Genomic DNA, 72089 nt, shown 5'->3' with positions numbered 1-72089 from the left:
AGACACACCTCCAGTCAACAGTCCTGTAATGTCTCAAAATAATTCCATTTCTCATCAAAGCTGTTATTTTGAACTCTGCACACACATAGTTTTTCCACATAGTCTGACAGTCTTTTCATCCAAACGGTTTATCTCCAACACAGTTCATGGCAATGCCATATCTAGACACACTGATGCTCCGTTGACATTTAGAGGATGCTGTATTTTCCAGCAGAGTGTTAGGGTTTATTTCTGTTTTGATGAATAGTGTTCCTATGCCCCAACAGATCTCAGCATTAGCCATGTCACTAAAATGAGCTTGGCTGTGTTTCAGATGAGTGGGGGCAGATTTGTGGGTGAACAGCCCTCAAGATGCTCTGCGTGTGTTAAAAAGATCTGTCCTCTCCCTGCGTGAACATGTGTGTTTGTGAGACAGAGATAGAGAGAGATTGATACAAGGGCAGTTTATGGTAAATCTCCAGTGATGGATAGGCTGCAGAGGCTGCCTATATAATCCTGTGTGCAGCATGTCCGTAAGGCACTCTGTGTGTGTGTGTGTGTGTGTGTGCACGTTTGACTAGATTTGACAGAATGAGACTTTCCAATCCAAAGAGAACTTTGCATTTTAACAGTTAAGTGGATATTAAAGTACAGTAAGGAGATGAAGCTATTAAGTTCATAGTAATCCAACCATATCTAAATTACAGTAGGACTGTACACAGTGTTTGTGCACCACACACACAGCATACTGTATGTACTTATCATACACAGACAGGCTTTGGCAATAAACAGCAACATGCACAGTGAACATTCTCAGTTTTCTGTAACATCTACACATTGACTAGCATCTTTCTAGCACTGTCCCAGTCTCTCTCTCTCTCTCTCTCTCTCTCTCTCTCACTCTCTCTCTCTCTCTCTCTCTCTCTCTTTCAGACACACACACAGACAGTGGCAGCGGATGCTGAACGCACAGTCCCAGTGCGGCTCAGCTCAGCGTGCTGAAACAGACACCAGATAGCTCTTTGTTTTAATTGTTGGAGGGAAGCTGTGGCAAATCCACCTGCCAATCTATCACAGACACACACACCCACATGCCCCCCCCCCCCCTCTCTCTCTCTCTCCCTCTCTCTCCCTGTCTATCTCCCATCCTCCCTCTCCCCAGCACTCACATCCCTCCCTCCCTCCATTATCTCCAGATAAAAACTGCCAGCGAGGCGTTGCAGATTTCATTTGAATGTGTAAATTCCAATTAGGATTAGCTTGTTTTCTCTGCCGGTACTGATAGGGCTTTAGCGGCTAGCTAGTGGTAGTGTCGCGCCTGCTGGAACCCATGATAGACAGACTGATGAAGCCAGATTAGCTCCATTCAGCTGTGTGTGTGTGTCTGTATGTGTCTACTTGTTAGAGTTTCTCTGTATTTGTGTGTGTATTGTGTGGATGTATATGTGTGTGAGTGTGTGCGTGTGTGTGTGTGTGTATGTGTGCGTGTGTGGGTGTGTGTGTCAGCTCTATGCATGTGTGATGTGCGTGATGCTCCATGTAGCTATGCAGTGGAGAAACTAATTAGCACGTTGTCTCTACTGGGGACCAGTACAAACACCATGCCTGGATAATTGTACACTTTTGCAAATCCATTTGTCCATTTGATAGACCCAACAGCTGCATGTGTTGACGTCCAAGCCCTACAGGAGTGTCACAGGAAGTGTGTGTGTATGTGTGTAGGAGGAGTGTGAAGTGGATCTGATGATTGGAGACTGAATGGCACAGCTGTACAGACAGAACAGGAGGAGAGGTGGATGTGGCTTTCAGACTGAAGGAGGCACAAAATGGACTGCCACTGGAGGATGGAGAAAGAATGGGTGGCTGTCAGAAAAAAAGTATGATTCCAGACAAACAGCTAGCTCCAGTAGAGAGACAGTTGAATAGATGACTGGACAATCAGATGTGAACACATGCAGAGAGACAAGCTGTTGAAATGCAAACACAGACAGACATACAGGCGCCCAGGCAGTGAGACAGATAGAAAGTAGGGGAGGAAAGGTTCACACAAGTCAAATCCATTTCATAAATAGATCCGGAGGTCACGATTGGCAAATTTTTTGGTACAGCACGGAAAAAAATGTGGTGCCTACTTTTTTTTTTGTGCTAAAATAAGTTTAATGGAGGTGTTATGAATAATATTGTTTCCATTATGCAGAGAAGGCATGGCTATAGGCATTGACACAAGAAAAATGGGGGGCATTAAGCTCATTTTGAAAATCTAAACATCTGAAGAACCTATAAAGGCTGAGTTACTGCAGTTAGGCAGGACTTTATGCAGATATCAGCATCCTAACACTTCTAACTGTTTATTCTGTCCACAGGGTTTTCAGATACACGTTTGTGGCATTTTTATAATAATAAACCGGCACAAACTTAGAAGGGTTCTACCCCTTCGGGGTTTGAACCCTAAAAACAGCAGATCTGTTGTTAGTTCAAGTGTTTATTTGAATACATGTCTTCACTGAACTATCTGGAAGTTCATGTGTCATTCCTGAATTAGCAAACTCAAAATTAGGATTATACTGCTAGTTAGCCTAGCCATTCTTTGAGTTAACCTACTGTGACCAAGTAGCACACAGCTTGTGGAGTTATTATTTTCAGTGGTGCATGACAGTGTTGCCAGTTTGTAAAAATGATCGCTCATACCCCCCTGGTGGTTTAGCTATTACCCTGGATTCAAATGACTAGCCATAATTAAACTGAAATTCATCCCATTGGTGGGTGCCACCCGAACCCAGGGTGGCATACTGAGTGGGTCAATATTATGACTTATGCCATTCCCTTACCTTAATAAAAAAAATTTATTGGGCACACAGACAGGCAGTAGAGGACAGTTTTTTCAGCCAGACAACAAAGTGGAACTGCGTAGCCGGCCTTGTCTTAAATAATGAAATGGATGGCTCTGTCTCTCTCTCTGTCTCATTCTGTCTCAGGCAGGGTTTCAGACCTCACCAATTTTCTTCTGCAATGCACAGTGTCCCCTGTCTCCTCTGCCCCCCCATGCACCATTTTCTTCCACTCTTGCTCTCTTTCTCTCTGTCTCTCCCTCTGTTCTTCTCTTCCCTAGCCCATACAATATGAATGAGAGGCACGCAGGAGGGTTGACACAGCGTACCTATCACTGGCGTAGCAGCCAAGTGATGTAAGAATGCTTGATTTGTCTTATCTTGCAAGAGATGTGTCCACTGACGAGGCTGTTTGAGTGTCTAGCAAGGTAAATCAGCCACATCTCAAGCTGCTTAAATTTGAAATCCTGGTGTGTTGGAGCCAGCACTTCTGGCTTGAAAACTTCAGATATTTTAAGAAAGGGATGGTTTATCAGTAAATGTTATTAAAAAGACATTTAAGACAGATTTCTGCCTTTAATACTGCATTACTCTCTCCCTACATTATGTCACCCAAGGGTTTAGAGTGAGTGTGCTACTGATCCACTATAGCGCCACTTACTCTCAGCTAAGAGTCCCACTCTAACTCAATTCAATCATGTTAATGATAGAAAACACACACACACATATACCATCCATCTCTGCCTCCTAACAATCCTGTAATTAATGTCTGCTTCCTTCATCTACACATAACACACACACTGAGTGAAGACAATTATTCCCAGCTACCAGTGGTAGTGTGGGTGGAGAAGAGGAGTTATATCCCCTCATTTGGAAGATTAAAAGCCAACCCAAATGGATGTCATTCCCCTTGGTGACACACACACACATACACACACACTCCTACACACCACTTCTCTTAGCCACTAATGGGGATTGGTAGTGTTAATGTGTCAGTGTGTGGCCCTGGTGAATCGTAATGGTTGTCTACAGTATTGTGTTTTACTCTACTCTGAGACACACACTCACTCTTGCGCCCCCCTAGCCCCCACCCTTACATACACACACATACACATAGACATACAGACACACACCTCTATTAGAGTCTTGCTTGTCCCAGTGGGACTCTTCCACTGGTAGACAGCCTCCCATGGCAGCCATTAAGCGGTACCAGGGGTTTCATTAGGACCTCCGACCATGTCTTTAGAAAGGCCTCTCCCCAGCCGCGGCACAATTAGCTCATTCACTTAGTGGATTTTTATGTTGCTCTTAAAAGCAGTATTTCACTTTAGCACAACATTTTCATTTCCTGGCACTCTCAAGTGAATCTCTGACATTATGAGCAGTCAGCTTGTTGCTACTGCTGATGTATTGACCAGCTTCTCTATATTGATATTTGCAAACAGAATTGGCTCATTCACTCATCGTGGTTTTATGTTGTTTTCATAGGCGATGTATATCATTGTCCTTAAATGATGAACATTTATGGAGTCCTTCAGGACTATTGAGGTGCTGCAGTGTACACACACCACCCTCTCTCTCACACACACACACACACCACAGTTCTCCACACCTCTGGCGCATTCAGTGGTTTCACCACTCTTTCATTACCACCAATCATTACACCAATCCAGATTAACCAAGATATTTAGCTTGTTCCATGCTGTACCACCTGAGTGAGAGGTAAATGATTCTTGCTGTAATTAATGATGGATGAGCACTGCTAGATTTCTTGTAAGTTCATTGATCTACTTAAACACAAAGTCGCTATCCTTGCCAAAGTTTCTATAAATATTCAGAAATCAACTATAAGGCTATGTGGGATTTTGTCTAAATTTAGTTTAAATCTCAACAAAGCCTTTCCCACCTGTGGCCTGTTGAGGTATTGGTGAGATACACTTCTAAAACCAGGTTTTCCAAGTCCAAGGCCAAACAGGTCAATATATCATTAGAAGCTGGTTCGATTATGTAACCTGGAATTAGGCCGTGTTGCTGCAAAGGCCTAGTGGGGGCTAATTGGGCTCAGGGGCTTTGTGTGTGTGTGTGTTTGTATGTGTGTGTATGTGTGTCAGAGTGGTTGAGGCTATAAGGTTTGGCACTAGAGAGGTTAGGGTTGCGTTAGGGTTAGGCCTGGTGTTTGTGTGTCTCATGCCCGGGTTTAGTGAATTTCGTCTTGTACTCTTGCCTCGGGCCCTGAGCTTACTAAAACATGCCAGTGTTCCTCTCATGTGAGGGCTCAAACAAACTGCTTTGTGACTCTTTTTGGGTAGTTGAAGAAACACTGCTGTCAAGTGAGTTGTGCGCAGTACTATGTCAGCTTTGGAGTAACTCCAAAAACCATGGGAGGGAAATAGTGCCTATGATTAATAATAGATCTATGTCTTCGTAAGAGTGCTGCACTGCATGTGTTGTGTGTGCATGCGTCTATGTCAGCGTCTTGATCGGCATATTTTTTTGCCGGCATGTATACGCGTGTGTTTGCACATACTGAATGTCAGTGCGTTTATGTGCGTGTGAGCGTCTGTTTTTATTTGTGTGTGTCTATGTCTTTCCGTCTCAGCCCTACGCCTGTGTAAATGTACTGCGTGTCATACCCGAGTCTCTTTGTTGTGGATGCGTTCTCATCAATATTCAGAGTGTTGATAATGAATGCTAGCTGCCGGCTGCTTCCCTAGCTGTAATTGGCTCTGCTGGAGCGCTACTCCCCTGCATCGTTGTGTTAATTGCATGTTTTAAGCTCGGCTAAAACATGTTATTATGATCGGGCCCCTGGGTGGAAAATCTAAAGACTTGCACACACACATACTGTATACAGAGTGGTTAGACACAGACCTTTTCGCACACACAGACACACTCTCACTCTCAGACACACACACACACGCGCACACACGCACAGACACGCATACTTAACTCATAAGCACTCGTCATCATGACATTAATTCTCATATTACCCCAGTCCTAATGACCCTTTGGTTGGAGAAATGGTGCTGTCAAATGTGTTTATGTGTGTGTTTGTGGGCTGGATGTGATTTGTTTGTGTGTTGGCGGTCACAATGTGAGTGTGCATGCTGATACCAGCCTGTATTCTATGTCTATGCCTGTGTCTGTGAGTGTGTGTGTATGTGTGTGTGTATGCGTCCTGCAAGACAAATGCATGGGAGTTGGCAGCCCTCTATCGCCCTGCCTACCTGTTGTGTGTGTGTGTGTGTGTGTGTGTGTGTGTGCAGAGAGAGACGGAGAATGAGCAAAAGTGACTGAGAAAAAAAAAACAGACAGGCAGATGTGGTACAAAGAGAGTGAGGGAGACAGACACTGACATAAATACAAAAAGTGTGAAAAAGGAGATATGCAACGATAGAGAGAGGCAGTCGCAGAGGAACAGAGGTGGAACATCACATTAGCATAGCTGGTGTTGTGTGATCCTGTGCCAGGCCGGGATGGGTTGACGGCATTAAACCCTCTGTCCTTTGCACTCTGACAAAGGCCCTGTCAGCAGGACACACACACGTAGTGCTGGGAGTACTGAATTATTGATTGATTATGCACATATGCAGTCTTTCTACCTCTCCACGATTAAGCATGTCTGAGTGTAGATGTGTTATTCAGCCTGTTTCTCTGTTTTATTTGTCACCACTCCTGTCAGCTATGGGTTTGCTCCCATAGTATCTGTGCCCGTCCCTCCTGTCACCTGGCCACTTATTACCATCTGTGTGTGTGTGTGTGTGTGCTGGGCTTGCTTCCATCCTCATCCTGTCCGTCACATACTTGGCACAGCAGTGTGGGGTTACAGTGGTTACAGCGGACACAGAGGGTATGGCTGACAGCCACCACTGTCTGGAACTGCAGCTGTTCCTAGTGGCCGATGGGACTGTCACTACGACACACACACACACACACACACACACACACCTAATTTTCAATAGCAATACAGGCTCTGGTCTTTTTACATGTTAAGAATGAGCTATTAGCTTTTAGCTTACATCCCCTCACCTCCACCCCCCCCCCCCCCTTCTCTCTCTGTCCATCTCTCTAATTACATTACACTCTCTCTCTCTTTCCCTCTTTCGCTATAAAGGATAATATTGATGCCTGTATTCCATTGGACAAATTGCTTTGGGTTTTGTGTTCTGCGGCCCCCTTATTCAAGCTGTCACTGGGGATAATTTCATCATCGGCTTGCTTTGTGCCTTTGATATGCTTAACGCGGGCAGGGTGGTGTGTAATTGTGTGTGTAGTTTGTATTAGGTATTAGCTTTTTCTCTTGGGTTATTTTTGCGGGGTGGCTGTGGGGTGAACATCCCCCTCAGGGCACAGATAGGACCTGCAACGCATGCACGAACACACACACACACACGCACACACACACACACTGACACACACACTCCATAATGCAATAAAGTCTACCAGATCAGGGTTGCAAAGGAGCATCATTTCACATTACAGGGCTAGGCGTGGGTGGGTGGATGGATAAGGGCATAAAGTACGTACTTAAACCCACTGACTCTCCTCCATCTCTCTCTCTCTCTCTCTCTCTCTCTCTCTCTCTCTCTGTCTCTCTGTCTCTCTTTCTCTCCCTCTCTCTCTCTCTGTGTCTCTCTCTCTCTGTCTCTCTTTATCCCCCCCCCCCCCCCCCCTCTCTCTCTCTCTCTCTCTCTCCCATAAGATAAGAAATCAACTCTTGTGTGATGCAGGCTCAAGCCATTTCCTGCCCCTGTGGGTCTGGGCAACATCTGTTTATAAGACTAATAGAATCACTGTCCCTCTGCTGTCTGTCCAGCCTGACACGAACACACACACACACACACTCACACATAAAACCCCACTCACAACCACACTCACAATCTTGACAATCCATTTCTATCTGACTACATTAGTCTTGTTCTATTCTAGGAAAACTGACTGAAAACTAGCCAGAACTTGATTGGTATTGGCGTAGCTCACACACACATGCACACACAAGCGCATGGACACACTGTTATTATGCTGCAGACCTTTGCAATACAGTCACTTTCACCCACTCACTCTGATTCAACTGAACTCCATTATGTCCATTAGCTTATCTGTACAGACAGAAGAGAGAGAGACAGAGAGAGACAGAGAGATAGATATGGAGGGAACTTATCTGACTCCTGATGACACAGTCATCTCAGACAGGAACAGAGCGTGAGAGAGAGAGAGTGTGACAGAGAGGAGGGAGTGTGAAGGAGAAAAAGGAAGACAGGTTTGGAAGCACAGCCAACAGGCATATTTCTCTTTGTTAAGTGCTGTGTGTGTGTGTGTGTGTGTGTGTGTGTGTGTGATTAAAAAAAAAAAGTGCTGTATCTGCTTTGTTTGCAGTTTGGAAGTTCCTGTGTTGCCCTCCCTCTGAAGTAGTTGATTAAGAGCAGAAAGTGTGTGGAGGACATCAGCACAATACTCACACCATCTTGTCTGTGTTCTCTCTGTCTTTCTCACTTAAACGTAAACGTGCTGCGTGTAGCATTTTATCATCAGCGAATCATTAGTGCATACATTTTGAGCTGTGCATATGCATAGCAGTGAACAAGTACACGCAACATGCTCTTTGCATCAGGAAGCAGCAGGTTTTTGGGAAATGTGGTCTTAATTTTGAGAAACACAAAATGCTACACGTAAGATCATGCGTAATCCAGACACAAGACTATTTTTGTAGCATCCACACTGAACAATGTTAATAAAGATGTTTTTAACTAAACCAGCTGTTGACCTACACTGGGAACCTGGTAACCCATGGTTTGAGTTCACCTACACACACACACACACACACACACACACACACATACACACACACACACTGTGTATAGGCCAGATGGTACTCTCTAGGAGAGCTGTGATGTCAGTGGTCTGTTTTGTCAAACAGTATCTAGGAGCTGGCATATTATATAGGTTGTGTACATACAAGGTATTGTACTGCACTATTTCAAAAGTACCAAGGTCCATACATTTTATAAGGTCAAGACAAACCAACAAAATGATCAAGCACTGACAGCAATGCTGAAGTTTGGCAACTGAAATAGTCAGTAGAGCAGAGAGACAGCATATTTGTGAACTAAACATTGGTTGTCCCATTTGCACAATGAAGTTTTGCCAAACTTGACTCAACCTTCTCAGCTGGCCTGGCTCACTGGCTTTATAGACTGCAACAGTCTCCCTCCCCATGTTCTCCAAACATTTCATGTTTTGTATTTTTTTCTTTGTCTACTTGAACCGTTGTTTAACTGTTAGCATATAGACTGTTCTTTAAGCCAGGGTTTGTTTTCCTATTGCTTCGGCACCCAGGCTCATTTAAGCGTATTGGTCTACTTATTTTGTCATGTAAGATCCACCAGTATTAGACCCACAGTGCATTTTGGGTCCTAAGCCATATTTGAAGAAACCAGGCTATAAGCCTATCACCTGAATGCGGTCACCCCTCTGCTCTCATGGTGTGATATTGAGACACACCTCCACCCCCTTGTGGTTGATTGTTGAACCTGCAGCTTGGATGCACACCAGCTCACCTTTTCAGCCCTGCATGACAATTTACACCAAGACAGGGTTGCTTCCTACTCTGTTTATCTAAAATTGGTGGCAAGTAGACATTTCAGTTGCTTGGCTAGTGCCATCACCAATGTTTCCTTAAAAACTGATGAGTTTTGATTGGCATTCACTCTTACAACTCTTACAACAGTTGACAGCCAGTCAACTGTTTATGTGCAGGATTGCAGAGGTTAGCGAGTGATATTCTCCATTCTCACCCCTCTTTACCTCTCCCCATCCCTCTCAATTGGCAGTGAGTGGAATTTCCTTCTGTACTGTATCCTCTCTTTGTGAGAGGTGTCAGCACTATCTGGCTTTGATGTAAAAAGAAGAAGTAAGACCTGAGTACCATAGATCTTATGAAACTCATTGAAAGTATTACTTTCACCCCAAAGCATTGAACCACCATAATAGACTGCTCAACTCTGAACACTTGGCATGAGATTCCATGAATGTTGTAGCAGCTCATACAAGTTGTGTCACAGTGACACCTGTTGGTCAAGCTTCAGTATTGTGTTTTTCACACTTGTGATGTTCTTTCAATGTAAAAACAAGGCTTTGCACTGTATGACAAACTAAACAACATGTCTCTTTATTGTTGAATCATTTTTCAAGAATTGCTTTGAATTCTTATTTGTTTATCCATTTATCCAAAAGTGATGATCCAAATAATTAAAACCCTCTTTCTTTCTTTCTTTCTTTCTTTCTTTCTTTCTTTCTTTCTCTTTTCAGAAGGAGCTGAGCCTTCCAAGAAGGGGCAGTTTGTAAGTACCCATCTTTCTTTTCTCTTCTGTCCAATCAGGATCCCACCTGTCTTCTTTGCTTTTTGCCGAGGTATCTTTTGTGTCATCTGGAAATGTACTGAAAGCTTTGAAGGAGCACTGCAATGAACCAAACCTAGATACAACTACTATGAGGTTTGCATGTATGAGTGTCAGAGTTTCCCGTACTATTGAATAGAGTTGGTGGGTCACCCTGCCTTCAGAAGCTGATGATCCACCTAAAATACTTTAATTTGTCTGGGTTCAACATCCTACAAAGAAAATGTATCTCTCCAAAAAGCCCACTGGTCAAGAGCAGTAGAGTTTCTGCTCCATTGAGCATTTGGAAGGGTTTATCTTGGGACTGCAGTCATGAAACATTTCTAATTGTTGGCGATGATTGAAGGGTTTCATTTTGCATATCCATTTTGGAAAATAGTTGTTGACCTGATATTCATTGCTCAATATTTCAAAAAGGAAGAAAAAAGTTAAATTTGAAGTGCAAGTTTTGTAGGACACTGCTACCAATATACAAGTCATTTCACTGCTGTACAATATGGTTGGTGAACTATGTCAATCCCTGCCAAGGGATTGACTGACACCAGCGCCTGGCCAGGGACACACACACACACACACACACACACACACACACAAAACAGACACCAAGGATAAGTCTTTTTGGATGTACATGTTCTCCTCTTATGTTTGTTTAGTACTGTAGCATCGAGATAGCCTAGATAGAAACTGTTTGAGTTGGACAAGCGGTATTATCATGTATCTTATAAGCCCTAGGATCTGAAAGGCCATGTTACACAACATTTTGATGCAATGCGGATGAGCGAGTTTGTCAATTCAATTTTGTTCTTTATAGCCGCTGTTATCTACATTAATTTTGTCCCAACAGGAAATCCCTGTCAAGTTATGGAGAGAGCTTCCAGTAAAGGGTTAAAGGACAAAGTTGAAAGGCCATTGAGGTGTGTGTGTGTGTGTGTGTGTGTGTGTATAGTACCAGAACAGCTGAGCATCCCACTGTGGATGGATGCAGACCTATTTATACCTGTGTCTGTGTGTGTCTGTGTGTGTCTGTGTGTGTCTGTGTGTGTGTGTGTGTGTGTGTGTGTGTGTGTGTGTGTGTGTGCCAGGAAGCTGATTTATTGAGCTAAGTAGAAGAGCTCTGTATGTATTTATAAAAAAGTACAAAAGTGGTGGCTGTACACTCACACTTCTGATGAACAACAAAATGGGGTGGAGGTTTAGTCATTATATGATCAGTATATCAACAGGTTAAACATTATTTGAACATATGAACATTATATGAACATTATATGAACAGTATATCAACATGTTGGAGACCATGTTAGAGAGGTTTCTTAGCTGTTTCAGATGGAAATGTAAAGGCGTGAAGAGTCATTAGTCAGTCAGCAGGCTGCTCTGTGTGGGAAATTTGCTTGCTTGCAAATGCAGGGGGTTGATGTGCATTTATCTTTATAAAAAAAAACATTGGGCATGTGCTGGTGGCTTAATAGCCTGTGTGGCCTAGTTAAGTGGGTTTAAATGAAGCTCACAATACTTGTCATTTGTCATCCTCCATCCTATCTCTCTCTTTCATCTTTACTTTCTCTCCGCTAGAATCCAATATCACCAGAGTGTCATAGAGAATCTTATAAAAAAGGAAAGGCTGTAGCTGCAGAATAAACCAAACAAACAAAAAAAGTTAACTTTTACCTCTGCCATGTCTCCTAGTAGCACTTTGAAGATACAGAGCTGCTTTATCAGAGTCTGCCTTAATATCAGCTTAGAGCCGCTGGGGTTGGATGGTGGTGTGTGTGTCTCTTATATTTTTCCTTCTTTGTGTGTTGTGCATGTGTCTTCTTCACATTTGCAACATCTATAATTATGTGCGTGTGTGTGTGTGTGTGTGTGTGTGCGCTGCCTGGCTGGTGGGTGTTTGAGCTTCAAGCTATGCTGTGAGATTCTAGGCAATGTTTCTGCCAGCGGGTGCTGTGCTGCTTCTCTGAGTTCGCTCAGCTTGTCTCTCCTCACTGAGACATCACAGTGTGTTCGCTGGCCGGTAGCTGGATCCCTGCTGTCTGTGGCCACACTGTGAAAGCACTTATTAGTGGACGTGGTTCAGGGCTTGATGGCACTCAAATCAAGCCTTTGTCTTGTCAAATCAAAGACAATCCTCTCTTCTCCTGTCGTAGACTCTTTCACTTGTTTACTGCTGAGACACTTGCACACGCATGCATACACAGCCAGACAAATCAAGCTTTAATATTTCTAGTTTCATCTCTTTTCCTCTCTAACCCCTCTCTCTATCTCACACACACACAAACACACACACACACACAAATGCAGAGCACAGGTCCAGATTGGTGTGTAATTACATTCTCATGTCCTGCGGCTGCTTCTACGTCATCTCGGTAATCACTCCACATTAACAGAGAACAGAGTGTGTGTGTGTGTGTGTGTGTGTGTGTGTGTGTGTGTGTGTGTGTGTGTGTGTGTGTGTGTGTGTGTGTGTGTGTGTGTGTGTGTGTGTGTGTGTGTGTGTGTGTGTGTGTGTGTGTGTGTGTGTGTGTGTGTGTGTGTGTGTGTGTGTGTGTGTGTGTGTGTGTGTGTGTGCAATCCTATCCCAGTCAGCATCTAACCCTGAGCCGTCTGTGATCCAGCCCATTGTCTATGAATTAGCAATCTGGCATGTGAACTGCATTTAGCCTCATCAGGGGCACTGGTGTCCCCGGGCTTCTCAGAAAAGAGAATAGGCACAGGGGGGATAGAGGGATAGAAAGAGAGGAAGAGAGACATGGAGAGAGGGAGGCAGGGATGACAGCTGCACTTCCTACATGGTCTTGTAATGTCATGAGAATGTCCCGTTGTGAGTGAGTGTGTGTGTGTGAGTGAGTGAAAGAGAGAGAGAGGGTTTTCCCTTTTAGGTTATACTGTCTGAACAGTGATGTGTGTTTGAAGTAGTCAAGAAATAGTCTCAGGCTTGCTTTCTCTCTTTATCTTCCCTCTATCTCCCCTCTCTCTTGTCAACCCCCCCCCCCCCCCCCCCTCTCTATCTCTCTCTCTTTGTCTCACTCTCTCCCCCCTCCCTCCCTCTGGCCCTGGGTTGTCTGTTGAAGAGGCAGAGTCAGTACACTAGTTGACGGTGGACAGTCCTGTCAAAGTGAGCAGACAACCTGAGACTTCCAGGAGCCAAAGGAATTAACCCAGCAAATGTACCCAGGATATAGAACTCTGTTCCTGGGGACACGCACAGCCAGGAGCGCCCCCTCTCTGCCTCTGGGTGATTTAGATAGGGTCCACTGTGGTGTTTACTGAACTTGTCTGAACTTTAGTTGCAAATCTGGGAAGAGATGTATAGAGACTGAGGGATCCTTTTCCTCTTTGTCTAACTTGATGGAACAACTTGGAAGTTGATATTGTGAAGATTTGGGATATTTTTTCATTCATGTGCAAGGAAAGGACTGTTTTCTTTGAAATTTGACTGCGGTTGTGGATTATTTAGATGCGAGGAAGGGGGTGCAAATGAATTCCAAAGGATTTTTTTTTTTTTTTTTTTTTTGCTTGTTTGTTTTTTGTCTTTTTCCAAATAGTCAAGCAACTTGGACATGGACATTTGGAAAATTAACTATTGTTGTGTAGCTTTGAATGTGGATTATTCAGAGGTGACAGAAGAAAGGGGGGAAGAGGAAATCTTGGATAACTCGTTGAGCTCCGTGGGATATTCACTGACTTAGTTCATACTGCTTAGATAAGAGTGTGTGGTCTGCATGTGTAAGTGGATGATCTAGCGAACATACAGAGGCTATGTGTGTGTGTGTGTGTGTGTGTGACTCAGCAAGTCTGTGCTTGCCAGTGAAAGAACACTGTACCCTAGATACCTAACATAGCTGTGTGTTTGTGTGTTGGTCTGCGTGCCTGTATGTGTGGATACCCAACAGCAGGTGCTGACGTAACTTGTGTGATACACTCTCATCTCTCTTTCCATTAAATATAAAACTGTTATTTCTCAATTGACTCATGAAAGACTAATTGTGGAGCTGTTTGCACATCTTTGGTACTCTCTGGACACGGAGCGAGCCCATTGGCGAGTATGACTTTGATGGATAGGTGAGCTTACACAGTCCAGTGGATTATTAAAGATTACCGGTGACCCTGTTCCTTTTGTCCTGGGAGACGAGATGAAGAGGAGGAAAGAGAGAGCAGGGGCCCCAAACCTTCGACTCCAGTAAGAGTGTGTGTGGAGGATATTTGTGGTAGTCTGGGTCTGGGTCTGTCCGTGTGTGTGTGTGTGTGTGTGTTTGTTTAATAGAGAGAATGCGTGTCCGATTCATATCAACATGACCACTGTTGTGTGTCTTTGAGAAAGAATCTTTGTCTGCGGTACTGTGTATCTATGTAAATCTTGCTGTTATTACCTTTATCTAAATCTTTCCTTATACAGGATATGCCCTGTTGTACTTGATTCAAATAGAGTTTACTGATTTGGCTCGAGAGAAAGAGAGCGAGAGAGATGCCATGCGAAAAAAAGACAGAGGTCTGCATTGTCTCACTATCTATCTTACTATCACTACAAATATAGCTTTGTGCGGTGGGTGAGCTCAGCTTTCATTACACACACATACACACACACACACACACACACATATACATACATTCATACATTACAATCTGAGTCATGGAAACACCCAATGCTCAGGCAGAGCGGAAAACCAGAGAGAGAGAGAGAGAGAGAGAGAGAGAGAGAGAGATTAGCAGGGAGGGAAATCCTTCATCAGGACAGCAAGCTAGAAATAACAGGCTAGTGTGTTTCCTCACACACTCCTTCTCTCTTTCACACACATGCATGCAGATAACACACACACACACACACACACACAGCCCTAGACCCCCAGCAGGTGGTCTCACCCATTCTGTCCCTCTCAGTGGGGGGGTGGGTATGTGGAGACTAACCCCATATGGCCCTTCTGCCCTACCGACCTGCGCCAACTGCCAGCTAAATACTGTAGGCCTAGACAGAGAACAGGCATACACTAGAAGCTAGCCCTTCAATTCAGTGACCATAAGATGCACAACACAACAGGATAGGTTGTGACATCGATGACCATGTTGGCGAACTGCTTAGCTTGGTATCTAAGCCGTTTCCCATGGCAGGTAGAGCGAGCCATGATGCAGCAAAATGAGACTGACTTTACAGAAACTCCACAGCTCCAGGGCTTACTGTATCTTGGTCCGCTCATACTTTGACTTTGATCTCCTCACCCCCCTTCCATCCCTCACTCCCTCATCCCATCCCCTCTGCCCCCTAGGAGTCCCGACGAGGCTCTGTGAAGTTGCTCCAGAAGTTTCTATCCAGCTGCCAACTGCGATTAACCGCACCAGGCTATCTGCCCGCTGTGAGGGGACTGAAAGACCGATATGCAGTCAGGCAGGCAAGAGAGCAGATAGAAAGGCAGACAGACAGACAGTATGGCTCAATGGGTAGAGAGCGTGGCACTAACGCTGCCAGGAATTAGGGGTCCAATTCCCACTGGGGCAACCCATGCAAAACTGTATGCACTCATTACTGTTAGTCACTTTGGATAAAAGCATCTACTTACTGTGCAAAAGCATTTACACATTCACACGCACACCTAAAATGTGTAAAATCATGCACTAAATTGCAGATGTTACAGGTAAGCTGAAAGAAAGGCAGACAGGCAATTTAGGAAGGTTGAAAAACTGATAGACGGTGTTTCCACTCAGCCCATAACAATATTTTCCTCATATCAAACCTCTTTAGTTAAATACTGCTGAGCTACGCAACCTCTCTACATAACACTGCTCCTTGCACATGGCTCTTCTTCTTTATCTCTTTCTCTCTCATCCTCTCACATTAGTTTATGGTGTGACAAAAGCCATTCTTGAGAACCAAAAACATTGTTTGTCTCCATTACAAGCATTCCATTATTGCCTTATTACCAGCTAACAGGACACACTCACATAGACACACACACATCTCTATTTACTCCCACCTGCCAGGTCGAGCAGGCCTCTCTCTCATCATGCATCCTTCTATCCTTACACTCCTCTTTTCCACCCTTCTTCTCCTCTCTTCATCCACTCTTCTACTCCCCCTTCTCCTCTGTTGGCAGAATCTGGTCGCCGGCTCAGCTGCGTTGCCACGGTAACAGCAGCCTCCTCCAGCACCTGCTGTCCCCCACTTCCTTTTTTCCCTCCATCATTCAGCCCCCTGTTGTCGTCCTCTCTCCCTCTTTCTCCTCTCCTTCTCCTTCACCCTGCTCCTCTGATGGTCCTCTTTCAGCCCCAGTTCACCAGGGAGGAAACCCTTTCCTCTGGAGGTAAGACTCACACACTTTGTGAGTATGTGCGCGTGTGTGTGTGTGTTTGCCTCCATTACTTAGTTTGCTGACCTTCTGTTGAGTATGTAAAGTCCCAGTAAAATGTGTTGAATCAATAGCAGTGTTTTATTTCAGCCTGTGTGACCACTGTTAGCCTTTACCAGAACACTGCACAACTGAAAGGGCACAGAGACAGTGCTAAGCTGTGTGTGTGTGTGTGTGTGTGTGTGTGTGTGTGTGTGTGTGTGTGTATGTGTGTATGTGTGTGTGTTTGTCTGATGACACTAGAAAAATTCCACTTGTATAAGCCTAGAGGTCAGCAGTTGCTCTATCATCATGAGACATTTAAACATTTTCAGTCAGACCCACCCAAGAACTATTTACTGGCCACCTAAAGGAAAATATCTAAAATATATAAAGTATCCTGAAATGTCATCCAACATATTGTTTTCTTGTCCCTATTGAACACTTCTTAAACTGTTTCATCTCCCCTAAATTACTACCACAGCCTGTGGTAGTAGGCTAGGGAAAACTCCAGAGTTAATCAGAGACACCAAGCTATAAGTTCCATTAGCCATGGATACATTTCCCATGCTTCAGTGCAGTTGGAGTTAATGGCATGGCATAGTTGAGATTCGCATTGCATGGTGTCTAGATAGAATTGAGAATAGAGAGTATAGAGAGTTTGCCCCTGTCATAGGAGTTCCCTGCCAGATATAAGTCATTGGCTAGCCAGGCTAGACTTAAATAAGCTTAGGGCTGAGAATCGAAAGACAATACCTATCAGAAATACCAAAAAGCATAAACTCAAAAAAAACCTCAAAAACTCAAAAAGCTTCAAAGGTATGGATACTTAGAGTGGGATTTCATGTATTCTACTGGAAATGGACAAAAAATGAATCTTTGATGCAAATGATTTGTAACATGTCGCATTGAAATGTGCTTTCATTTGACACAGATGAGTGGAAAAATATTGATTTAGAAACTAGTATGGTTAAATTCAAATGTTACCCTCATCCTTGCTTAGCTAGCCCACTCACTAGCTGTCCTTCTGAGTGTTTTAGTTTACTAAAATATGGCTGAAAGGTGGATGAACTGTGGCCGTGCTGATGGTGAAATGGCACTTGTGGAATCTGAATGCCTCTTGAGGCTGGATTGGACATTCATTGCGTTTTGAGCGGTATAGAGCAATGAAGAGCCGTTGTCTGCTTTGGCTCTCTCTCTCTCTCTCTCTCTCTCTCTCTCTTTCTGACATGCAAGCCTGCTTGTCTGGCTGCATCGCTCCATCCCAACTAATCTGTTCCTCCGCCACAGATAAGTAGATTTACATTATAACCCATGTGTGGCACGCACATACACCTACCAGTAGATCTTTGGAAGCCAACAGAGGCATTGAGATGTTATCTGTATTTACACATGCTGCCCGAAGGTACAATTGCACATCACCTACTTTTAATCCATATTTTATATTTTCAGGAATATATGCAGGGTATCGCATGTACTGTTCAAGCAAAACATATCCTGCTTTTTGTCTCTTGACCTACAAAACTAGTATTTTAAATTGGATATTAATTTCATTACCCTGTACAATCTAATTTGCTGCCTAAATGCTGTTAGACACATTCATCACTGTGGAAATCTCAACAACTACAGAGAAACAAAACAGTACAGTGAATTTGATCAGATTCTTTTTTGGGTCATACACATTTGTAGAGTGAGTCTGAGAGAACAAAGTGATGCCAAACTTCTGCCCTTCTCATTTGCTTGGTGTGAAAGGCAATCAAGCATGCAGTCTTCAGGGGTGAAAAAGGGCTAGTGGTTTGAATACCTTTTGGTGTACGGAGTGGATTCTGGAGTGTGGAATACCTGCATCTTTTACGGATGGTATTTCATTTCAGCTCCTAGGGTTTCAAAGAAAAAATAAAAGTACTGATTACCTTGCACACCAACCAGATGAGACTATGCATCAAACATTGGTGTCATCCTTTTTTCTCAGAATCCCTTTCAAAGCTACTTAAACCCACGAACAATCCAAACAAGATTCAGTGTGAGCAATATGCAAAAATGCAGAAAATCAACAGGGGACATTTCACAGTACTGTATCTTGTCTCATTGCTACAGTTTTTGCTGTTTATGCCCAGCTGACCAGACAGTATGTTGGACTGAGGTTTGGATAAACAAGGTTCCACTGTGCCGTACTATACTACAGCTACAACTGTACTGAACAAAACAACTGCTCACTACAAGCCCAAAATGACCAAAGAGACCATCCAAAAAAGCCTCCCTCTCTCTCTCTCTCTCTCTCTCTCTCTCTCTCTCTCTCTCTCTCTCTCTCTCTCTCTCTCTCTCTCTCTCTCCCCCCCCCCCCCCCCTCTCTCTCCTCTTTACACTCCATATTCAAGTCGTTAAGTGCTCTACTCAGAAATGGAGAGAGGGGGGCAGAAGAAAAGAGAAGCAAGAGAGATGGAGGGGGCACTGCTGAGCAGGAGAGTTGGGGATTGAGAGGGAGGGGAGAGAGAACGAGTAGGGAGGGAGGGAGGGAGGGAGGAGAGGTTAGCTCACACACCAACAGTTCTCACACAGCACTAGCCAGTGTGACAGGTGGAAGCCAGCATCTGTTTGCTAACGCTCGCCACGTCCTCTCTTCTCCTCTCTTCTCCTCTCTTCTCTTCTCCTCTCTTCTCTTCTCCTCTCCTCTCTTCCGTGAATCTGCATGCGTGCCGCTGCGTGCAGCCATGTAATAGCTATGATAGTGCATCTGTGTTAGCTTTAGCATGTCTGACTCCTTCTGGACTGTGCTCTCCAATTTCTCGCTGCCTGAGAGAAGCATGCTGCGGCGCTCCAAGAGGTACACACTCGCTTTATCTCTCTCACCGTCTTCTTTTCTATCCATCCCCCTTTTATTTTCCTCCATTTCTTTTCATATTTGGCAGCCTGCCGTTGCTGTTCCTTGGTGCTCCCTCGTTTTTTTTTGTTTTTTTTTACTCCATTTCTCCTCGCTACCTGTTTGTTTTGCTGCATTTACCCATCTCCACAATCATCCCTCTTTTTCATTTTCTACCCCCATCCCTCTATTTTCTGCCCCTCCATCCTCGGTCTCCTCCTCTTCCTCCTCCCCTCTCCTCTTCCCCTGCATGCCTTGGATGCTCAGCAGGAGTTGCTCTAACATGAAGGTCAGCTAACTAGATTTGCCAAATGTCTTGTGGTGGATAAATGGGACACTCTGTGTTAGTTTGTGTGTGTGTGTGTGTGTGTGTTGTTTGGAGTGGGGGATACCATGACATGCAATATTCCTGGCATGTATCCTAGAAGTGTGGTGTGTGTTCCTTTTAATTCAATTTCAGATATCTGCGTACGGTTTACGCATTTGTGATGCGAGTCCAATTTGTCAGGCATGATCTGACGACATTGTGTATGTGGCTGTGCGTAGTCATTTCTTTTTCTCCTCTCTGTGTCTTTCCCTTAGTCTCCCTCTCTCCTTTCTATATCTTTGTCTCTCTCTCTCTCTCTCTCTCTCTCTCTCTCTCTCTCTCTCTCTCTCTCTCTTGGTCTATCAAAGCCAGAAGTGGCTGCTCCAACAGGAGAGAGAGACAGAGCTGTACTTATCAGTTTGAAGCAGCAATTTTCTCCCTCCCGCGTAATAACAGTGGTTGCTGCCACACACACACACACACACACACACACACACACAAACACTTGGATACATGTAGACACACACATAAAGACAGACATTTTCTTCTCTCCCCCTTGTCACTGCCTCCTGTTGTGTGTATTTGTCTCGGCAGTATTTTCAGAGGGAGAGAGAGATGGAGGGAAGTGACTCTTGCATAGCAACAGGGTCTGGCAGTTTTTGGATTGGCATGCATCTCGCCCACAGTTTGTATTGTGCTGTGATTTGTGAGAGTACTGATACATCATTTGCACACGGAGAGGGATTTGAATGGTTGAAAGGAAATGGCGTCCTCCTTGTTAGCACCAATTATGACATGCATAAAATATACTGTATATAGCAATGCTTTACATTCCTGTGTCATACCTTCCACTACTTTTCAAACTTGTCTGCATCTAATTCAAATGCAGCTGTCATCAGTAAGACCTACTGTAGGTCATGTCATGTACTTATATACATACATATACTTGTTTGCTGTCAAATTATCTTTTAAATTGTTTCTCCTATACAATATATCCTAGATTTTGGGAACCATAAACATAGACTTTCTGCTGTTGTGGTGAGAATCTTTGACATTAGTGAGTGACACACTGTGCCATTTTGCATCCCCAGCTGCATTAATCAAGATGCTTACTGGGAAGGACACAAAATGGCCAAATTTGAATTTGTTTTTGCCTAATTAGCAACAGAAAAATCTGTAATATGTATTTTCTCAAAAACAGACAAATAGGAGCATCCCTAGTCGTTTGGAGTGTGTCCTAAAGGGCTTGACTGCTGTGGCTACTTAGACCAACTCTCTACCTGTAGGTGTTTTTAACAAGAGAGCAGAAGACACAAGTGGATAAAGGGAAGAACACACACTCACACACATGCACACACTCCTGTGGGCCGACAGACACATTGATTTCCTGTGGTGGCTGTAACCCTCAGACCAACGTTATTGAGTGGACTGTGGGAAATGACTTTAGCAATAGATCTTATCCACATATACTCACCTCTTCCTAGTGTGTGTGCATGTCTCAATCTGCTGTGTGTGTGTGTGTGTGTGTGTGTGTGTGGGTGTGTGTGTGTGTGTGTGTGTGTGCGTGCGCTAGATGATTTAGTTTGACGCCCACACAGCTGTTTGCTCATTGCTAGTTTCCTTTATCTCGCCTGTCAGCTCTGTCGCAGCAGAGTATGTCTACCTGTGTGTGTGTGTGTGTTGTGAGTTTTACAATTACAAAGTAATCGCACTCTGAGGCTGCTGTATGTGCTCTTGCTCATATTACAGCTTATACACAAACACACACACACAAGTACAAACACTTTTAGATAATATTCTAGATAGAAAAATATGTGAAAACCAACACACCAAAGAAGATGAAAGAAAAGCTCACTCCTTATGGTGACAGGTAAAAAGCCTATAATTGATTAGGTGCTCGGGAGAATCACCTCTATAACAGCCGGGCTCTGTGTGTTCATTAGTTTGTTAGTTTGTTTGTTTGTGTATAACGCTTTTTGCAGTGTGTGGTGCTTTGAGGAATCACAGTATGCACTGTTTAGGTGGCTGAGAGCCCTAAGAGCCCTGCATGAGGGGAATCCAGTGTGTACTCATACACCAGGCAGTGTGGTAGAAGTCAAACTAATATCAACCAACTGGAGGCTGGTGTGCTGTACAGTAGCTAAGTGATTCTCAAACTGAAAACAGAATTTCCTTTAGGGGATTAATGAAGTATGGCATTCATTGCATTTATTTATCGTATGTATGTATTTAGCCTGGATTTGGGTTGTTTTGTTTTTTCAGCAATTTAGTTCTTTCGGATACATCACTCTTATTAATTTCCACTGGACTATTATGCTAAGAGAAAGTCCATTTTAAGCTCTATCACTGACTGCTATCAATCAATATAAGGTTTAGTCTGTAGTTAAATGGTTAGAATCAGGCTCCTCACTGGGCTGAGATGCTTGTGTGTGTGTGTGTGTGTGTGTGTTTGTGTGTGTGTGCTTGCACCACTGTACAAAAGAGGCTAGTGGAAAAAGAGCAATCTGCTTCAAAGCTGTCACATCCTTCCCCAGACAGACAGAAGGGTGGCGGGTAGAGGGAGGAAATGAAAAGACAGCCTCCACACTTAACTGCTCCAACACACCCAGAGGTTGAGTTTGCGGGCTTTTTCCACTTTGCTGTTAGCCCTGAACCCAGAGCAGAGTGGTGTGCGTAATGACTCTAGTCGAGGCTTGTTACAGAGGGAGGAAATTGCGGATGGAAGAGGAGGCTGTGATGAGACCGCTAGGTGCGCTTTGATTACGTCTCCGTCTGGAGACTGGTAAGTGTTTGTGTGTGAGAGACTGAATGTGTGTACTTATGCTTTCATGTGTTGCTTTATTGTTCTGCGTGTGTATGTTTGCGTGTGTGTGTGCACGTGCAAATGTGTTAGCTCACACCTTCAGGCGTGTACAAATGCACAGTTACACAGGATATAGCCTCCCAGCTAATAGGTATTCAACGGACTCACACACACACATCTCTCTCCAGCCCTCTGATTCGCAGTGCTTGCAGGTGTCGGTAGGCTAACAGCGTGTGTGTGCTCTGTTAATTGGCCCATCACATCTGCTGGCTGTAATTATGCAGTTGTGGTTCTGACAGGCCAAACCCTGGGCAATCACATTACATTGTTTGGCTGAAGCGATTAGGACTGGAATCGCTACCAGGATCAAATTATCAAACTGACATCTCTATTTCATGTCAGTCCCATTGGAATTCTTCCTCTCTGCTGTGTGTGTGTGTGTGTGTGTGTTTGTGTGTGTGCTGAGCGAGAGGAGTTAGTGATAGGTTTTTTTTAGGTGTGTCTTCTGCTTGATTGTGCGTAATTCACATACACATGTGACTAACAATTACTGCATGTAATGTAGATACGGCATGCAGTGTGAGTGTGTGTGAGCGTGATGAGTAACCCAAGTCTCTCACCATCTGTTGAGATGTGCAGTATCAGCAGCATCCGCTTAGCATGTGGCCTCACATATACACACACACACATACATACACACACCTGTTTGAAGAATGAGCTGCCAGGCTAGATATTAGTGATATGTGTTCAGTGAATTTCCTAATCTTTATGTGGAGCACACACACATACAGACGCACGCACGCACAAACGCACGTGCACACACACACACACACACGCACACACGCAGCAAATTAGTGCCATTTGCCATTTTCCCATTTTTTTGGAGAGCTGTCAGAGCGGTCTGCCCTTTCTCTGAACTCTTGAACCAGCTGGCAGAGGCCCAGGACATCTAAAGACACACACACACACACACACACACACACACACACACACACACACACACACACACGCAAAGAGCCCTGGCTCAGGTGTGGAGCAGCACATAATGGAATCTCAGAGCGTCTCAAAGACCCTTTCTAACCCTGAGAGAGAAAGAAAGGGTTCAGCGGACAGAGAGAGTGATAGACAATCAGACAGCGAGGGCTAGAAAAGAAAGAAAGAAAGAAAGAACAAGTGAGCAAATGGTCATTAACAGATTTATTCCTGGTTAGTCAGTGTGTAGCATCAGATCCTTTGGGAGGATTCTCCTGGTCGTTCCAAAGTCCAGACTAAAGATGAATGTTGAGTGGGTTTTTGTCATCAGAGCCCTGGGACTTTGGACCGCTCTCCCCGGGGAGCTCAGGCTAGCAAAATGAGTTTTATCCTTTAAATCTCTTCATATAAATCACTTTTCATGATTGCCACTTTTATGTTCTTTTTCTCTCTTGTACTCTGTTTTTATCTACCTTGATTTTATTTATTCAATTGTACTTTGCACTTTGACATTTTGCCTTTTTCATGCTGTAAAGCACTTTAGAACATTTGTTTTAAAAGGTGCACTGCAAATAAAGTTTATTATTATTATTGTTTATTATTGTACATATCCTGTTGAGAAGAGGACAAAAGGTCCTATTCCTATTAGGCAAGATGGCGCCAAGACCCTCCAATATGGTGAGAGCAGAGCCAGCCCCAGAGACTAAGCCATTCAGTTTGTGTAGGTTAATTTACAGCGACTGTCGTTCGCTTTGCTGCTGTTCCCTGTGTAATGAACAAAGCTCAGTGGCTGCTTTATGAATATGGAATTACATCTGATCAAATCCAAGTCATCAGATACACTCGTCAGCTCTGGGATTTGGTGTGTCTAGTGGCTCTTTGTATGCTTTTGCTTGTGTGTGTATGTGCATGTGTGTGTTTGTGTGTAAGAAGGGAAGGGGGGTGCAGAGAGGAGGGATAAAGGAGTGATAGAGTTGAGCAAGTTGCAAGGGATGGAGTGAGTGGACAAGAGGGTTTAATGAGATGACGGAAGAGAGGAGAGGGAGTGGTAACGGTCAAAAAGGGGACGGAACGTTGGATGAAGAAAATGTAGAGTAAAATGAGAATAAAATGACAGAATAGGGAGAGTGCTCAAGACAGAATTCTCCACATTTTAGACACAACAAATGGCTGTCTATCTGAGTGACAGAATGAACAGGGGAGACACGTTTTGGGTTGGCACGCCAAGCACATAAGCACTCTCTATAATGTTCTTTCTCTGTCTCACACACACACACACACACACACGCATACACACACACACATAAACACATCTAGCTACTACTACCTGGTAGCACTCTCTCTCTCTCTCTGACAAAGTGAGAATATTGTGTGGTATTCTACTTTGCCTCTCCTGCAGGCACTTTGGATCCCCTACTGGGAGACATGTATTCATTATGCAGAACTGACTGAAGGCTGTGTTGCCATATGTGTGTGTGTCTGTGTGTAATGTGCGCTTTCATGTGCTTGCTGTCATCATCAAAGCAGCAGCCTGTCAGTTGAGCGCACAGAGACTGAGTACTGCAGATGAACTTCTGCTTGTCATTCTATAATCTTGCCGGCTGAAGTAGGATTTATGACCAAAATTTATGCACAATCTGTCATAGTACGTCCAAGCAAGGATGGGAATCTTACAAGTCCTTTGGCCCGTGAGTAATGTTTTTTTTTAAGTCTGACCCAGTGCAAAATTGCTCTCACAAACACAGATTTGAATAGAGACTGAAGGAGAAAATATGGATCCAAGTGGTTTCACCAGGAAATTTCCCAAAAAACACTTTAGTCCATCCTAGGGCTCAAGCTAACATAGTGAGGCTCAGTCTAGCATATTAAGGCTCAAGGTGAACTAAAATGTAAAGCTTCTGCTTGTACCAACCTATTTGGATAAATATCTATCTATCTATTCTGATATATTCCATTCAGTTCTATGCTAATTTGTTTTTGTTTTTTTTCGAAGTTGATTACTATTCCCCTCAGTTGTGTCTATTTCCCCTGTCTTGCATGATTGCAGCTGTGATTTTGACTGTCTGGTCTTTCTGTGCCGTTACTGTCCTCTAGAGAGCTGGTGTGAAGGACACTGTGTGGAACAGCTCTCGCCTCAGTGAGCAGGACTTTGTGAAACTGTAATATCTGTGGGCAAACACTCTCACCACCAATACATGCACGGAAGCACACACACACACACACACACACACACGCCCGTACGTGCACATACCCACACAGTGTCTAATGTGTGTGATCAGATGTGTGTCTGATGGCCACAGTGGACGGCTACTATTATTAAAGCTTAGCTGTGCGGGTGCTTATTCTTTTTTGGAAACAGTACAAATGGATGTGTGTTACATTCATATGAGTATGACAGAGTGTTTAACTAATCTGTGTGTGACTAATTACTGTGACTGTGGTCTACCTAACCATGCAGTTCAGTGTGGAGGAATGCTGAAAAGAGGACTTGGCAACTCATTAGTATATGAGTGATAGGAAATCTATGTCTGGTTCATTGCAAAGCTCCTTGGAGTTCTAGCCTACATATTATGTAGGCCCACACAATTTATAATTAGGATGTGAACTGCATTGAATTCAAATCTGAATTCGACTTGAGGTGAATTCAGTGAAGGGAGCCAAACTGGGTTAAAAGGAAACTTAACTGACTGACGTTTCTGTCCTCAGCTGTCGGACCAGCAACAGGAAGAGTCTGATTGTGACGTCCAGCACCTCCCCAACCCTGCCGAGACCACATTCACCTCTGCATGGACACACAGGTAACTCACACACACACACACACACACACACACACACACACACACACACACACTCACCCACGCTCATTCACTCACGCTCTGACATTTTAGATGCTAAGAAGGAGAGTTGTTTATAAAAGAATATAAGCGTATCTTGATACCAGAAGCTTCCTTATCTGTACTTTGCATACTAATGAAAGGCCACACATGCATTTATAGAAGTGATTTATACATTATCCTTTAGCAGCTGTGACAGTGATTGGGAAAAGAAGCAGAGAATTTCACTAACAGAAGAATTTATTATTAAATATAGATGTAATATTTGGTAGACAAATAACCACTTTTAGTCCTGAAGTAAGTATTAGTAAGTAGTTTTCCTAATTCCATCCATGTTGAATGAAATAACTGCAGTCTCTACAATTAGGTTAGCACCAAAGGAAACAAGCAATGATTCTGATGATATATAGACTCAACTAATAAGCAGTTTATTTGAGTGTGATCTCAGCTTTTTAGCTCCCTAGTTGATCATCTGCCTTAATCCCTTCTATGGAGAATACATTCATGTTAAGATACTTGGCTTGCGAGATGATGTTAGTAACTGAACCGTTGGCAAACAGTTTATGGCATTTCCCATACATAGAAGCACTTTGCACAACAATGTGATTTATTATAAACTGTCAGATTATATATTATCTTACCACTGTATTGCAGCAGTTCATGCAAACTAACCAACTAAAAACCCAGTAGTATGTTCCCCCGTTCTGTGACGTCATCTAAATTAATTTCCTTATGAAAAGACGATTGGAGTTGTGGGAAAAACTCACAGCTAAGATATGTAGATTTAAAGTGCAAATTACATTTTTACAATAACACAACTTTCAGGTAATTTCATTAATTTGATGCTGCTCAACAAAAAGCAGACTTGAGTTGTATAAAATTATTTTACCGCACTGTGAGTTTGATAATGCCCAAGTAAAGAGCAGTGAAGTGTCTGGTTGCATGGTACTACCTGTATGCATCAAAACAAAACAGAACAGACTGGTGGGTTTAGACATGGGAGTCAGGACTTTTCATTCCTATTCTCAGGCTCTGTCTCAAATTGTTTTTGCAGCTGCCTTCATGTCTTTGCCAGTTGCCATTCTCTGTGTAATCACTTTCAGTTTAAGCAAGTGCCATGCCCACATACACATGCATATCATCACACACACACACACACACACACACACACACAAATATAACACTAGCCATGACATAAGGAAAAGTGGTTTAGATGCAGAAAGTACAGCAGGTACATTTGTTCGATGGTCTTTTCTTGCCCATCTGCCACAGTCTGTTGAGTTACAACCAGTCTAGATGTGTTACAGGGAGCCATGCTGTTTCCTACCGGAGACTAACCACTAGAATCACACGCCACAAAGCCCAATTAACAGCTCAGGCTGCACACTGAGCACAGCACAGCAAGATATTTGTTTGTGTATGTGTGTGTGTGTGTGTGTGTGTGTGCATGTGCGTGTGTGCACAGATCCATATATGACAGTGTAGGGTGACAACTGAGTCCAGATATGGCTCTGTGCCAATGCAGCAGTGGGTCATCTAGTCACACACACACACACACACACACACTTCTGTTTCATAGTTGTCAAGCGTTATAATGTTTTACTAAGCTGCTTGCTGTCATTGAAGATTGTGTGGGTACGCATGTGTTTGGTGTGTGTGTGTGTGTGTGTGTGTGTGTGTGTGTGTGTGTAGTGACAGATGAAATTCAAGCTGACAGGATTTTGTCAAACATGCTGACAGCATGTAGACAGGCACACAATACCCCACATCCACCCCTCCTGCCCCCCCACCTTCAAATATACAACAAGAGCGAGAGGGAACGATGGAAATTACATGAAAAAGAGAGATATTGATTGATAGTGATGAAGACTCAAGTGGAGAGAGAGAATGAGAGAGAGAGAAAGAAATATAGATTGGAAAAACGGAATAGAAATGGAGCAGTGACAATGACTCAGAAAAGACGGCTGAACGAGAGAGTGAGAGAAAGAAGCGAGGATGGATATGAAAGATGGAACGATAATAGAACAGTGACAATAATACCTGATCACAAAGAAGAGTGAACAAGAGAGAGGGAAAACACGATGGAGAGAGAGAGAGAGAGATCTCATTAACTGTGCGCATTTGTGCTAAGCTGACAGACATTTACAGACAGCCGCACACATCTCATTTCCTCCTCAGGAAATAATAGAACTCCACAGCCTGTCAGTCACAGCGCCTGCACGCACACACACACACACACACACACACACACACACACACACACACACTCAAGCTGTCGGCTTCAGTGCTTCTGATGAAAATGCGTAGATGAGATATTCTTTGCTTCTGTCCTGCTCTCGCTCCATCAGTATGCTGCTGTTCACACACACACACACACACACACACACACACACACACACACACACAGTGTTTATTTAACAAGACAAGTTGCTAGTTGAGAGGAGTTGAAGGACAAATGCATTTATGTGCACACACAAATTGCGAACAGTGTATGAATGCAATACTTGGCACCTCAGGAAAAGTGTGTGTGTGTGTGTGTTCATAGGTGTATTTGAGTGAATGGATTTGTGGCTTCAGCTTCTAATCTCCTTCACACATCCGTCTGTAAGGAGGGTTTTAAATGGAGAGAGAGAGAGATTTAGAAAGAGCACTAAATGAGACGGTGTCAACTTGAGAGAAATATTTAGAGAAAAAGCAGATGAGAAATGGAGAGAGGTGGGAAGCAGGGCAAAGGGAGAGGGATTGAGAGAGCAGAAGAGAGACAGGAGGGTTTGAGGGAAGGAGACTAATGGAAAAAGCAAGTTATAGAGGGGGAGAAAGAAAGAGAGAGAGCGAGCGGGATGCATGATGATGATATTGAGAAATGGAGAATGAGAAACAGGTCATATGAAAAAAGAAACACTAAGAGAGGAGGAGAAGGAGGGATCAGGTTCTGTGCAGCATCCATAATCAAACACACACACACACACACACACACACACACTCCCTCTCTATCCCTTATATCCCCTTTTCCATTCTTCCTTACTTCTCTCCCTCCTTACTTTTATCTGTCCTCCCCTCTATCCCTCCATCCATCCATCCCTCTCTTTTTCCCTCTGCCACCCTGCTCTCTCCATCTCCATCCACTAGGCTGCTGTGGCTGGTGTGTTGCCATGGTAACACACTGCCACCAGTCTTAACGTCTCGCCGCCCTGTCCGTCCTCTTCCCAGACCCTGCCAAGGAAATGGCTTTTAAATACAGTTAATTAAATATCACTAATTAATATTGCCTTTTCACCATGTTTTTTATATATTTTTTTGTTGCCCGCTGTTCTCGGCGGCCCTCCTGTTGCTTCACACTATGTAGGCTCGGATTTTCAACTAAATGGTTTTTCACATCAGGGCTAAATAGATTCCTTAGCCTTAAGCCAAGCTTGATATTGCTTCCATGGAAACCTTTAATATAAGTGAAACCTTCATCTAGATTAAGCCAAGGCTGTGATATCTCGCTATTGGCTGGTACTCAACTGATTAACAGGCACCACTGGAGGCTGTTAGCCCATTCCTTCATTCCTTCATAGATGATTACCCTATCTCCCTCTCTCCCTCCATGCCTCCCTCTCTCTCTTTCTCCCTTTCCAGCTCTCCAAGGAGTCTAATCAGTTTCATCATGGTTTCAATCTCAAGCCGTTCGTCCAGCCACTTACTGCTAATCAAATGGAGATTTCTCTAATTCTAATATCTTAAGGAGCAGATGAGGACTAATCCTCTCTAAAATGGACTTTTATTAAAATGTTAAAAGTCTGCATGAATCTCTCTCGTTTACTCTGCTTCATTCCTCGCCCCCTCATCTCTTTCTCTTCCCTTCTCCCTTCTTCTTGTCCTCTACCGTTATTGCCCTCTTTGGACCTTCCTCCTTTTTCCTTTCCCTTCTTCTCTGACAGCATTATTGCCCTCTTTGGACCTTCTTCCTCCATTTTTTTCTGTCCCTTCTTCTTCTCTGACAGCATTATTGCCCTCTTTGGACCTTCTTCGTCCTTTTTTCTGCCCCCTCTTCGTCATCTTCTCTGTCTCTTCCCCTCTCTCTACCTTGTTGCCACCGTGCCTATCTTCTTTGAGCGGCCTGTCTCTCTTTTGGCTGAGAGCGAGCTGATATTTGTTAAAGGTCAGCTTGGTGATTGGCAGGTCTGTGTGCCCTGACTTCCGATTAAAGCAGACTCTGTGGAACTAGCTGCTGGCCATCTTTGTGGCTGTAATGATGGACAGTGATGCAGAGAGAAATATAGCAGGGATTTGGGCTTTTCTCTTGTTCATTTTATTGTCATACACTCCCATGGAAATGCAAGTTTTTTCTGCTTTCCCCCCCAATTACAGTATATCCTGTGTTGTGTTATCCCGACAGCATTCTCCCCAGAGAGACAGAGGGAGAAAGAGAAGAGAGAGACAGAGAAATAGCTAATGCATTTGCATGTATGTCATTGTGCCTGTATATTTATCTGTCTTCGCCTAAGTAGGTCACTGTCACCGCAGTGTTTGTCTGCAGTACCTCTAAAAATGTGACAGCATAGCAGCTTCCACACCTATTGTAATGAAATTGCCTAACAGTTATACTCTTATTTAATTTACATTTCACTTGGCTTCACAATTCAGTCTCACAATACAATCCCTGGAGTTGTTTTGTTTTTTTTATATGACAGAAAATGGAAAGCATTATTCAAATGGATTTCAACAGTGATTTGTGATTTGTTCTCCCCCGTAACCAATCAGAGCATCGTAGCCGTTGAACAACCAGTCAAGTCACGTTGTACCCTCGTGGACTCGCCTCGCCCGTTGCTCCTGAGGGTTCAGAGGAGAATTTTACTCCGGCTGCCCTCCGAGCATTGAGGGCAGACCGCAATTGTTAAATAAAACCCAGCAAATTTGCTTTGAAATTTCCATTGCACATCTGATCTCTGTTGTTACACAGTTGCAGAGGAGCTGTCAAGCAGCGACCATTCAAAGCAGGAGTCAGGCTATTTCTCCTTCCCATCACTCCTGCTGTCGCAGCTCAGTGGAGTCCTGGAATGATTCTATGGGATGGTGGTCTTGATCCACCCAGCATGCGAAAAAATTCAGAGGGCTTTGCTACAGAAGCACTTCAGGCACTGGTTCCAGGCTGTAACAGGTGCACCACCTTGACCTCCCTCTGTCAGCTCTACTACTGCAGGCCAAATAACTGCTATGAGGGGAGAACATAGATTTTATTGCTTAAAGTCCCAATGAAACCGCATTTGGAGAGCATCTTGCTTCTGTAATTTAATGTATTTCCTGTTGTAACAGGATATTGGGATGGGATCATTTTAAAATGTAAACCAATAGGATATCAATTAGGAAGAGAAAGGCAGTTTTATGTGAGGGAAGGGGCACAGGGGTGGATTTGAGAAAAAAGTCTGTGATGGTATTATTATTAGGATTTTTTATTTGCGCCTACTGGTACAGCATGAGGTAACCATTAAAAATACAGTTTTCCAGGTAAATATAATGGGATTTTGATATGAAATAGAAGAAAATATTATTTTTAAATAGGTGTATATCATGGTATGGAAAACTAGCTAACGAGATGGAAAGGTAATTTTTAATGTCATTGTGACTTTACTAGGCAAGTTACTAGGCAAGCTATACATGGCAGTGACTTGGTGCAGTCGACGCAAGAGGAGGGAGGCTTGGACACAAGTGCACATAAACACTTGAGCCTACAGTAGGAATGATAAACCACAATATTCTGTTGTTGTCCACGGAGTATTTCTACTGGGGCAGTTAGGGTCTCAGCTCCTCACCCAAAGGCCCTTCAACAGTCGTCACTGGGGAAGGGGAGAGCATTTCTCATTAAATTCCCTCTTCCAGATTTTGCCAGCCTGTTTGGGGATTTGCACCAGTGACCATCCAGTCATGGATTGCTTCTCTGGCTTCCGAGTGACACGGAAGAAATCCCATAGGTCTCGCTAACATTTAACATTTAGCTCATGTCCCACACCAGGGACTGCAGAGTCACATTACCATGCAATACGTCTCAGCCTCGCTTTTAGCCCTGACACACTTAAATAACACACATAAATACGCAAACACACTACTTCACGCTTTGCTGCAGTGCATGATTTTTCTTCACAATGAGAGATGGATTCTTCTGTCTGTGAACAAGCCTCTATTTGACTAATGGAATACACACACACACGGTTTTCAGTGTTGTAGCTGTAAAGTGTGACAATGTGAACTCATTCCCTTACAGCTTGGTAATAGCTCCAATGAGATATCTCTGCCATTTAAACATAACTCTGTAACATCCACTCACACACACACACACAAACGTCATGCGTGCACACACATGCACAGGCACACACAGTCACACACATGTAACAGAAGGTTCACACACATGTGATGGATGGATGGATGATTCTAACAAGCTTCTGTTTGACAAATAGTACACACGTGTTCACTCATGTATGTGCACACACATACGATCTGCACTCCCTGTTCCACTCCAGCTACAGAGAGAGAGAGAGAGAGTGATCTTTTCCTATCTGACAGAAAGCAAATGCTCATATTAATATTTGAGACTCTGCTCTGTCCAGACGTGCTGCTGAGGAAAATGCATAATTGATGTGGAAATGTCCGACTACTTAATCTCTCCCTCTCCTCCAGCCCATGCAGTACTGCAGCACCCCACGTTTCTGGGGCCGCCGACCTTTTCTCACCCATCCATCTGTGTGTGTGTGTGTGTGTGTGTGTGTGTGTGTGTGTGTTTGACATTTCACCCATACCCTTTCTCTCCACTGAATTATTAGTTACAGACTGGCAGTCACAGCGCTGCATTCCCCTCTGCAGTAAATGGAATGGCCTTGAATATTTGTATCCAATATGATGTAGGGCCTATGCTCATTCAATATGCTTATTAAATAAACCTCATGTTTATCTGAAATAGGATCATCTATTTTCTTAGAGTACTAGCAGTGTCAGCTCCATAGTGGAATATTCAGTCTGTGCTGCAGACTGTTTATGTAGATGAAAATACTTTCGCTCTATGTTGGCTTAACACGTTTGGATGTAATTTTGATACAAAGTCAATGTCTGTGCACAGTGCTGATTTTGCAGCATGAGTTAGAGTTGATTTGTGCATTTTCAGATTTTCTCACTTTTCCTCAGAAACTTTCTTTCTCTCTGTCTCTATCTCTCTCTCATACATACACACTCAATTCTTCTCCCTCTCGCTCACTCGCCCTTTTTTTCCCCATTCTCTCATGTTTCCTTTTGAATGCTGGGCCTATTTTATCTGTGTTTCATTTGTCATTCTCTCCCTCTACAGTTGTCTAGTAGGGGATGTAAACAGTGTTTCTCCTCCTTTATCTGTGCCCACTCCTCTTCTTCTTTGGACGGAGCGGACGGATTAGTCAGCCCTCTTATCGGTCTATCTACCCCCTCCTTTCCTCTCAACTCCCATTCAGTTAATGAGATCACTCCATCAAACTCAAATTCTCTATGTCCATCTCTCTCCTTCGCTCTCTCACTCCTCTTTCCGTCTGTTCCTATTTAATTTGTCCTCATCTCTTGAGATTCTTCCTCTCCCTCCACATTTTCCACAAAGATTCTCTTTCTCTTGTTCTGTCTCTTTTTCTCTGTACCTTGCTCTCTCTTCTAAGATGCCTCTCTTGTTGAGCGTTGGATGGAGATGGAAAATGGGTGGAGGCATGATGGAGGGATGGGTTTACGCTCAGGAAGATGTGGGGAGGATGAAGGAACATGCATGCACTAAACACTACACACATACTGCATTCATACACAAACACATTTCTTTATTAACATATGTCACCAGACTTGGGTAGGTTTGGTTTTATACAGCTGAAACAAGCAGTGAGAGAGAAGCCTTTTGCACTTCAAAGCGTTTCAACTTAGGTTCAGTCTGTTTTTGTTGTGCAGCTTTTCAACCGTGTTGGTTCATGGTTAGGTGTTCAATTCCCACTGGGACAACTAATGCTTAAAATGCGTGATTTCTCAGTATTGTGAAGCACCTCTGTATAAGGAAACCTCCACTTGGCAGTTCAGCAACAGACCAGTCTGTGCAACAGCCTACCACACCTGTTTCTAATTAATTACAGTAGTGTTTTAGGTTTTATTGTTGTGAGGAGTGGAGAGTGTTAGTCATTCACTTTCCCCACCCAGATTTTCCCAGATGATCAGGGGATTTGAACCACCGAACATCCGGTCACAAGCTCGCTTCTCTAGCATATTGACTGGCCCCGCCATATTGGCATAGTAGTACTAATAGATCACAATATGTCTAAATCTCTCATGTTGTCAGCTGCAGCCTTTATCTGCTGAGGTAAATAAATTGAAACAGAGATGAGAGCTGCCTGTTATCTGTCCAGCAGTGTCCCTGTATAGTGCTGCTACCCATTAATTAAGAGTTAAGAGTTAAGACACTTTATTGTCATTGTAGGCATACAATGAAATTATGTTTGGTAACTCTCAGTGACCAGCAGCAATAGAGAACAAGATAAAAACAAGATAATAAAAAGGAATTGCACAACAAGTCAGATGTAATCTCCTTTTTCCTTTCCTCTCCTCAGGTACCAGCCCATTGGACAGCCCTCGCAACTTCTCCCCCAACACGGCTGCACACTTCTCCTTTGTTCCTGCGCGCAGGTGAGACACACACACACACACACACACACACACACACACACACACACACTACACTTGTACTTGAGGGTCACACTGGGGGAAAAAAGAAACAGAGTTAAAAAGGTTGCATCTAATATAGTTCAAATATTTGATACCAGTATTGGAATTAATCAGCAAATATAATTTCTGTTTGCAAAGAGTTGTCCTAGCACTCAAATCTTGTGCTGAATTGGTGAAGGAACATGTAAGGCACATTAAAAAAAACAATGTGCCAGCCTCAGTCTCCCAGTAACTTGGAATTACAAGTGGTGCAACCCATTGCACCCATTTTGTTTCCAAGTTGTTATTCTGTTTCAAATCAAAACAAGGCATTATATTCAGATGGGACAAAACATTATTTGGGTTAACTCTCAGTAAAATGTGTAGTATGGGGCAGAACGACTGCTGACTGGCTCTTTTTCCCTAGTGGTCAGTTGGATAAATCCTGGATAAGTCCTGGTGAATGACAGAAGGTCACTATTGAAGCTACGAAATTAAAGCTTGCAGTTGATTGACTCCAAGAGAAGTCTTGCACTCTCAAACGGTCAATTGTTACATGGGAAAATGTGGTGCTCAGATGAGGGGGGGGGGATGTGAAACTATTGAGCCCAAATGGATGACATTCATCTTGAATGATGGAGGGTCATAGTTCAACCTTTAATGCCAGTATCTTTGAAATGGCAAGTGCTCTTAAATGCCTCAGAGGCCTCGGTGCCTTGAGAGCAGCGCAGTAGATGATGATAGTGTGCAGCTGATGATGAGACAGAGATGATCTGAGACTGTCATTCAAACCTGGATTAATAACCTCTTATCTGTCTGGGCTCTCAACAGAGATGGTAATTACGGAGCGGGAGGGAGGCAGAGAGGGAGTGAAAATGAGTGTGTGTAGTGTGTGTGTGTGTGTGTGTGTGTGTGCGTTCGCACATTAGTGCATGTGTCTGTGAGATTTATGTGTGCACGTTCATGCACTTGTGTGATTTAAGCCCATGCCAAGATTAAAAAGACACTCATATAAGCTCATACAAAAGTTTGATAAAAGGTACTCCACATGACATCTACGCTGGTACCAGCTGCTCCTGCTGCTGCATTGAGTTGAAGCATGAAATAGTAATAGAATCAGAAAGGGAATTTACTGGTGTATGACGGCACACTACCTCACTACACCTACTGTAAGACGGCTGCCATAGAACTTGGATAAACTTGTCATAAAAACGAGCATGGCTTAACGTGTGGCCAGTGCATGAGATTAGAGTTGTTCAACTCATCTGCCGCTTAAATGTTCAGTGATGATGTTTCCATGGTAACACATTAACCTTATCCACTGAACCTGTGCCTATTTCCATGACAACATTCTCAAACATCGTATGGCAGCCATCCTAAGTGTACCAGCCAAAAACATGCATTAAAGTTGATTTGCATTGGAAATGCCTTTCTGCCTGTCCGCTGACCTTGATAGATACTGCAGCTGCAGACAGAGCAGATGCTGTGACAACAGTGACACCATGTGGTGGAGTTTGATAAGTCAAGAGCTGAGGGTCTGTTTGCCTGGTGCCAGCCCCCTGAATCATTCTTTACATTAACCATGCACCTTTTGTAATAATTCAAAAGATAAAAAAAAAAAACAATAGCAGTGATTAATGAGCAAACACAAACAAGAGAGCATAAAGGAATGATCAATGTTAGTGCTTCGGAGGGCTGGGACAGGCTAGGTCTTTGTCTCTGTGTGCATCTTTGTGTCCTTGTCTGAGACTGACTGACAGTCTTCTCTCCCACACAGTCACGGACACAGGGCTGACAGGTAACTTCTTCAACTTTGACCTTTACATGCTCCTTGCCTAGTCTTCCCTTTTCCCTGCCACCACCACCTGCCCTCTGTCCTGCATGGCTGAGTGCACACAGGCTGACATCAACAAGTAGCGTCTGTGCTGGATACTAGCCTTCAGGGTCTGTGTCACTGCTACCCTTCTGAGAGAAACTCCCATACTCTCTCTACATGCATCACATTCAGAAGGATCAAAGGATGCAGCTCCATTGTTTTTTTAGAGACCAGCTCAGTCACCTACTGAACAGCACTGCATTTCCAAGAACATATTTTTATTTTAAGTCCATTTAACACAGACAACATGACCAATCATGCCCTTCACTATTGTTTTACCCCAAAGTTTTTGTTTTATTTTTCTTTTCACCCATTGGATTACAAGGACACAACAATAGACATCTTAGGGTATGTTTGTTCATTAATAAATCTGTCTAAGATGGTGTTGGAAAGTGCAACATCCAACTCACAGAAGACTCATGAGAGCAGACAGGGTAGAGTGGCTGTCGGGCATAGACTCAGGAGCAAACTAGTCTTGCATCACCTTACGCCTTTGGTGTCTCAGGCTGATTGTCTCAGTATTGCTCAGCGGTTCAAACCCACATGGCTTCGCCTGCACTCTTTCTGAATCCATTTTATCCTCGTGTGTATTTTCCCTCCTGCAGCTGAATGGCTTTGTGACTATATGTGAGGGTGTCGCAGCTTGTGGATTTGGCTATGGACTATGTTTAATTCCATTATAAGTACATTTAAAGGGAGAGTTGTATGGGTTTTGACGTCTTTATCCTTATCTCTCTCTTCTCTGCCTCTATCTCCTTTCTCTCTCAATCAGGACGGATGGCAGACGTTGGTCTCTGGCCTCTCTGCCTTCCTCTGGCTATGGCACCAACACTCCCAGCTCCACTGTCTCAGTAAGTATCTATATATTTGTGTCTGTGTGCATTTATTTGTGTATGTGTTTTATTTTCATTATCTATTTACCCCAAAGACTCTGAGATAAATTCCTTCTGCTCCATCCCACTACGCTGCAAAGCTTCAAGCCATCAAAAGCTCCCTTAGCTACAATAAAGATCATCCCTTCTTTCTGCCACTTCCCCTCTAGTCTTCTCCTCCTCTCTCTCCTCACTCTCTTTTTTAACACCTATACCCTTCCCTCCCTCCCTCTCCCTGTATCCTCCCACTGATGCCCTAGAGTGTAGTCCTGCTCTCCTTACTACTCCCTACTCTTCTTTTCTCCAAACTTACATCTTTTTCTCCTCTTTCTCAATCCTCCATTCCTAGAGTCCTATAATGTTTTCCTCCTGTCTAATCCTCCTCCCTGCTACTTAACCCCTCTGCTCTTCCCCCTTCTCCCTTCTTAATACTGCAGTGTGCGCTTGCTTTGTACCTGCTGGCTGTAGAACGAGGACTCAGCATGCTTCAATGGCAGCACGCTTAGTTGACTGGATATTCAAGCTCTCAGTCATCACCCCATACTGCTAGCCTGCCTGCTAGCTCACTGCGTTAACAGAAGTGCAGGCTTCATTTGTCTCATTAGGTTTACTAAATCACTCACTAACTAGTTAATCGACAAAGAGAGACTTCTCTTTGTCTCATAAACTAAACTGGCAGTCTTAACAGTCGTTAGTTGTAACTAAACTAACATAGCTCTAGGCTAATCCACAGTGGCACTTGGCTCACTTTAAATTAATGCACAGTATCTCCAGTACCTGTTGTATTACATGCTGCCTCTCTGCTCCTCCTGTAACTAGCACAGTAGCGCTCTAGGCTAACCTAATCAAGGCTAGAGTCACGCTTGTCATTTCAATGTGACTTTCATCATCTGATCCCGGCAGCACGCATTACGTGACAGGTCTGCAGGCGCAATAATCAGATTTTTAGCTCACATTGCGCTTGAATCTTCAAAATTGTGATCGGAATACTACATAGTGTGGGTGCAGTCCAGCTGCAGTGCACATACAGGCAATATGAAGAGATGGAGACAGAGAGGAAGAAAAAGAAAAAGTAATGTAGCCACAGATTTATAGAAATACAGCAACAGGAGATGCTTAACCGCCATTTTGAGGTCAAGTGTGGACGTACAGTGGCACGATCTCATAAAATCCAATCTCTAGAATCCGATCTGTAAATTAACCTTGAAATGACAAATAACCACACTCTTAAACAGTGGTGGTTATAATCTGCACTCCCTCTCCGCTCCTCCTGTAACTAGCACACTAGTCCTCAAAGCTAACCCGACCTAGACCGGCCTAGCTCCAGCCTAACCCCGCAGTAGCTCCAGTGCTGGTTGTAATCTGTGCTCCCTCTCTGCTCCTCCTCTCACAGTCCTCCTGTTCATCTCAGGAGAAGCTGCACCAGTTGCCCTTCCAGCCCACTCCGGACGAGCTGCACTTCCTCACCAAGCACTTCAGCTCTGAAAGCATCACAGACGAGGAGGGACGCCGCTCCCCCGCCATGAGGCCCCGTTCACGCAGCCTCAGGTAGGAACTCTGCGGCCAGAGAAGCTATGCTTTATTATGTGAGCAGAATTATGTTTTGAGCATAAACCATGCTCTGTATTACAACACAATACTGTACATACACCAGCACAATTATTGCATCACACCCTACCTGTGTGTTTGTTCAAAGACAAATTCTGCACCATCTTTTGTCTGTGCAGACTTCCCTTTCGACCCAGTCCCAGCCAGTACCACTAGAGACCCTGTTTTCCAAAAGCATCTTGCAACTAAGATAATCTTAGTCCAATTGATAATATTGAAAGGATAATTATTTTAGCAGTACAATACTTTTGGGAAAGTTAGCCCTTCCTGACTGACCTGAAGTGGATCTTTGCTCAAGAAAGAGGTTTTCCACTACTTTTTGGAGAAGTTTGATCTGAATCTTTTGGTATACATTTTTTTTTTTTTTGCCATCCACCAACAAACATGATCATTGTTTTTGGAGACTGGCCACTTCACAACTATTTGAGCCTCACAACTTGAACTGCACCCATTTTCCAGTGATTGGACAACCATGTATTTGCACAATCCACACATCTTATTCAGCAACTTCCCTGTTCAGCCTATCTGACTTATACCCTAGACTGGTGACCCAGGAAAGTCGACCCCGCAAAATGACGCTGGTCAAGATCAGGGTTCGAGACCCGGCTCAAACTCTGCTCTACTTGGTGTGAAAGTTCAGTGCTTAACCTGTCCCATGGGGCCATACCTCCTTGGCTTGTTTGTCAGGCACACCAGCATGACATAAAAGGCACATTATACAAGTGTGGTATTTACAAAGTTTAGACATTGCAGCAGCGGCAACAGAGAAGCTCACAATAATAATAATGTGCTACAAAAGAGTTTGTGAATTCACGGCACAGGGTTTGGAGCGTTATGTCGTCAACCATATTGAGCACTGAATGCAAACACACCTGCTTTGATGAATTTAAAAGTTCACAATCCATAGAGAAATGACAATTAAAGAAGTACACTTACATATGCGGGACTATCCTAGGTCTAATATGAATGGTAATGACTCTGGATTTTCCTGTGCATGAGATTCGCTGTGAATTGCTATAGGATCAGCATACTCTAATATTCCAGGGTCAGGTGTGTAAAATGGGTATTACCGACTGACTGACTGACTGACTCACAAACTGGCTGTCAAGTGGGTTCTGTGTGTGTGTGTGTGTGTGTGTGTCAGCTTACAGAAAGGTCAGCCTCTTCCCACTGACACGTCCATGACAGCTGGGAGCGAGTGTGATCTCTTCACTGTGGCAACAACACCCTCGTTGGTTTTCTCTGCCCCTATCAGTGACACTCAGGCTTCCACATCTGTTTATCGGTCCACCCTTGGATGCCTGGATCTCTAGCTTTCATCTATCTATCTGTCTATGTTTTGTGGTAGCTTTCATTCACTCTGCCCATCCCCAGCTTACTGCCTGTCACTTTTTTTTTAAATCTTTCTTTCACTCTGTCCGTCACTTTCTGTTACTGTGTTTTTACCTGTCAGGTGATGCTTCTAGTTTTGTTTGTCTTTCTGTCTTTCAGTCCCATCCCACCCTAGATTTACTCTACTCTCTCTCTCTCTCTCTCTCTCTCTCTCTCTCTCTCTCTCTCTCCCTCCTCAGTGTCTCACCCACATCTCATCTTGCCACAGTTTTTTTTCTTTTTCTCGCTCTGTTCCTTCACAGTGAGATATTGAATTCTTTCATCCTCTGAGATGAAAGGAAGGCAAGAGAGATACGAGGTGTGTATCTGATTAGAGTCCCACTGTGTTTGTTGATTGATGTCTGTGTGTGCGTGTGTGTGTGTGTGTGTGTGTGTGTGTGTGTGTGTGTGTGTGTGTGCGTGCGTGTGCGTGTTTTGTGTGAGTGTGAATATGTGTGTTTTGTGCCATGCCATCTCAGGTAATCACCCATCAACCTGTGTCCTAGTATAACCTGACAGCCTAAATTTCCTCTGCCAAATTTTTTGGTGTTCCACTGCGGAACCAAACACACACACACACACACACACCATTCGATATGAATTACCCACTCCACCTCAGAGCTTTCACTCTGCACCTTTCTGTCTCTCTGTCTGTCTGTCTGTCTGTCTGTCTGTCTGTCTGTCTGTCTCTCTGTGTCTCTCTCTGTCTCGCTCTTTATCTCTCTATCTCGCTCTTTATCTCTCTCTCTCTCTCTCTCTCTCTGTCTGTCTCCCTATCCTCCCCTCTGTTCAGCTCAGTAGAAGCACAGCTCAATATATTTCCATGTATGAGCAGAACAGCTGGAAAAAATTGAATAAGAACCCATGAGGCAATGAAAGATGGATTTTTCAAATTGGAAATGCAGAGAGAGAAAGAGAGAGAGAAGGTTATGGAAGATGATGATAATATGAAATGTGGTAATGGCAGAGATGAAGTATTTAAGTAAACAAGAAGTGAAAGCCAGACATAGAGATTTTACAGTGAGATGACTGATTGGCTGTCCCAATTAAACCTGTTAACATTACATTAGTCCACTGACAGCGAGTGCCATTAACAGCTTCTTACAGAGCTCTCTGCTGGATGTCTCCAAGTACAGATAAATAACAAACAGAGAGCTATGGAGGGAGAGGAGGAGGGAGGAAAGTGGGGGGGGGGGTGTGAATGAGAAAGACAAAAAGAGAGATCGATAGCGACGGGAGAGAGAGAGGGACAATATTAGAAGAAAGAGAGAAGCAAATGTGCGGATCTCAAGAGGCGAAGAAAAGAGATGTGGCGTGGGAGACAGACAATACGGAGCAGGGAGAGAAATTAAGTGAGTGAGTAAAAGGAGATTGGGGACGGAAGAGTGGGGAGAAGATGATGATTGGGCCCAGGAGGAGGGGGCAAGGGACGAGGGAAGATGTGTGGGTGTGAGGGAGAGAGAGAGAGAGAGAGAGAAATAATGAATATGAGGTGGAGAGTGCAATTATATGCTAATTTTATAGCCCTGCTGTGAGGGATGACAGCCACACTTCTTTTTTGTGCCGTTTAACAATCTCTCCGTTCATCTCTCGTTTTTGCCTTTATCCTCTCAGCCCATCAAACTTGTCTGCTCCCTCAGTTTTTGCCCTGTATAGCCTTTACTTTCCTCTGCATCTGCCCTCCTTGTCCAATCTACTATCCATTCTCTATCTCTACTACCCTTCCTTCCATCCCTCTCTCTCTATCTCTCTCTACCACCCATTCTCCCATAGATGTAGAAATGAGCTAACCTCGTCCATCCATCATGCATTTGTCATATGTGGCGTTGGGTACAGCGGCTGTAGTTAATGAGCTATCCAAGTAGCCATAGACAGCCACACGCAGTCAGGTCCAGCCACAAGACCTAGTCCATTATAATGACAGCTACTACAGAGCCGCATTTATTCATCTGCTTTACATGAACACTGCAGCATGAGTAACAACTCCGCTCCCTGTGGCTCTCTGACATCCAGCTGTTCAACCAATCAGCCCTCCTTCTTGGTCCTGAGGGGCTACAAAGCTATGGTTCATACAATTACATTTTACTCATCCATCCATCCATCCATCTTTTCATTCATTCATTCATTCATTCATTGCCTGCTGGTGCTATTGTTTTAAGGGGTTTGACATGGAGGCCAAAAACAAAAATTGACAGTCTGCTGTATTTAATTTGAAATCTATATTAAATTGCGCCAACAGACTTAACTAGTGCTCACTTTCACAAAACTTTTACCACTGACTTATATGCTCACCGAGCACTTTATTAGGAACACCTGTACACCTGCTTATTCATGCAATTATCCATTCAGCCAATCATGTGGCAGCAGTGCAATGCATAAGCAGTGCATCATGCAGATACAGGTCAGCAGCTTCAGTTCATGTTCACATCAAACAGAATGGGGAAAAAATATTATCTCAGTGACTTTGACCATGGCATGGTTGTTGGTGTCAGACGGGCTGGTTTGAGTATTTCTGAAACTGCTGATCTCCTGGGATTTTCATGCGCAACAGTCTCTAGAGTTTACACAGAATGGTACGAAAAACAAAAAACATGCAGTGAGCGGCAGGTCTGCGGACGGAAACGCCTTGTTGATGAGAGAGGTCAGAGGAGAATGACCAGTAGGGCTGCAACTAACGATTATTTTCATTGTTGATTAATCTGTCGATTATTTTCTCGATTAATCAATTAATTGTTTGGTATATAAAATGTCAGAAAACGGTGAAAAATGTCAATCAGTGTTTCCCAAAGCCCAAGATGAATGTCCTCAAATGTCTTGTTTTGTCCACAACTGTCATAGAGGAGTAAAGAAACCAGAAAATATTCACATTTTCTTAAAAAATTACTCAAACCGATTAATCGATTATCAAAATAGTTGGCAATTAATTTAATAGTTGACAACTAATCGTTTAATCGATTAATCAATTAATCGTTGCAGCTCTAATGACCAGACTGGTTGGAGCTGACAGAAAGGCTTCAGTAACTCAGATAATCTCTTTACAACTGTGGAGCGCAGAAAAGCATCTCAGAATGCAACACGTCGAACCTTGAGGCGGATGTCACTTTGGTAGCCGGTTGACATTGAGCTGAAAGCCAATACCTACCCAGTATTAGTATGGTGTTCCTAATAAAGTGCTCGGTGAGTGTATATCTCCATGGCATGCACCAAAGATAATGTAGCATATAGTATAACATCTCAGTAAGTATTTACATGTATCATCAAAACCTAAAGCTTTGTGGTTTCGGGGAGACCTTTACATTTTTTTTACTAAAATGTTACCAGTGGACTCATCAGTCTCATCAGTGAGACTTTGAGGTTTCTATGGCGAACACACACACACACACACACACACACACACACACACACACACTCATGTGCATGCGCACACACACGCGCGCTCATCCCCGTCTGCCCAGCTCTCTGTCACGGTCAATTAGGCCCCTCATTTCCCAAGTCGCCCGCCTCAGTTGTGAAGGAGCAATGTTATTTTTCTCTCTCACACACAATCTCTCTCTCCCTGCCTCCCTCTCCCTCTCCCTGGCTCACCATCTCATCTCTGGGTGTCTCATCTGATTTACTTCAATTATCATCTCCACCAATAAGCGCTTTTGCATTTTTAGTGCCTTTGTCACAGCTGACATCACCATTTATCCCCCCTAAAAAAAAAGAAGCTATTACACCGCTATTTTACATTTCAATTATCACGGTTTATGAAACTCTATGGGGTTGTAACACATTTTATTTTATCTACAATTTTATAAGACAGTTATTTTTTTTCATTCTCATATTCATAACTTTTGAACTTGCAGCCTCACACTAAAACAAAAGAAGATTTCTACAAGTTCTACAAGAGCCCCGTCTCCAAGGTCATTTCTCAAAATAATGACGAAGACGTTTTTTCTTGCAGGGATTGCCGCAAGGCGATTTTTATTTCCCATTACAGGAGAAATATAGCCGTGTTCTAATTAGCCTTTGTCTGGCTGTCTTGTGTTATTCATCCCAGGGATTTTACTCTGATCTCTGTTACAACTTGGTAGGAATGGGAGCATTATTTTAATAAAGACTGAGGCTGCTCAAAGCCATGGGCAGACAAAGAAATAACACGGGGAGAAAAAGATATTCTCTGAAAATTAAAGTATGTACATAACAGCCTCTGGCTATGCATCCATCTCTGTCAGGGCTAACCTTTACTTACCGAGCCCAGGGCAGAGCTGGCTGGGTTTTGATTGAATTTTCTTTTTTTTTTATTTCAAGAAAGACAGACATGAAAGGAGAGTTTTAAAGTTGAGAGTGTTACTTGTCTCACAGCTCCAGTTGATTGAATGATGACAGGCTGTGTGTGTGTGTGTATGTGTGTGTGTGGGTGCTGAGTTGAAGCTTGCTTGGTCTAAAAATAATCAGTACAATCATTATAACTATAGTCATTAATATTGGAGTAATTAGTTGGCTATGAACAATATGAAAAACACATTAAAGCAGATTAAAACAAAAGAAACATAGAGTCTATATTCTTGTAGTATGTCCTCATTCTAGTTTCAGGTTTGTGTGTGTGTGTGTGTGTGTGTGTGTGTGTGTGCTTGTGTACCTAGGTGCTGGCATAATGATAAACAGCCTCCATGACGTTTAGCTCATATGTCACATTCGAGGTGCTCTCATTCCTATTAAGCTGGTAATTGGACTTGGAGCTACCGATGGATGACTTACAGCATTACCTCATCCCCCTGGTCACGTGTGTGCGTTTGTGTGTGTGTGTTTGCACACTCGCATGAGTGTGTGTGTGTGCACGTGCAGATGACTCATACAGAGCGGTGACATCTGGAGCCCCAAATTCATATTTTTACCCCACCTGCATTCCCCTCGACTCAGTCTTTCCAGGATTTCATAGTTTTTCTGTGCTTATTGTGAATAGCACAATAACAAAGAACAAGAACAAAACCGTTTTTTGTGAGAATAAAAATCAAATCAATTGATTTTTTTTTTTTTGGTTTGGTTTATTTTATTTTATTTTATTATTTTGGACAATTGCACTGCAGTTTATGAATTTTTCTTTGTGTTAGTGGATTGTCAAAAAAACCTTGAAATTGCAGTTGCAATATTTAGAGGGAAATGTTTACAATCAGAAATGGAGGGAATGAATAATACACTAGGCTAACAAAGCCTGAAAGTGCTTAGAATGAAATGAAATGTCTCCCCATGACTCGCTCGCACACACAGACACTAACTTCTCTCACCTCTCACCTGTCGTTGTTGCCTTATTCTTCAGGAAGCGAGACGCAGAAAGGTCAAGGCTATTGCTGTTGTCTCCATTTGGTCTAACCATAGAGAGAGAGTGAGGATAGAAGATGATAGAATAAAAAACTAGATATATCCCATGAGAAGGAAAAGAGAGAGACAAATGGAGCCCGCTGATAGTGGGGAAAGTAGAGAGAGAGAAGGTTGGATTTGTATTCTGCAGGGGCCAGCATGGACTAAAGGAGACATCAGTGTCTGTCTCTCAGGTCTCGGCAAGCTCACACAAACCCCATGAGAATCGACTTACAGTAAAGCAATTGAATTGACTCTAGTGGACAGCCTCAGTGCATTACTGACAGGTGCGCACACTCTCTCTCTCTCTCTCTCTCTCTCACACACACACACACACACACACAGTCCACTGGGGATGCGACGGCTGCAGCCACTGGTCTCAAGAGACGTTACCTTTGTATCTGTATCTGTCTGTGTGTGCAGCCATGCGAGTCCATATCAGGGAGGTTTTGAAGCAGGGGTTGTCATGGTCTTCAGTGTACACCGCTGTGACCTGCCAGTGTGTGACAATGACAGACACACACACATGATGTAGACCCCAAGGTCCCGTTAGAGTGTGTGACCTCCATTCCATGTTTTTTTTTCTGTGCTCCGGTGACCTGGCCATCTCTCCCGTCAGTCAACCAGTGCTACACACACTCACACCCAAGCCCCGGTCAGTCCGGTCACTGCAGCTCGGGGACAGGCAACGCTCCCTGGTGCAGGCTTATGAAATCCTGAACAATCCTACATTATGGAACTCAGTGTTTCTCTTAAGGCTTGGTCGACCAACCGCTGTCTTCCTTCTCCACTCATCTGTATTTGTGTGTGTGTGTTTCGTTACAGCCCTGGGCGTTCGCCCATCTCCTTTGACCATGAGATTGTGATGATGAACCATGTGTACAAGGAGAGGTTCCCCAAGGTACGTAGACACGAACTTCCTGTGCAGAGCAGGGGCAGATAGGAATGGAGAGGGAAGAGGAGGGGGAACACAGAGAGAGGGATCACAAAAAAAGGAAACTGAAACATAGCAAAACCCGGTCTGTGACTGGATTCTGCCTTCTATGTATGAATACAAATGTGTCCTTAGTGTGTTTACGTGACCCTACATATATGCACGTAGCTGATTTTTTTCTTGTTTTTTTTTTTATAGATTATTAATCTTTGCCTTCAAAGCTTTAGGATAGTATATTACATATTAAGGGTCAGTTACATACATATTTTATTTTTATTGATAATTATTGATTATTCAATCCAAAAAAGTTACTTTTTCTGATGTAAAATGGGTGTATTGTGAAGTTAATCTGGGATCATGGTGGTTGGTCACACGTGCCCTCTGCATTTGTCTGGAGTGTGTGTACCTGTTTCAATGCATGTGTGTGTGTCTGTGTGACTCATCCCTCTCTCTCCCCCTGCCTTCCCCCTGTCCTTCTCCTCCCTAATTCTCTCCACATCCCAACCCCCACAACCTCCCTCCCTTCAGGCAACTGCTCAAATGGAGGAGCGTCTGGCTGACCTGCTCTGCTCCTCGGCCCCGGACAAGGTTTGCCCGCTGGCCGACGGGGTCCTGAGCTTCATCCACCATCAGCTGATAGAGCTGTCCAGAGACTGCCTGGAGAAAAGCCGAGAGGGCCTCATCACCTCCCGCTACTTCTACGAGCTCCAGGAAAACCTGGAAAAGCTGCTGCAAGATGTAAGTTGGCACTGCTGCCACTTATTTGGTGTATTGTCAAATGCCCTGCAAACAACTTTTATCTTTCAAAAAGTTCAAAAAAATTCAAGTCAAGTCAGTAACTGAGGTAAGCATTTTCCCATATGCAACTGCAAGTTGATTCTACTCCTAATGCATTTTCAAATCTGTTTCACACTTCAAACAGCCATATGGTGTTGATAAAGAGAGAGAAAACTATTATACCCCTTCAGAGTAAACTTGGTGAAGCTGCTGCAAGATGTGAGTTAAATTACAGAGATTGATTTATCTGAGTTCCACAATTTTCAGAAGAGAGATAGCTAGATCATTTTTTTAGTCAATTATTTAGTCAATTATTTAGTCAATCATAGTCAATCAAAATTCTCCATTGAAATCAACAGTAAATTAAGTAAATTAATTTAGATAGTAAATTAATTTAGATAGAGTGCAATTCTGCTCTACCTTTGTCGAAATCATCAACAGTGTTTTTGACCAAGTCACTTTAACTGTGAGGACGAGCAAAATATTTTCCCCCTTTCCAACACAAGGTGGATCACTCTGTTGTGGACTTTTGAGTAAGACATCATGAGTGTGTTTATGTACCCCCCCCCCCCAGTCACGCTTGGTTTGCCGTGGGCCAACTCACTGAGTGACGCGCTGCCTCAGTCACTGATCACTGATCATGGTTACAGCTGTCAGCAGCAAGTGATGTCATAGGATGAGGAGGCTGCTTTGACCTGGTCTGAAACACACAGTCCCTCAGCGCTCCCTGCGTCCGTCCATTACAGGACGCATTCCCTCACACCTGCCATCTGTTTGTACTGACGAGCTACCTGCTGCTGATATGTTAATCACAGGACGGGCTGATGTCTATATTAGGATAGTCGCTGTGTTTATGAGGGTGGTTCGCGTTTGTGTGTGCATCCGTGCATACACACGTATATTTACGTGTCTGTGTGTGTGTGTGTGTGAGACAGTGGTGACATCTCTATTAGCTCAGTTTTCCAGTGCCTGGGGGGCCTTGAAAGCTGGGTGACATTATGACTCCCAGTGGCCCCATATCGACCTTCTGTTCTACTGGGACACACACATTCAAACTATCTCTCATTCTCACTCACAGACACACACACACACACGCTGCAGCCACCACACGCACGTACACACGCGCACACATACACACATCCACCCTGATTTTAATTTCACACTCCAGCAGTCACCGGGGCTGACAGATGACTCTCCCAGACGAAAAGGAGGGGTGGAGGGAGGGAGAGAACGAGGGATGAAGGAGTGCAGTTGGAGGGTATGGGAATGGGCGGGGAGTCGAGGGTATTCCACTGCCTCCGATTGGCTGTCGAGGCTATCCCGCGCTGGTGGGGGTGTGGGGGTGGGGGGCTGGAGTGTGCATGTGCGTGCATGAAGCCTGTTAGAATGCTTTTGGAGGGTGCGAGATCTAGTCGGGAGTCAAGTCTACTTGAACACACGCACATCTGGAGAAGCCAAATCCACGTCAGAGAGCGAGGCTACAATGCGGGCTTGACAATGACATCACCTATTAGACCGTGTTTGGGTGCGGGAGGGTTTTTTTGGTGAGCGGCCAAGTGCGGCAGGTGGAGCGAACCTAGAGAGGAGAGGATGAGGCCGTGAGCAGGTGGACGGAGGTGCGAGAATAGCCTCCCGCTGCGTCGTCGTATGGGAATCGTTTGTTTTTCGGTGGAGCCATGTCCCGCGTCTCGTGGCAGAGGAGGTGGGAGGAGGAGGAGGAGGTGCTGGAGGAGGTGATGAGGAGGAGCGAGTGGAAGGTGTTCGCTCACGGCTGGGAGGAGCAGGAGGAGGCAAATGGAGACTTTACAGTTGAGTCAATTTCAGTTCAATTCAGTTGAGCGTTATTGGCATGGTAAAACGGATTTACACCGCCAGAGACGATGACGGCAACTCTGGCAGCAGTCCTGGTTTGTTTACGGCTTGGAGTTAGACTTGAGGGCAGATCGAAACGTGTCCACTTTTGATGCTGTCCAAGTAATTTGCAAGTTACAGTAAATTAGCATACTCCGAGTTTGAAATCACCTTCAGCCCAGGTCTGGGTCTAAGCCATATTGCTTCAGTTAGTATTCACACTTTAAAGAGAATTTGAGTCCATGTAGCAAACCACAATAGTTGCTTTGTTATTCTCGAGTTTGTTTACCTTTCTCATTTTTTACTGGGTTGTAACGTCATGTCACACCTGGGTAAAATACTTTTTGAAATTAGTAGATTTTTTAAATTAAAAAATAAACAGGAGTGCTTGTTTTATCTGTTTTTTTTTAAGTGATGTGTCCACTTTTGAAGCTTTATTATTTAAATATTTTTTATTTATTACACTCTCCTTCTGTAATGAGGCAACTGCAGTGGGTGTTTTTTTTTTTTATTTTGAATCTCGTTAGGCTAATAATTTCCACTTTTTATTGAGTCATGAGGTCATTTTCACTGGTGGTAAGTGTGATATATTGACCTTGTTTGGAGCAATTAATAATAAAGTAATACAGTGATAATATGCTATACTGCATATGATGCTGTACAACTTTTAAGGATCTCCTAAATCAGTTTTTCATTCCAGGATAATGAGCACTGGCTGGAGTTGTTGCCTTGCAATGTTAGTTTGTGTAACACTTCATCATGAAACTTTGCCTCAGAAATTGTAGTGGCACAATTGTTTCACACGGAAGGCTCTTGGGTTGTCTATCGGTGTCTTTGCCAATAGAAGCAAACATGGGCTTATATGCAGTTGTTAACACTGTTTAACCATAATGCCAGCAAACACCATAACTAAAATGAAAGTCTGTTTCTAATGTTAAATCTATCTTACATTGCAACAGCAAAAAAATTACATTATAGTCACACCATTTGAGCTCTTTTCAAGATTTTCTGCAAGAAAATTGATTTAATTTAGGGAAGGACATACAGGTTAGGGACATAGACATTTTGGCAATAGGCTGTCATCTGTTTCACATGTCCTTGTCTTCCCCTGACTGACATGTATTTTAAACTAAGAAACCTGCACCATGCCGTTTCAGTGCAGACCACAGTCTTCGCCCTCTGTTTTGTTCACTACACTGGTCCTGGTCTTCCTAACTCTCGACATCTCTCAGTCCTTTGTCTTACCTCATCTCTCTTTCCGTTAGAGGTTGGGAGACTTCTTCCCTGGCCCTCCTTGCTAGCCAGACCATCCGTTCCTTTTTTTCAGCCATCCATCCCTTCCTCACCCCATGTCGTGACCCCATTACAGAGCTCACAGGAGGCCAGCTCACCTCTCCTCCTTCTATCTTTCTCTGCTCCTTTCCTCTCTTTCACCTCTCCTTCACCTCTCCCCCTCTCCTCTCTCTCTCTCTCTCTCTCTCTTCCCCTCTACTGCTCGTCTTCTCTTCCCTGCCCCTCATCCATCCCTGTCGGGGGCCTTAGTGACCTGCCTAGCTGTCACCATGGCAACCTGCATCCAGGCCATCCCCTGGCGGAACCCCTTGGAGACCCCGTTAGACCCCTGTAGGTCACCTGAGGGTAGAGGAGAAGACGGAGTATCAGCCATAGTGCTAACTCAGCTCTGGTTATCTGTCACAGAGTGTCAATGGGTCTGACCAAGACACTCATCATTCACTCTCACTGCTCTTTTGTGCTGTAAGATTCTTAGACGTATTTATCAGCACACAAACACAGATGTACACATCAGATTTTACCCTGACTTTCAGTGACACACACCTGATTTAATGTACTATATTCTCAAGCCATTTTGATCTAAAGGCTTATGCCCATGTATGAATTTCTTGAGTTGATGCCCATGTATGAATTTCTTTTCATCAAGGCAAAAGGTAGCCACTTTAAAGAATCTAAAATATAAGATAGTTTTGATTTGTTTAACACTTTTTTGGTCACTGCATAATACCATTTGTGTTATTTCATAGTTTTTATGTCTTTCTATTATTCTAAATGGCATTGAAATCCATTGACAAGCCGTCAGGAAAGACAATTCTGAAACTAATTCAGAAAACCTGTCTAAGAAAAACACACTGAGGTGGTCAAAATATGTAGCCACCTAAGAGTTTAATAGAGAAAAACCCTGCGCACACACAGGCATACAAGCTGTTAACATATACTTTATATACGCCCACTAGGGAATCTCATTCACATTAGACATGCAGTGTGGATATACAGTCTGCCTCACACACACACACACACTCACACACACACACACACAGACTGGTTAATTAGCCACTGCGCAGTGTAGAGCAGTCCCTCGGCTGTCCATTACTCACCGATCACTGGCCTATACAGTGACCACACACTCACTCACACACACACACATGCATGCACGGTCTAATACATATATTTAGCGCACACATGCATCCACACCATCTCCCATCTCCAGCTTTCATTACAGTTATAAATTATTCAGGGGGTGATAGGAGCCCCCAGGGCCTCGCTGTCTGTCTGTCAGCCAGCCTGCCATGTCTCTATTAGCCAAACAGCAGACACATTGGCCAAGGCATTGTTTATTAACTGCCTCCGCCTCTCTATTAGGCTGCGTTGACACATACAGACACAGAAAGGCATGCAGGCATTCATACATAAACCATTCATAAGCACGCGCTCACAAGAGAGCACACACACACACACACATTCTCACACACTGAAGTGGATTCTCCCCCTGAGAATGATGCATGTTTTACAGTGGGTGTTTTGTAATTGTTACAGTCTCCCCTGCCTACCCGAACACACACACACACACACACACACACACACACACACATCCCACCCCATTTCTTTCCAGGGATCAGTGTTTGCTCCACATGCATTCCCAGCCAGATACTGTAGATTGCTGGGTAAATTACACTGTCTCCAAACTGACAAGACATTTCACGGTGAATGTTGGGGAGTGAGGCTGAGGTCATTCTGATTTAGATTACCTCGGGTTGTGAGGAGAGAGTGTGTGCCTTGTGTGTGTGTCTCGCCACTGCCATTCATTTGTCCTTAAACTGCACATTGTCTCCCTTGTTTGTGAAGGGCAAACTACATACAAAGAAAACTCACAACTCCAACGTCATATAAGATTTCATGATAATATATTATTTAAAGGGATGATTAAAGAATAATGAAAAAACATTCATTATGTGGAAAAAGCTTCTCCCAGGCAGCATGCATTTAATGTAGATGCATTAGTACGTTGTTCATAATTGTGGTATTTTTCTCCTTTTGGATGAAAACCATATATCTCTAAAGAGTTATAATATTCAACTGTTAAGAAAAATCTGCTGGTTTTCTTATCAATGCCTATTGAAAATATACAACAGATTTTGGATGGGTTTCATGAGCCTTTGTGGCAAACAGATGTCCTGAGAACATAGCAGATGATATAAACTTGAGGTGCAATAAAAATGACAAAACAATGAAATTGAACAAAACAAAACAATGAAATTGAAGTTAAAATGTTTTTCATGATATTGGCCTAACTCTCCTCTGTGTTGGTTGTTGTTGCTGTGTGTTGTGTGTCCAGGCTCACGAGCGCTCGGAGAGTGTGGAGGTTACGTTCGTCACGCAACTCGTCAGGAAACTGATGATTGTCATCGCCCGGCCTGCACGCCTGCTGGAGTGTCTGGTAAGAGCAATAGAAATTAAACTAAAAAAATAACATTTTATTTTCTCCTTATTTTTTATGTCATCATTTTCAGAGAATATTTATATTTTCCAACCTTTTTAATTTATTTTTTATTTTTATTTTTAAGCATTTTTCAACATTTTCTGAATATTTTCATAAAATGTCACTATATACAACATAATTGTGCTTTATTTTTTTCAAATGTTGGCTTGTGCAGCTACATCCCAGGATACCATCATGAATAGTTACACAGTGTAATACTACCATAATGGCACTGTAAATTGAGGTCCATTTGAAAGATTGCAGTGAAATTTATTCCCAGTATTACAAGGAATTGCTTTTTCATATCGTGGAGCTACACTCCACGCATGGTTAATAAACAATTTAGAGCTATCCAGTCCTTAGTGTGAAATGATTCAAGCACAGCAATTCATTTATGGACTTCCTCAGAGAATTTCAAATTAGCCTAATGTGTGTGTAAGTGTGAATGTACACACACACACAGAGACACACACACACACACATACACACACCTCGCAGCTGGCAGTGCAAGGTTTTATATATGAACTACAGGGGCTCCCTCCCTCCCTCGCCCTCCCTCCCTCCCATCTTTCCTTTTTCCCTCTCTCCAATCTATCCATTCCTCCACTCTCAGCCCTCTCCGGCTCCCAGCATGCTCTAGCGCTTCACCCAGACAGAGTTGGGTTAGTTTGGGTAGCCATGGTGAACATCTGTGGCTAAACAGGTGAAACCAGCCTTCTGTGAGCCCAGGAATGGGGATGGTGCAGAAGGAGAGCGAGCAGATGATTCAGGAAGGTGGAAGGATAGGGACAGACGGAGAGAGCGAGTAAGGGAGAAGAAAGAGGGATAGTCGGAGGGGTGGTAGAGGGCGAGGAGCAAATGTGTGGTGGGAAGGAAGGAAGGAGGGAGGGATGCCCCGGTGCTCACATCTGTAGTTTTGACTAATCACATGCAGCCGATGCTGTGACACCATGCTGGATGGGTTTTTACAAATGGAAGCACACAGATTGGAGAGGGGGCAGGGAGTGTGTGCATGTGTGCTTGCATGTTTGTGTGTGTGTGTGTGTACAGTAGGAGAGGGGGTGTAACAGCAATTGGCCCTATGTCTTTGTCAGAGGACACGGGAATAAATTGGGGGTTTGCATCTTAAGAATAACCCCCCCCCACACACACACACACACACACACACACGCACACACACACACCATGCTGTTGTTGTGGAGTCCCAAGGTTTTATTCTCCAATTAGGGTGATATTTTGCTGTGGAATATCGCAGCTGTTCTGTATCAGTGCTAGCACAATGGTTGTCTTGTTGTCTTGGGAACAGATAGTAGAAAATAGCCTATAATGAGGCTAGGTTACCTGTCTCTGGGTCACACTGCAGCGCCTCAACTGACCTTCAGTATGAGAGGATGAGAAACTGTGCTCTACACCACACTAGGTTCACACACAACATGTATTTGACATTAACAAATAGTTTTTTTGTTAATCTTTATCTTTGTCTGTGTTAGTCTAGTTCAGGTCTGACATTTTACATTTTTAACTCTTTGCCTTTCTTTTCTCCCTTTTGTTTCTCTCTCTTTCTGTCCCTTCTCCCTCTCCTCACCTCTCCCTCTCTGCCCCTCGTTCCTTCCCTGCTCTCTGTCTGTAGGAGTTTGATCCTGAGGAGTTTTACCACTTGTTGGAAGCAGCAGAGGGCCATGCCAAGGAGGGCCAGGGCATCAAGTCCGACATCCCCAGATACATCATCAGCCAGCTGGGCCTCACAAGGGACCCCCTGGAGGGTAACGCATGACTTCTGATGTTGTTTTTTTATATATAACAGCCAGTATGTGCTTGTACATTGAGTTTGAAACTCTTCTGTATTAGATATATCTGCCCTAGTCATTGATTATTTTAACAAAATTGAGTTGAGATAAGTATAACAATTGAATTAGCTCACTTGTCACATTTAGGTGCATTAAAAAAGGATTTCTGAATAGCAGGATAGCAGATAAAATACATTTGCATGTGAGAACTGTGCTTTAGAAAATCTAATTTGAGTTTACATCTTACGTTTTATTACAACTAGATTCATGCACAAATTATATTGCAATTGAAACTCCCTACCCACCTACCCAAGAGTTTATTTCCCCTGTACCAACTTGATTTGGTTTGATGACTGTTCCTCCTGTCTCTGTATAGAAATGGCCCAGCTGAGCAGCTATGACAGTGGAAACCCAGACACCCCAGAGACCGATGACTCAGTAGATGTGAGTATACTCTGATGAAATGTTGAATAGGTGTATTGTCGTTTATCATCAATGGCCTTCATAAAACACTCTATCTCCTAAACTGGGGAAAATGGTTGACTTTCCTATTGACAGACATGTATTTCTGACAATTCATTATAAATCGCATGTCAATTTTAGGAAAAATTCAAGTTTTAGAAAAAAAGTTCAGTCAGAAGTCAGTAGAGATCTTGGAGACATTTTGTATTTGCATACTGTCCCTTCTACTTTGAAGCCATTGAATGCAGTTTACCACAAAACCTTGTGTTTTGTTGCGAGAGAAAAATTTAAAATTGGTTGGTCTTCTCTAACAACGAGAAGAGAAATGCACTGCATTATATTTTTCCATAATGCTCTACCTCTGAAGCTAACCCTGTATGGTACCTCTCATCTGGAGTGTCTTAAAACCAGTAATTACAGTACCAGATCACAGGCAGGTTAGTTTACTCTGCAAATAAAGTCTGAACTTGGCAAGACCGGTTACTGGTACTATGAATCTTAAAAATGGAACAGGCTGCCAAACACTTTGAAATTAGAAGTTCTCATCCCTTAATTGATTTTGCAGCAATGAGCTCACATTTTCTGTAACGGTTGTGTGTGTGTGTGTTCCAGAGTCGAGGAACCACAGTTCCAGCACCACCACCACAGACTAAAACCAAAACACCTCGAGAGGAAGACTTTGAGAACATCAAGCTCATCAGCAATGGAGCCTATGGGTAAGAAAACATGAGATGTGCATCTTTAATAATCTTCTATATAAGTGATAGTTATATTCCAAAATAAGAAATCCACCATTTGCAAAATAAAATGACACCTACTTGACACCTAAATGATTGATAGCACAAATTCTGGTCATTTTTAAAGGATAGTAAGTCACTTAACTGTTGACAAAATGATACTTCAACATCTTTCGTTTCCTATGTCCCTCTCCCTCTCCCTGTCTAGTGCTGTGTTTCTGGTCCGTCACAAGGAGACCCGGCAGCGATTTGCCATGAAGAAGATCAACAAGCAGAACCTGATCCTGAGGAACCAGATCCAGCAGGCCTTCGTGGAGAGAGACATCCTGACCTTTGCCGAGAACCCCTTCGTCGTCTCCATGTTCTGCTCTTTCGAGACCAGGAGACACCTCTGCATGGTCATGGAGTATGTGGAGGGTAAGGGAGGAGAGGATGAGAAGCACACAGTGACTGCTCTCTGTTGTCTTTTATCGTTCACCGAAAGGTTGTGTTTTCTGTTTGTTTCTCTTTTTCACATTCTCACTATTTTACACTTCCTCTCATTTGCTGCCCACTCTCTCTCTGTCACTGGCCATCCAACTGTCAAGCAGATGTCAAGCAGGCAGAAATGTCGCAAAAATAAAATGCAAATTTTGTGCGTTTCCATCAGCTGGGTTGAAGCGTACAAATGGGCTTCCTGATTGTCTGAAAAAAATGCATTCCCCAGAATAATGGAGGGATTGAAAGAATTGATTAGTTTAGGGCAAGTTGTTATTGTTTTTTCATGTCAGCTAATGTTGGGCATATTTCATGCTGTCTGAAGACAACGCATATGAATTATCCTTGGCAGTATTCTAATGCACCATCTAATGTCCATGCAGCCATGATGAGCACTTTATAGCCTCCATCAGCCTGCATGCACTTTGAGCTGCAATTCTTTGTATGAAAGGTGCTATACAAATAAATATTATTACTATTATTATTACATGGGAGAGACAAAGGGTATGACATTTATGGGAGGTGATAGTGGACAAATATTTTACAGTGTTACAGAATATCCAATGCCACTTTTAAATTGTTGAGTTGTTGAGCAATGAGATGGAACTAAGCCAGTTTCATCGCATACTTTCTTTATTAACAAAAAACTTTTCTGCCTCATGCAAGTGTAAAAACTTTTATTGAAATTTGCCATTCCGATACAGCTTTTCTAATTCAACACATCATAATTTGCATAAGAATACGTCTCTCTTTGTTTTTCTCGCTATTTCTGCCACGTGCTTCTGTCTCCTTTTGTGTCCGTCTCTTTCTGTCTCAGTCTCTCTCTGTCACACACCTATACTCACGTACACACCACTAAAAGCCGTATGTGTGTGTGTGTGTCCTCTCTAGGTGGTGACTGTGCCACGCTGTTGAAGAACATAGGAGCCTTGCCAGTTGATATGGCCCGCATGTACTTTGCTGAGACCGTCCTAGCATTGGAATACCTGCACAACTACGGCATCGTACACAGAGACCTTAAACCTGACAAGTAAGACACAAACATACTGTACAAAGATGTTCATGCAGTAGGATGTCATGATATATTGTAATTGTCAGTTTCACATCATATTGGAGAGTATATGTTTCATTCCTAACATCATATGAATTTGATGGTCATATGAGAAAATATGAAGACTTTAATTCCAAAATGAAATATCCATCATTTTGAAACAACTGACACCTACTCTGACAAAATGATTGCTGGCATGAAAGTAAAACTGAATGTTGAATATTATTGTAGCTGTTTTCTCTCTGTAGACCTTTACTTCCAAAATAATAGTATTTTAGAGGATAACATCATGTAATTTTTTTTCCAAAATGCATATTATGTAGTATTAAACCCTTCATATGTTATTGTCATTTGTTCATTTTGTTGTTTCTCTCCTGCAGTCTTCTGATCACTTCCATGGGCCACATCAAGCTGACAGACTTTGGCCTCTCTAAGATCGGTTTGATGAGTCTGACCACAAACCTGTATGAAGGACACATAGAGAAAGACACCAGAGAGTTCCTGGATAAACAGGTACTGCAAACTGCTGCTACCCTCCAGGGCAGGACGCTAGCTTCATTGTGTACTGGCCAAAATTGTTCAATTTATGGACAATTATGGTTGGTCGATTCCAATATCCACTAGCCAGTTTCACCAGTTTTACTTACCAGATGTAATTGGTCAGTGGGTTTGGAGAAAGTGTGTCTAAAAAGTGTCTTTAAAAACTAAAAAGTGTATTTTTGACGAGCTAGCATACTCAGATTTTCACATGCACAAAACACCACCTTAGGGTGTGTGAGAATATTACATTGTGTGGGGGAGTTTAACAGGAGAATGTACTGATAACGTCTAAGAACGATAAAACAATTGTGCTTGTATGACTTTGGGCTTGTATGCTCTGTTCAGCTTTTTTCATGTCCCAAGCTGTTCTCCTGTGTATTTGTGCATCTGCAGGTGTGCGGTACTCCGGAGTACATCGCCCCAGAGGTGATTCTTCGTCAGGGCTACGGGAAGCCGGTGGACTGGTGGGCTATGGGAGTCATCCTCTATGAATTTCTGGTGGGCTGTGCTCCCTTCTTTGGAGACACGCCAGAGGAACTGTTTGGACAGGTCATTAGTGGTGAGTACCTGAGAAGATAGACATCTGGACCAGGACTCTCAAACTACTGGTCAGGGTTTCGTAATGGCTCATAATGGCTCACAGCTCTGGGAAGATTATAGTGTGTCCCCAAAATATACTGGAGAAATTGGCAACCAAGGCTACATGCTGCTATAGTGTATTGTCAAAGCCTTTCCAACACATTGCAATTTAACGTACTGTATGCAGAATAAAATAATGATTTCACTTGGTTAGACAGGTTTGTAGCTTCCTGGAAGATTAGCATTTACTGTTCTGGGTGATCACAAGTACATTTTTTTTTAAAAACTATGGCTCCCTAGATAAAAAGTTTAAAAATGTGTGTTGTGCAGTGCCCATTTTCCAATATAGGTATTGTTATCTCTATATTACATTGTGAATGTTTTATGTTTGCGCCTGAGGGCTTCCAGGCTGAGAGACCACATAAGACATGGTATAGTCATTGGAAATGAAGGAGAGATATAGACGTTACTCCATGGCAAAGATGCAGAGGCATGACTTAACACGGGATGAAATCGATTTTGATTTCCCCTCTCTGTTCCTCTTTCCTTTGATTTCCCTTTGATGAAAGGGCAAGTCGATGATCATAAACTCGTATTGATTGCCGTATGTCTTTTTTATGACTGTGTGTGTCTCTCTTTCCATATTTATGCAGTGTGATGATAAGATTCAAAGGCCTCCTAGTGCCTTGCATGTGCTCTATATTGTTATCTGTCGACTAGATTTCCCTCCCGGGGGTCGTTTCTTGTGTGTGTTCTCACTAATAAGCAAAGAACACTGCAAATAGCCTTGTTTTTCAAAAACCACCGTGTCTTTAGCCCTAGTAACCCCCCTGTGTGTGTGTGTGTGTGTGTGTGTGTGTGTGTGTGTGTGCGTGTGTGTGTGTGTGTGTGTGTGTGCGTGTGTGTGTGTGTGTCTGTGTGTGTGTGTGTGTGTGTGTGTGTTTTAGATGAGATCATCTGGCCAGAGGAGGATGAGGCTCTCCCTCAGGAAGCCCAGGACCTCATCTCCAAACTGCTGAGACAGAACCCCCTGGAAAGACTGGGCACAGGTAACGCACATACACACACATGCTTGCAGTTTAACACACACTCATATATATACACTCAGGTAACACACACACACACACACACACACAGTTTAGCACATTTACACTCACAAGCATGCATACAATCTCTCACCTGCAAATAATCACACGCAAACACACATTAATGATCCTGTATAGCGCAACAGCTGTAAAGCATTCAGGATAAAAGCATCCACCTAATGGCTTATGTTAGGTTAATAACTGCACCCCAATTTTAGTTGCACTCAGTGTCCCTTTTTTAAGCTGATTGTAACCTCTCCTATCTTTCCACATCTCTCACTCTCTTTGCTTCCTCTCCATCTCTTCCCGCACTCTTTCCCAAACCCCCATCCTTCCATCTTTTCTCTGCCTTCCTTCTCTCCCCCACCCTCTCTCCCACTTTGCCCTCTCCAGGGAGTGCGTTTGAGGTGAAGCAGCATGGTTTCTTCACAGAGCTGGACTGGAACAGCCTGTTGAGGCAGAAGGCAGAGTTCATCCCCCAGCTGGAGTCTGAGGATGACACCAGCTACTTTGACAGTATGTATCTGGCTGGTTAATTGAATGGTTGTCTGTCTTTCTATGTCTCTCTCTCTTTTTCCCTCATTCTCTCTCATCAACGTTTTTGGGAGACTTGGTCGTTCAGTTGGCTACATTATGTGCTAAATTTACAGTCAACCTGTGCACTAAATAGTGTGGTTGTCTGTATGTTTTCAGCTCGCTCTGACAGGTACCACCATGTGGATTCAGAGGAGGAGGAGGACACCAACGATGATGAACACGTAGAGATACGGCAGTTCTCCTCCTGCTCACCTCGCTTCAGCAAGGTACACACTCACAAACACTAACACACTCACACATGCACATACAACATAAATAATCCAACTGTTACTGCCATTTGCAGAAAATAAATGTAGCACAGATGTGTCAATAGACATACAGATACAAGAGTCTCAATTAATTGTAATGGCTTAAAGTGACATCAAATCTAAAAAACAACTAAAAAGCATCGTGTATAACATTTGTTGTGTGTGTGCAGGTGTACAGCAGTATGGAGCGTCTGTCCCTGCACGAGGAGAAAAGGACTCCTCCTCCCACTAAGCGCAGCCTCAGTGAGGAGGGGGGAGACCGCATGGACAGCCTCAGTGGACTCAAGTCCAGAGACCGCTCCTGGCTGGTGGGATCTCCAGAGATGTGAGTTTCTACCTCTAAAAAATAAGATAGAGTTGGCCATTTGTAGGCTTTTATCTCTTTTCCTCTTACAATATTTCATTTTCCCTTATACCATTTCTGAATTATTTATTTGGATGTTTGTTAGTTCTAGATCACAAAGGGAAGCACACATTGCTGTGCAATAAGCATATTTTTTTTCTACTATGATTTATTAATTCAGACATCTATGAAGGCTTTCTAATTCTAAGGTAGTCAAAAAAGTACCTGGAGAGCAAAATTGCCTAACAACACATGGGATGTGAGTGGCTCAGATTAGGTTTTTGGTACCCCTAGAGCAATATACTGTCTCAGTGTATGTGTGTGTATGTGTTATGTGCTTGTGTGCTGTGTTTTTGGCTGTGCACGCGTCTTATCTGTCCCTCCCTTCCCCCTCCCAGCCTGCGTAAGCGTCTGTCAGTGTCTGAGTCGTCCCACACGGAGAGTGACTCCAGCCCTCCGCTGACGGTGCGTAGGCGCTGCTGTTCCGCCATCATCGAGATGCCCCGCTTCGCCATCTCCTCCGAGGAAGAAGGTGGCACAGGGCAAGGTAAAAACCAGTGGAAGAATGTACTGACAACTCGAGTCCAAAAGCTTTTTGTAGTTGTCCTTGACATACTGTAGGCCCAGGCTGGCATAGAAACTCAGACCTAGATGCGTGATATCTGACTTGTAGCGTTACTCTTTTACCACTATTCAGTCTGTGGAAGTTGTTTAACCACCTTGACATTTAGCCACTGGGAACAAAACGTCCTGATGTTAATCTCATGTATCAGACAAGTCCCTATGGTCACATTAACTGTCTACTCTTATTCCTCTGCGTCTCCTCCCAAAGTCATGTCTCTAAAAAAAGTTGTGATATCCAGTGATTCAGTTTATCCTGAAACAGTTGTTTTTTTTTATTCCTAACAACACAGAATATGCTATCAGGGCCTTGCTGATTTCAGTGCCAAAACTCTTCTCAGAGGCTGTTAGATGGCACTCTTCCTTGGTATCTTGCTGCTAGGTTTTACGTACTGCTTGTATAGATTATATGAGTCTACCATATTAGTCCTGCTGGTCCCATTGGTTCATGCTCAAAAGTGTTCTCTGTGGAGCTGGTGTGAAAAGATAGCAGCCTCCTGGATTGACATTCAGTCCTCTCAGTCCGTCCCTCAGTGCATCAGACACCAACTGTAGCAAGTGATTTCATGTTGTGTTGTGTGGAAGTTTGGAAACGTGGGATAAGTAATGATGTTAATGTGCGAATCCACTATATGCACATTGACCGGAGACGGGGCTTGACCCACCGGTGTTGCGATAGTTGGGGACCACAACATATAGCATGACTTGGCCTTGGTTTTGCTTGGCTCTCAGGTCCAGCAGGAAGTCGTAAGAGCCCCAGCTTGCTCGGCCAGAGCGCAGTGAGGGGCCCGCGGAGTGAGGAGCTCCCCCTGTCCATCCCAGAGCTGCCAGTGGAGAGGGAGCTGAAGCTGGACGAGTCTCCCACCACGCCGGGCTCCACCTCCAGCCAGCTCAGCAGGGCCACACTCACACGTCAGTACCACCACATATGAGCTGTAGATACTGTGTGAAATGGGCACAGATTCTGTACAGGCCTATGGCGCATGTGTGGCAATGATATATACTGTAGCTCTTTCTGAATATTACGAGAATTGTGTGAAAATTAGCAGCTAAGGTGAGAAGATTCATAGTTTAGATTAGATTTTCACAATAATAGAGCTTTTACTTAATTTAATTAGTTACTGCTCAATACATCAGCAACATGGGAAAACAATATGACTGTGTAGATGTGTTTTCTGTATGTGTTAGATGCATGTTTGTATTCTACTGAACATTGTCTGTGCAGTAGATTCATTTCAGTGAGCCAAGGTGTAAGATAACGTACACAATTGGAAACCAAAAATGTTTAATCTAACCTTTCTCTCTCACCTCTCTCTACTCCTCTGTCTTTCTCTGTCCATGTAGCCGGTAGCTCGGGCGACGTGTGCGATCGCGGTAACGGTGGTAACGGCAGTGCAAGTGGAGGTGTTTCAGCTGCGGCAGATAGCGGCTCTCCTTCCACCGCCAAGGCTATCAGTGACCTGGCGGCCCGCAGGGCTCGGCACAGGCTGCTGTCTGGAGACACAGACAAACACACCACCACCCCCAGCTCCAGACCGCTCAACAAGGTTATCAAGTCAGCCTCCGCCACGACACTGTCTCTCATGATACCTGCAGGTTAGTGTGCCTGGGTGAGGGTCTGGGTTTGGTAATGTGAGTGTTGTATGTCAGGATTACATTTAATCTGTGTTGTCTGTGTAATGTTGAAATTCTGATCCACTGAGGACAAAACTAGCAAAAACAGGGCAAAACAACATTTACTTTAGTTTTCATCTCAATGCAACAGCATGATGTAATGGTAATTGATTCTCTCTTTTGGAACTTGAACTTTCACTGGAGAATAACACAATCAACGCATTAAGTGTGACAAAGGCATAAGAGGAAAAATTTGAGTGTTTGTAAGCAAAAGAGTCTCTATGGACACCAATTTCCAACCAAAATCTACCTCTCTCCGTCCTTAGACCACCACGGAGCCTCTCCATTGGCCAGCCCGATGTCGCCCCACTCCCTGTCATCCAATCCATCGTCTCGGGACTCCTCCCCAAGCCGGGACTTGTCCCCAGCTGTGGGCAGCGTCAAGCCCGCCATAGTTATCCACAGAGTAGGCAAGAAGTACGGCTTCACCCTGAGGGCCATTCGCGTCTACATGGGAGACTCTGACATCTACACCGTGCACCACATGGTCTGGGTGAGTGGCATAGATACAGGTATAAGGATATGTTTGAATGTTTAAGGATTACCATAGTCCAATTATCAATATCCTACAGCAATATTATTGTTATATAGGTATATTATATTGAATATTGTATAATAGTATCAATATAGTTGCAGTGAATTCTTGTTGTTGACACAAGATGGCAGTAAACAACAATATAACTGGCTCAGCCCACAGTCGTTAATTTAATGCTATCTCTATCCATCTCTCGCCCCCCCATTCCTTCCTCTCTCCCGTCTCCCAAATTTCTTCCTTCCCTGTCCACCTCCCACTCTCTCCTCCCTTCCCTACCACACTCTTGCTCCCTTTCTCTTCCTCTATCTCCTTCTTTCTCTCCTTCCCTTCCCCACTTGGTCTTCTTCTCCCTACCTTCCTTTGCGACCCCCCCTCTTCTCCTCTCCCTCAGCATGTGGAAGACGGGGGTCCAGCCCATGATGCCGGGCTGAGGGAGGGAGACTTGATCACCCATGTCAACGGAGAGCCTGTCCACGGTCTGGTTCACACTGAGGTGGTTGAACTCATACTTAAGGTATGGACCATCCTGTACATCTCAAAAACAAGTACATTGAACCCTGAATTTTTTATTTTGCAAAAATCACTACTTAAATGTACAGTAGTGATAAGCACTCACAGTACACACCACAGTTATTATTGTAAACTAAGGCGAAAACTTAAAAATTGTAAACTGAATTAAAAGAAAATAGACTTTGTGGAAAACTAAAACTGAGCAGTGCCCATTCGCCCCGCTGCTGCACAGAGCGCCGTTCGCTTGTCTATTCAAAGTTTATTAATATTGAACATGTCGCGTATCCAAATTGCACTAAATCTGACACTGCACTTCCTTAGATAGATATATACTATAGATATATACTACCTAAAAAATTATATTTAAAAAAATTTTTATTTAAAAAATACCATCCCTACCAAAAATTCTAAACTAAATAAAAACTACAACTACCTGAAATTCAAATAAAAATTAGAAACTATATAAAAATTACACATACTGCTAATCCATGCTGTGTCTGTTGTCCCTCAGAGCGGTGCCAAAGTGTCCATCTCTGCCACTCCGTTTGAGAACACCTCCATCAAGGTTGGTCCGGCCCGCAAGACCAGCCACAAGTCCAAGATGGCCCGACGCAACAAGAAGACCAAGAACAAAGAGGGACAGGACAGGTGGATGATTTTACACACACAGTCATAGAAAGACCTGTATCTTAGCAGATATCACTTTAGATGTACTATAGTACAAATATGCGATTACAAATATGTGAATATGAGCATTTGTGTGTTCATGCATGCATGTGTGGCTGTGTGGAACTTTGTAATGGGTTCGCTTAATTATAAAATAAATGGAATTGTGTACCAGTCGGCTTGAATCCTCTGTGTGTTTCCCCCAGCAGTAAGAAGAGAACGTCCCTGTTCAGGAAGATCACTAAGCAGGCGTCTCTCCTCCACACCAGCCGCAGCCTGTCCTCCCTCAACCGCTCCCTGTCCTCTGGGGAAAGTGGCCCCGGCTCGCCCACACACAACCTGTCACCACGGAGCCCAACGCAGGGCTACAGGTCCACCCCAGACTCCACCCACTCTGGTGAGAGACAGAGATAGCACACACACACACACACACACACACACACACACACACACACACACACACACACACACGTGACCTTTTTCCTCACAGTTCTACAAAAGGACACAACAGATTTTTCACACTCTACGTAGGCAGGCATACACATACACACATGGCTCCATTCTGTAATAGTAACACACATATGCATTTTATTAACATCCAACTGCAACACTCAATCTTGCTGTACCATGCAGTCTTGCGGTTACTTGATTTCAGTCATACCTACTTATTCAGTCACACACAGACATACATTCATCTCTCATTTATTATGAATGAGTGGTGAATGTGTAAATAACCCCCACATTGATCAATGACTGTGGTGGATTTTTTTTTTTGACTATGATGGACGATAATAGGATTTGCTCTAATGTATATTGCTGTGTGTGTGTGTTTGCTTCTGTTTTTGTGTATGTTTGCGTGTATGTGTACATCTGTGTGCCTGTCGTTCTCTGTTTATTTGTCTGCGTGTTTCTCTGTTTCCGTCTATGCCAATGTTTATGCCTGTGCATGCATTGTCTATATATTTCCTCTCTGCCCCATAGTCGGTGGAAACTCGTCCCAGAGCAGCTCCCCGAGCTCCAGCGTCCCAAACTCCCCGGCCAGCTCCGGCCACATCCGGCCCAGCTCCCTCCACGGCTTGGCCCCAAAGCTTCAGCGCCAGTACCGCTCTCCCCGACGCAAGTCTGCCGGCAACATCCCCCTGTCCCCTCTGGCCCGCACCCCTTCGCCCACCCCGCAAAGCAGCTCACCGCAGCGCTCTCCGTCGCCGCTCCCTAGCCACGCTCTGGGACAATCCGCCATGGGACAGTCGTTCCCCGTGAAGCTTCACTCCTCCCCTCCCCTGGTAAGGCAGATCTCCAGACCCAAGAGCGCCGAGCCTCCCCGTTCGCCGCTCCTCAAGAGGGTGCAGTCGGCCGAGAAGCTGGCCTCCTCCCTCTCTTCCTCCCCCTCCTCTCCGTCGGGAGTCGGGGCAGCGGGGGAGAAGAAGCTGGCAGCGGGGGCGGCGGTGGGGTGCCGTAAGCACAGCCTGGACATCTCCCATTCGGAGTTTAAGAAGGAGATGCTGCAGAGGGACCCCAGCCTACAGAGCCTTCAGGTACCCAAGCACTAGAGACAGGCCTGCCACCCACTTTAGGGCCCCAATCCAACAAACACACAATATACTGAGTCCATGATATTATATATAATATCATGGACTGAGTCCATGATATTGTCACAGTAAAAGAAATGTTAACATTAAATGTCTAAAATGAAAGGTTACAGTGAAAACCAAAATGTCAGATGTAAAAAATAGTTGCCTATGACATTTAGGCTTGGTTGTTTGTTCTCTATATAGCATGAAAGATAAAACTAATGCAAACTAACTAAGGCAAATATCTAAACTGATGCTGAAGTCTTACTCTTGCATAGAACTGTTCTATTGAATTCTATTTGTAGTTAGTCACTTCACATTTTTTCCTGATCCATAGGGATTTCTATATTGGTATATATTGTAACAAGGCTATTGTGTATCTTGTTCTCTCCAGGAGTCAGCCAGCGAGGGTCTGCTGTCCTCAGCAGGACGTGGTGTGGAGAAGGGCAGCCTGCAGAAACACTCCTCATCATCCAGGAAGCTAGGGCGACAGGAAGGGGACGGCGCCCTCAGCACGGTGCCTGGCTCCCTGGGTCTGGCCCCTGGGAAGAGCAAGCTGAAGGACAAACTGTCGGCCATCAGGCAGGACAGAGCCGAGCGGAGGGAATCGCTGCAGAAGCAGGACGCCATACATGAGGTCGATTCGTCTGAGGACGAGACAGACGAGGGATCAGAGGACAGCCAGGACGGACGCAGGGGGACCACCTACACCCCTCCTCCCCTGCTGCGGCCCACCACCGTCCGAACAGGCCCTGGAGGCACACTGCCATCTCTCTGTCTCTCCCCCTGCCCCTCCCATGCCACATTCACACACACGGCTTCCTCACAGTTAGGCAGGCCCACTCCCTCACACACGCTCCCCTCCGTCACAGAGGCCAAGCTCGGTGAGCAGAAGCCCGATCAGAGCGCATCTTCTCTGGGAGTGAAAAATGGGAGCTCAGCCTCGTCCACAGAAGACGGTGTAAGACAAGACAGGAAGGCTCCAGAGCCCAGCGGTGCCACCAAGCCCACCCAGGCCCCCCTTCCCTTCTCCACTCCAGGCAGTGCATTCATCTCAGTCAGCAAGGAGCCCTTCCTCAAGCCGGCTCCTCCCCAGGACTTGAAGAGCCTCAGGGGGAAGACTGGCTCATCAGAGCCCAGGGCCGAGGACCGAACCCTGGAAAGCCCCAGAAGCACCACCCACTCTACCGCCATCACCACGACTACCCCCACTACCACCACTCCTGGAACCAGCGATAGCCGAGAGGCAGCCCGCACCCCTTGCTCTTCTCCAGGCATCTCTAAAGAGAAGAAGGAGGCAGACAACCGGAGACAAGCCCAGAACATGGCTGCTGCTGCCGCCGCTGCTGCTGCAAGTCTCAGTGCATCCTCCACCTCTAGCTCCAGTTCTAGTTCAGGCTCCCCATCTCCTGCCCCTGAGAGCGGGGTCGACAAAGTGGTTTCCCAGCTGGCAACCGTAGCTAAGAGTGTTCTGGGGCCGGTCAAACTCAGCAGCCCCGCAGACAAGACCTCCAAGGACCAGAAACCATCCAGAGGTGGCACCCCAGAAGTCCCGCTCACTGACCCCCTCTTCTTCCCCTCCAAACAGCCTGCAAGCCCTCAGCCATCGCCTCGCATGTCCAGACAGAAAACTGAGCCACTCGCCTCCCCAACCCCACCACAGAGGTTGGCCAGATCCTCCACCCAGAAAGACTGCACAACCCCAGTGCAGGCCTCCTGCAAGGACATCCCAGAAAGGCCCATGTCAGGGTCTCAAGGCGCTGCAAGCAGGGAGAATGCTGCCAGCTCTGCATCTGCACTGAGGCTGGGGGCAACAACTGCTCAGCCCGCCCCCAACACATACCCCACCACCTCTACAGCATCTGAGCCGCAGCGCAAGAGGCCCGAACCCCAGACAGGCACCGCCGTGTCCGCCTCCTCGCAACACGACAAAACGACCAGCAAGAAGACGTAGCAGCAACCGCCAAGAAAAAGAACAAATGCGCAGATCACACCACTTAATGCTGGCTTGAGATTTTAAAACTCACACAAACTGCATGTTTGGAAGAAAACGACATATTAGTAACTCCGCACTAATCCGAGAGTATGACTGTTGATGCAAAAGAAAGGTGGAAAAAGAGAGCAGGAGCTATCAGAAGTGGAGGGCAGAAACAGATGTGGTAGTTCTAGTTCCATTCCGGCTGTTCTGTGCTCTTTATGTTAGTGTTATGGCGGCCATTTTGGTGTCCTGACTGTGTTGTTCTTTGGTTCCTGCATTCAGACCTTGACTAATTGTCATGAAAAGTTGCCGTTCTTTCTTTCTCTTTCTGCAAAGATGTATGGGGCTAGAAATAAAGAGTCCAGTGGTCCATGCACACACACACACTTCTGAAATGTGGACAGATTAGACTCACATATTCTCTCTCGCTAATGGTCTTTTCTTCTTGTGCTGCCTCATTACCTTTCACCTTGAAGTTCTCGACAGCCCACGTGTGTGTTTCTCACAAGTAGATCAGGACGTGCCTTACAGAATACACTCCCTCTCCACTTTCTCTCCCTCTATCCCTCTCTTCCCAACATGTGCACCCAACCATGACTGGAAAAAGGTTGTATCTCAGCAATAAAGAGCAGCGTATGCTTAGCAATCTGTGTAAATGCATTACAGTGTTTTTAATAGGACTAAATCTGCACCGCCAATGTACACTCAGCACCTAGCTAACTAGGCCAAATTACATTCTCTCCTCTCCCTGCTCTAGTCCCCAATGATCCAACACTGCAAGTCTGCAGGAGAGTAGAAGTATTCCCTAACCAAGGTCCATCAACCTTTTGTAAGGATTGTCGGGATTGCTAGTGTGTTGTATTAGATTACTGTTTGTGCTGACTTACCAAATGACTGCCAAACTCCCTGTATGGCAAGATATAGTGTGTAGTCTACAGTGAGGCGCAGTGGATACAGACTGACACTCTGATGCTTAATGCTATTAACAGTAAGCGGTTTCAAGCCTGAGCACCCATTGACTGTCAGTGTTCCTCACCCAGCTGTATGTTAAGTCCAGCATGTGACTGCTTGCTAGGATTTGAGCATTAGCAAGAACAGACATTGGCTATCTTTTGACTGCTTACACACTGCATGCCACTGTCACTAGAATGAACCTGGCTTATTTAGTGGGACGCGTTTTAACTGAGAACTTATAGGTGTTTCATATCAAAGATTTAGATGGGTTCAACAGTGTTTTAGTTACACACACACACATAATCAGTGATGCTGGCAAACAGAGCAAGCCATGGATTTGAATAAATGGCTGTTTCTAAAACTTCATTACCCAGACTCCTCTCTACATAAACCATCAAAACCTGTGATTTGTTTACCATATTGTCATACAACTATTGTGACGTTTGACAGCCCAGGATCCAAACTGAGTATCTTCAGTCTCACCGTGGCTCTTTTAGAAACACTGTTCTGTTGGACGGCCTTCTTTTATTTCTAGCCCCTGCTGTTTTTTTGATCAGCCACTAAAGGTTGCAGTTGTTTTATTTGGTATCTGGACCAACTTGCTGTGTTCTTTCTGTGTTTATGCCTCTAATCCTGTAAAGTTAGCAGACTTTACTTTGTATATGCGTGTGAGTGAGCGAGAGAGCATTTGTTATTTTGTGTGTGGTTGTCTATGTATATATAAGAATATTTAAAGTTCTGTTCTGCATCTGTTTTATACCCTGCGGTGTTGTGTGCGCGCGTGTGTGTTTTAGGGTACACTTTGCTTAGGACACCCTGCTACCCTGCTACCAGTGTATGTAGGTGTAGCTATCTAAGTGTCTGTGTATGGGGGGCAGGCTTTGCACAACCCTTTTATCTCATTTGTCCAATGAAAAAGACAGAAAACCATTAATAGGAATGCCAGTCATATCTTTTGCTTTCAGACAGTTGTGAAGTTGTCGACCAGTGACACTCTGATCCTCTCACTGCTCTGTCAGACAGGGTCGGACTTCAATTCACTGTTTAGTCAGTCAGTTGCAAATGTAGATTAAAAAAGACCGCATTTAGCCTGTTAAGTTCATTTCCTCATGGTTTTTGTTTTCTGAGTACTGCAGGTGTTCTGGATACACCACCTTCCATTTCCCTAGTTAATGTTTTCCCTCCCATTATTTCTTGCTTTCTGTATTGTCCTGATCACAACCCCGATTCTTGCGTTTTTTTGAAAAAAAGTAACAATTCACAGAGGAGTTGTTTTGTTTTGATTTTTTTTTTTTTTTTTTTTCACATTTCAAAGAAAATCATCTTTCAGAATTGACTAAACTGAATTTGTGAGTCCATGCAAATAGCTCCATTTAACTGCTCCTGCAGTGTTACTGAAAAGCAGGACGTTCCTCATGAGTTTCAGATGAACTGAGTGGAAACCTCCCTCAGTGTGTTTGTCTGTCTTGATACTGCGTTTGTGTCACTGTTGGAGACAAAGCAGAACGCTGCTCGTTGAGTTTAACCTACAGTAGTTCAGTTTGATTAAAGACATTTCTGGATCACTTATGGACATTGGTAAACTGAATGCTACAATCTCACTTCAACACACTGACTGTGGCAATCTTTGTATTATGTTTACATGTTATTATTGTTGTTTTGGGGTTTTTTTCTCAATGGAACTTGATGCCTGTAGCAATCAAACCTCTTATTACAGGCTATGATGATTACCAACAGCTTTCCAGGTGTTTAAGTTACTTGCAATCTTGTGTGTATATTTTGTTGATCCAACGTTTGATGAACCAGTCATCCGTGATAGAGGGTGTCTGTGGTTGCAGCGGAAGGGGAGTGGGAAGGAGGAAGATTCAGCGCACATATGTCGAAATCATCTCCACTGTGCATACTACTCTGGTCCTTTTCCCTGTGCAGAAGTGCTGTGTTACAGGTGTGCCTGCGAAATAGATTAGCGTGTGAGACTTGTGGAGAGGAAGCGGCTCCCAACATTTGTCACAGACTCGGAGATGTTAAGCTGAACTCTCGTGATTTATCTGCAGTACACCTCGGCCAATCAATCAGCGAGGAACTCCTCGTTGGCCAGGCAGTGTCACATGGCTGATGTCACTTCTCTATTTGGTGGCAGAAAATCCCCCCCCCCCCCCCCCCCCCTTTTCTTTGTTGATACACCAACTACATTGGATGTTATTCCCGCACACACACGCACACACACACTAAGCTTCTCACACTTGGATGGTATTGACCTCCAGGGATTTGATAATGACAATGGCTCACTTTTGTCACGCTGC

The 72089-nt window shown here is 44.0% G+C and overlaps 1 protein-coding gene across 1 annotated transcript; it reads left to right on the top strand.

Annotated features, from left to right (window-relative positions):
- Positions 1 to 19268: 19268 nt before the first annotated feature.
- Positions 19269 to 71087, top strand: mast2 (microtubule associated serine/threonine kinase 2). Its single transcript, XM_071546167.1, has 28 exons — positions 19269 to 19342; positions 26167 to 26258; positions 34874 to 34949; positions 37616 to 37694; positions 39109 to 39263; positions 46863 to 46938; positions 47500 to 47709; positions 53228 to 53329; positions 55002 to 55134; positions 55535 to 55596; positions 56233 to 56336; positions 56566 to 56774; positions 57726 to 57864; positions 58266 to 58398; positions 58819 to 58984; positions 59952 to 60053; positions 60483 to 60605; positions 60783 to 60892; positions 61105 to 61259; positions 61676 to 61824; positions 62631 to 62810; positions 63243 to 63494; positions 63839 to 64065; positions 64499 to 64621; positions 65129 to 65265; positions 65490 to 65680; positions 66265 to 66818; positions 67249 to 71087. The coding sequence occupies exons 1-28, from the start codon at positions 19269 to 19271 to the stop codon at positions 68806 to 68808; spliced, it is 5673 nt and encodes a 1890-aa protein (XP_071402268.1). The 3' UTR covers positions 68809 to 71087.
- Positions 71088 to 72089: the final 1002 nt, after the last annotated feature.

This window comes from Centroberyx affinis, unplaced genomic scaffold (genome assembly GCF_046629955.1).
Source record: "Centroberyx affinis isolate AG114_WGS23_722 - 3 ecotype Tasmania unplaced genomic scaffold, CSIRO-AGI_Caff_v1 ptg005145l_1, whole genome shotgun sequence".
Taxonomy (NCBI): domain Eukaryota; kingdom Metazoa; phylum Chordata; class Actinopteri; order Beryciformes; family Berycidae; genus Centroberyx; species Centroberyx affinis.
Note: the sequence above shows the minus strand (reverse complement) of the source record. Positions and strands in the feature narration are given on the sequence as shown.

Coding starts and splice junctions, on each gene's coding strand:
- mast2 (XM_071546167.1), top strand. CDS start 19,269: ATGTCTGACTCCTTCTGGACTGTGCTCTCCAATTTCTCGCTGCCTGAG. Junction 26,259..34,873: donor ACCTCTGCATGGACACACAG/GTAACTCACACA, acceptor TCCTCTCCTCAG/GTACCAGCCCATTGGACAGC. Junction 62,811..63,242: donor CAGCAGGGCCACACTCACAC/GTCAGTACCACC, acceptor CTGTCCATGTAG/CCGGTAGCTCGGGCGACGTG.